Genomic DNA, 71,827 nt, shown 5'->3' with positions numbered 1-71,827 from the left:
GACTTCATTTAGAGATCGTTTTTCTGCTGATTCCTGCTATGACTTTGCTGATTTTGTTAGATCCATTACCTCAGGTCGCAACACTGCGATCGAGTCCATCACGTGTACGGTGGATGTCGGGCAACCTGACGCGCACATGTTTCGTCTTCTCAAAAAAGCAGAGCGCCTTACCCATCGTTATCGCACGGGTGGTAAGCAACATCATCATTTAATGCAGCTCAAACACCATTATAACATCATTAGACAATATCAGGTCAACCTTCAATGCGAAAACTGGCACGATCTCTGTCAGCAACTCGGCCATGAATCGGGTCTCTCCCGTCTATGGCGCGTTTTCCGTAGCCTGAATGGCCGCGCCAAGAAAAAGCTGCCCATCATTGATGACATGTGCCTAACGCAAGATTACTCTCAAGTAGAAGATTATCTCGTTCACGCATTCTTCCCTCATGCTGTAAAGGATCCATCGGTTCTCCCGGACCTTCCCGTTCTTGACGTTATCGATCCCCTTCCAGAGCTAGATTCTCTCTTCACTATGGGAGAGCTTCAGACAGCCATCTCACAAGGCCGTTCAAAATCAGCACCACGGCATGATCATGTCAAATGGCAGGATCTACGAAATCTTCCCCCGCACGCCCTGGACGTTCTACTTAACCTTGTGAACGATCATTGGACCTCAGGAACGGTCCCTGACCATCTTAAAATTACCATCATTCATCCAATACCGAAGCCTGGTAAGGACCCAAATACCTCCCAGAATTTGCGCCCAGTAGCATTAACTCCGGTCCTATGTAAACTGATCGAGAGAATAATAAACAATAGACTAATGCACCACCTTGAGTGCTCAGGATGGTTCCACCCCGCTCTCACAGGCTTCCGACCCCCATCTGAGCACTCATGACTACCTATGGCTACTACGTCGCGTCATTAACAGAACTGCTCGCAAGGATTTGCCAGATTATGTGATTGCACTGGACATTCACAAAGCTTTCGATAATGTTAGTCAATCGGGCATATTGCGAGAATTGGCTAGTGCGTTCCCCAGTCGAAACGCTCAAAATTGGGTACGAAATTTCCTTCAGCATCGACCCATTCGACTAAATGCTTCCATACACCAGCCGACCACTTTCTATTTAGATCGCGGTGTTCCACAAGGCTCCATCTTAGCTCCAATTTTGTTTAACCTAGCCATGAATCGGGTGGCACGAACACTTGAACAAGACACTGCTGCTCGGTATGCCTTTTATGCGGACGACGTAGTGGTCTGGACAGAAGCTAAAGACTATCCCTCTAAAGATCCCATGCAAACGGAACTGCAGGCTGCCGTATTGAGCCTTGAACGCTCCCTTTCCCAGTTTCAACTACGGCTATCACCCACTAAAACAGAGCTACTCAGCGTTGACGGCAAAAATCGCACAAATTCAGATCAAATCATTTCCATCCAGATCGGGGATACGCAGCTGGATTCTCATAACGGCACCATTCGTCTCCTCGGCCTTCCCATTAGCAGTTGCAATAGCCCCCGTAAATGGATCCTTCATCTGAAAGCCACTTGGCGCAACACCTTGCACGCCATCCTCCGCCTCTCCAATAAGTTTGGTGGTGCCCGTCAGCAGGCATGTACAATGCTTGGCCGTGCAATAGCACACGGGCGCCTCACTTACGGCTTTCCAGTATATGATCTTCGCCCAGCTCACGTAAAGGATCTTCATATATTAAATCGGCACCTTCTCCGTACAATTAGTGGTCTTCCTCAATTCACCCCCGTAGAGATTCTTCACAAAATTGTACCCCTTCCCAACCTTGATACCCTCATCGAAGAGACCAAGCTACGTCTCAAGGAACATCTTGAGCAGTCCCCCCAAGGCAAGGCTATCGGATCATGGGACTATATGAACAGTAGATTCGACCCCACTTGTTACCAATTGTCCCTCCCGCCCTGGGAGCGCCCTGCGATTGGCATCCCTCGGCGTCGCCCTATACCTCGGCGGCAGGTGAGAGCACGTGAGTTATACGTTCGCACTATCCAGAACGACAAGATGGAGAACGAAGTCGACATCTTCACGGACGCCGCCGTGCGCGGCAATGAGGCTGCGATTGCATGGACATCTTCGGACGCCCCCTTGCTAAATGGTTCCCGGAAGATCTCCAATACATATGGCCTAGCTGAAGAAGCTGAACTTATGGGTGTCCTGGGGGCTGTCCATTCCATCCGCGACAATTGTGACTCACTCTCATCCCGGAAATTTCGCATCATTACAGATTCTCACGTCGCCCTTAAAGAATTGAACCAAACATTTTCACCTAATTATACGGCCACGAATATACTACATGCCATCCGAGACCTTCAACTGGAAGGCATCACCATCCGCATCTTCTGGTCCCCGGGACACACGCCTGGGGCACATGGCAACCACGCGGCTCACACCGCCGCCCGGGAGAGACTTGACACACCTCCAGTGGTTTCCAGTGCCCCATTGCAACACCTACCACGACCAGACTGGCAACTTCACCTTCGGAAATTCAAGGCAGAGAGTCGCAAGAGGCTTCAAGATACCACCCCGGTGGGTGTGCTGGGCCCGCTCAAGACGCTCACACGCTCGGGCGAGGTGGTAGCTAATAAGATTTACGCTAACACGGCCCTAACACCTCATGTACTACATAAATGGACCCACGGAGCCCGCTCGCACATCCAACGCTGCCCGTATTGTGACGAGAAGTGTATTCCTAACCTGTACCATTTGATATGGCACTGTGAGCACTTCAAGACCGATCGCGAGCCACTATTGGACCTCGGTTCCCCACCCGGAGATGAAGAAGCGCACCTGCAACGCGTTCGAGAGGACCCCTCAGTACTTGAGAAAGTTATTGAATACGCACTAACCAGTGGTCTTTACAAGCTGGTGTAATAACCTGGACCGACACCTCTAAAAATCGTCGCACCTATCTCTTCACGGTTTCTGCGAACTACATGTTCACGGACTTTACAATGCTATCCACCATATAAGGTGATTGAACCTTGAACATTGTTCTTTTTTTTTCGATTATTCCCTCCCTTCCTTCATGTCCCTTTCCTTCCCCAACAGGGCATTCATGCCCCCTCTGATAATAAAGGCATTTCTCCTCCTCCTCTCTCTCTCCCTCCCCTTTAAGGGCCCCTGGAGCGACAGTGTTGCCGGTGTCTTCCTGGGCCGGCACGAGACAAGCACGCTTCATGCGCCTTCGACGTTTCATCGTCGTCGGCGGCGGCGTGCGTCGGCGAGTCTCGGCGGGCCGTGATTACAAGCAGCCCACAACCATCCGGGGAACGTGCATCGACCTCATCTTTAGCAACTTTAAGGCTCATCTACTACAACAGCCCTTGACTTTACATTTCACAGATCATAAGACGGTCATAATCAAAGCGGAACGCTAACCACAGCTCGACGTCACCTACGTTGAACATGATGATGATAATGCCTAAATAAAGACAAGCTCATAACACGTACAACGTCTCTCTCTCTCTCTCCTTAATGCCTCTCCACTCTAACACCCCGCCCCTCCAATAAAGTTACACCATCTTCCCGTAGGATGCTTATGGTCAAGCTTGTTCCCTCCCGTATTGTTGCGCCGTCCACTCCTCCACTGCGCATGCGCGTCTCTCTATTCTCCTCCTCACCCTACCCACGCATCTACTTACTGTAACACTATACAACAACTCTACTCACTCTACTTGCTTCAACCCTACTTACACACCAACCAACCCCCACTGCCGCTTCGCATCCTCCTCGGGATTCCCCCCACGGGAAGATGGTGAAATTTTTTCTATCCCCGCACGCGATCCCTGAAAAGAGCTTCGCACTCTAATTTTTCTGTACAGTTCTGTGGACCCCATAACGATTTAAGGGCGAAAGCACTAAGTGCCCCGCCTTGGGAATAACACGTTCTGTTGTTGTTGTTGTCCCGACACAAAAATGGCCGCCACTGTGAAGAGCCAATGGCATTACTAGGCGGCGATCGAAACACTGAAAGCACTCAAAAGCATCGCTCGAATTCCGATCGGTAGGGCAAACGATTTTGTTTTGCTCAGAACCTCGAGAATCGACTTTGGTCAGAACCTTACGCAAGAGAGCTTCGCTGTAAAACTCTTACATCGTAAGGGAGTTCTTCTCATTGAGAGTATCTGTACCACTGAGAACATCATCATCCCAATTGAATGCGCACGTAGAAAGGCACGCCCCAAAAGCATCATCACTATCATTTTGTAAAGGTGTTCCAGTGCTTTTGGTTCGCCTCGCGCGACGCTTTCGCCTTCTGCATTCAAATCACCCCGTTATGGACGACTTAACACCTGCCCCCGAGTCGCCTTCTCCAGAGCACGTCACGCAAAAGCCGCCGAGTACCGTGGAAGCCGCGCTGATTTCCTGGGAAACCAATGGCGCCCTCAGCGAATACAGCTGCCCCACCACCGCGCCTTTGGGGCTTTCATGCCGCCAGTTGCAGAATGACAATGGTTCCACGGAGGTTCTTACAACGGTCAACAGTGGCTCTTCTCTTGTGTGTTCACCGTGGTCATCAAATGAAGGTAACCAGCCGCTTCGCCCTACGCGTCCCGGCGTAGTCGCCCGCCAAGAACAGGATGTTTATTCAGGCAGTTCAGGGCACCGGATAACAGCTTCTCTCCATGCGCCGGAGAACGGGGTCTGGCCTGAATTGAGAGAGACCCACGATTCCGCGTCGGTCAGCGTGGGCGGCTGTCCTACGCGCTTTATCCAGAATACCAGCCTGTCGTCGGAAGGAGTGTTTCTAAATAAAGGAGAGGATGACGATGAGCTAAATGCACCAGACCCTTGCCTTGAAGTCCTCAAACACGGTGGTGGTAATTTCGGAGGCCATGGCGATGTATTGGGACGCAGGGTGACAACTGTCTTCCCCGTGCACAAAGTTCCATTCTTCCAGAGTCAAATTCAGCAGGCTGAAGCGAATGACAGTCGGCGGGTCAGACGGAGGGGTGTTCATATCGGACAGGATAGCCTTCAAAGATCTGTTCCCGGAGCTGCAGGCATTGAAAGTTGTGAAAAAGGTACCCCGAATATTGGTTTGGTTCACGACGTCATCGATAACTTGTTAGATGAATTTCAACCACGCCCCATTTACCGTGCGCCTTCTCGGAAATCGTCCAGTCTGCGTCCACCGCGATCCCCGTTCCAGTCGCCGCGTCGACGGTCTCCAGGCATGACTCCGTCCACTAAGCTACTTGGTCCCGGAGGAGGCGGCCGCCCGTCATCGTCTTTCGGACGCAACAGGGATTCGATTTCGTCAAGCGGAAGTCTCGGCTCGCGCAATGTTACGCACCCACCTGACGAAGATCCCGACAGGAATAAGGTTATAGAGCGCGTGTGGAGCGCCTGCACACATCTAGAGACGATCACGGGAGAACTGACGACGGAGAAACGTCAGTTGTACCAATCGAAATCCAACTTACCAACACCAGAGAGCGAATACCCGATGTTCGGTGCCGTGGCCGTCTCGCACAATGAAATCGAGGATGGGTCCGAGTACTGCGATTCGGAGGAACAGGGTACGCCAGCGGAAATGGGTAAGACTGAGCGGATGTGGAAACGGAAAGCCAGGAAACGAAAACTGCAGGGCAAGGCTGCGGAAATGCCTAAAGGTAGGGAACTGCCGCTATGCTCAGTGCGCAGTTACATACAGATAATGCTTAAGGGTGATGAAGAAATGAGCACGTATGATAGCTCAGACCCCGAGCCTGAGCTCAGAATGAAAATGAAAAAGCGAAAAGCAAAACTGGACGGAAAGCCTCCCGAAATACCTGAAGCTGAGGGACAACCGCGACGCTCATCGCCCAGTTACATTCAGAAAATGCTTAAGGGCGGTGAAGAAATGCGCACGTATGACAGCTCTGAGCCGGAGCCGGAGCGGACGTTGAAACTGAAGGAGGGAAAAGCAAAACTGAGCGGAAAGCCCGCCGAAATGCCTGAAGGCAAGAAACAACCGCGACGCTTATCGCCCAGTTACATGCATAAAATGCTTAAGGGTGGTGAAGAAATGCGCACGTATGATAGCTCTGAGCCGGAGCCTGAGCGGAAGTTGAAACGAAAGGAGGGAAAAGCAAAACTGGACGGAAAGCCCCCCGAAGTGCCTGAAGGTAAGGAACAACCGCGACGCTCATCGCCCAGTCATTCGCCGAAAAGGCTAAAACATGGGGAAGAAGACGGCCACGGTGAGACCAGCATGAAAGACTCAGTGGACCGTATCCCGTCCGCGCTGGATGCTTCCAGTTCACCAGAAGTGGAGGAAGACGAGGACTCCTTGAGTGAAAGCCCAGAAACTCATAAAAAAGCGGCTGTCGGAAGACGATCAAAGAAAGCTCTTCGTAGTGACCGCAACTCTTTACAGGATAAAAATGCTGAAAGCCCAAATGCCGACGCAGCTCGAGTATCTTTCTCGGGTGCGGGTGCCACTGCTCCTAAAGACGTCAGTGATGTGGGGTCGCCAAAAGGCAAAGGTTTCCTTCGCAGAAACGCGGTAGCTCGCGAAAAAAAGTCTCCAACGGGGTCGTATAACGTATCCAGCGTATTCAGCAAGAAATCTGCTGCCACGAAAGGCTCTGCTGCCAGGAAAAGCAAAGCAGAAACGGGTGGCCGTGATGAGAAGCACGCATTCACGAACAAAGCACCTTCGGAAAACACTTGCCCCGAATTCACCCTTGATTCCGAGAATGTCAAACCGTTCAAACATAGTAAACGGTGGTCCGGTAAGAATACCGCTGGTAGAGATAACAAGGGAGGCATTTACACGTCAATGAAGTCACTTCTGGGAGCTTTCACCGGAAAAGGAGCTACGAAAGCGGTTTCTGGAAAGAAAACAGCGCCAGGAAAAGAAGAGAGTTCGAGTGTGAGTGCATCGAAATCTTTGTCACCCGAATCGAACTCCGCAAGTTCACCTGAGAGCAGTGGTGCTGCACAGTCAGAAAAAAGTAAAGGCCCTTCGGTAAAAAAATCTGGAAAGAAAAAAGCGCCAGGAAAAAAAAAGAGTCCGAGTGCGAGTGCACGAAAATCTTTGTCACCCGAGCCCAACTCCACAAGTTCACCTGAGAGCAGTGGTGCTGCACATCCAAGAAAAAGTAAAGGCTATTCGGTGAAAAAAACTGAAGCCGGCAAAAAGAAAGCAGGAAAGGGAGTGCTGTCACCCATATTGAAGAAGAAAGCTCCGGTTAAGAGAAAGTCAGGAAGAGTGTCTTCCACAGGGCGCGAAGCCGCAAAAGTGGCGAAAGCGGATGACTCAGATGTCAGCGTTGACGATTCCGAAGATGAGGAACAGATGAAAACGAGCCCATCAAGTTCGCAACGACGTGCGAAAGTTGTGATGAAAGATAAAAAGCAGCCGCATTCTATAGCGAGCAAATCATCCAAGAAAGTTGAACAGGAGACGAGTGAAGGTGATTACAGCGTCCAGAAAGCCGTTGTCCCCGGGACAGCCTCTGGCAAGGTAAACGCTACAGAACGTGAGTCCCGCCACAAGACTGGCGACAAAGAAACAGAAAGTCCGAAATGGATGTACGAGGCTGCGTTTTATGACGAGCCCGAAAATAAGACTGGTGTCCCCGGGACAGCCTCTGGCAAGGTAAACGCTGTAGAACGTGAGTCCCGCCACAAGACTGGCGACAAAGAAACAGAAAGTCCGAAATGGATGTACGAGGCTGCGTTTTATGACGAGCCCGAAACTAAGACTGTTGTCCCCGGGACAGCCTCTGGCAAGGTAAACGCTATAGAACGTGAGTCCCGCCACATGACTGGCGACAAAGGAACAGAAAGTCCGAAATGGATGTACGAGGCTGCGTTTTATGACGAGCCAGAAACTAAGACTGTTGTCCCCGGGACAGCCTCTGGCAAGGTAAACGCTATAGAACGTGAGTCCCGCCACAAGACTGGCGATAAAAAAACAGAAATCCGGAAATGGATGTTCGAGGCCGGGTGTCATGACGAGCCCGAAACTAAGACCGTTATCCCCTCGACAGCCTCTGGCAAGGTAAAAGCTATAAAACGTGAGTCCGGCCAGAAGACGGGCGGTAAAGAAACAGAAAGCCCGAAACGAATGTTCGAGGCCGGGTTTGATGACGAGCCCGAAACTAAGACCGTTATCCCCTCGACAGCCTCTGGCAAGGTAAAAGCTATAAAACGTGAGTCCCGCCACAAGACGGGCGGTAAAGAAACAGAAAGCCCGAAACGAATGTTCGAGGCTGGGTTTCATGGTGAGCCCGAAACTAAGAACATCAAAGGAGATGCCAAAAGAGGTACACGAGGTCACCTTCCTTCAGTGCAGCCAGAGCAGAAAACAGAAGTACGGAAGGAAGAGAAGATGCGTTCCAAGACAGGCTTCGAAGTGGACCTTAAAGACTCTTCGGATACATCTAAATACGAAAGCTGCCGCAGTGAATCTGACCTGCCGGACGCTAACAAACACCTTTTGGGACCATCCACGCACCGTGAAATTGACAAATTTGCACAAGGCCAAGGCGGGGGCCTGAGCACCAACAGGTCAAAAAGCAATGTTCGTATGGTGGATCGGGGCACAGTTACTGATAGGAGTGCATTGTGCGAGGCATCGTTACCCACAAACAGCGACATCGCCAACAAACTAAAGGGTTTACACAGAAGAGACTTGGACAGTGCAGAACAGCTCGGGAGGCCGTTTCCTTCTCGCATCGAGCGAGGCGGGCTGGCGGAAAAGCCAGGTAAAGCTGGGGGCAAGCACGATGAAACAACTCGCATCTATCTCCGGAGCAGCCAGTCAAGCCCTTCCGTCTCCTCGGTGCAGGTCGATATTTACACGCACAATGAACGCTCTGTAAAGCGCGGGATTTCCTCCTCCCCATCATTGAATTATGGGCAGAAACGAATGACCCGAGCGCCTTCGGCCCAGAAGCGGATTCCGCGGTGCAGCTCCTCAAGAGCGACTCAACCCGGTCCACGACCCTTATCCTGGCGTAAGCGGAAGGTGAGATCGCAGTCGTTTCAATGGATTAACAGCCATAAGACCTCTCGGTTGAACATACCTATCCGATTGAGGACGAGCCGCACGATGCCGCAAGGACCTTCTGGCGCAGTTTCGCAACTCTACGCCCGAAAGTTAATGCCCAGGCAAGGGCTCCCATCGACATCACCGGCCCGGTACTACGGCCAAACGGCAGGTGTTGACCGTTCAGAGAACTTCCCATTCAACCGACAGGGGCAGCTCCATTCGCCGTTTTTTCCGTATCCCCGGTTTGTCACAAGGCGTTTTCGGACCCCTGAAGGGGCCGCGATTGTCCTGTCTCTGCACACAGAGTTGCAGCCAGCGCTGCCGCTCCGAGCACATGGGGTACCAAGTAAGACTCCCCGGATGATACAGGGGGCTTGTTTCTCGAACTTCGCCGGTATCGACGCGGCACCGCAGAACGCACAAACATCATTTCACGGCACTTGCATCGAAGGTCCTTCTGGTTGCTATGGGAGCCCCACTACAGTCGTCGCGCCGGAATATTTTAACGTTAAACCACCAGAACCCGGGGTCATTCATGACGTTACTCCGGCACCTGTGACATTACTCGCCGCAGGAGACGCGGATCAAAAACGGCCACGGCGGATTGTGTCAGCTGACATCAAGGAGCGGTCCAGGTCGCGGAGCAGGGACGTTACTCATTCTATGCGTGCCTCTGAAGAAGAAGGTAACTCCTCGTTCTCCAACCCGAATATGACTTACAGGGTCCAGAACGACCTGACCACAGCGGGGGCGGGTGAAGAGCAAGCAGCGTTTAGGTCAACGGACAAGATTATTCCAACGGGGAGGAATCGTTTACGCATCGATTTTGTGAAGCAGTTTTACCATCCCGCCAGCACAGTTGTCTACGGAGTCCTCGTGGTGGGAGCTCTGGCCGGTATCACGGCAGGTTTCATAGGGTATTTTGGGCGATACGCAGAACCATTGCTTTTTTCCGACATTACAGACAGCGACGACGGCGTAACCGGCACCCACGAGGATCCATGGGGATTTAGTTCTTGGGCCAAAGGAGTCAGCCTGCTATCCGCGAAAGAGGAATGCAGACACAAGTGGTGCAGCGAGGAGCTGGCAGCCCTTATTCGCTCACTTAACAATTCTGTCCGCCCGTGCCAAGACTTCCATGGTCACGTGTGCTCAAAGTCACGAGTAAGAAACGCCACGACGGGCAAGAAGCTGTCGCAGCCGGCGGAGCAACACATCGTGGGTTTCTTTCGGCGAACCGTTAGGTCTGGCAGAGGAGCGAAAGTGCTGAGGGCCTCCAGGCGACTCTGGAAGGGCTGCGTCGACGTGGCCACCCTAAAACTGCTCGGCAATGTTCCATTGCAAGATCTACTCAACACGACCGGCTTGCGTGGTTGGCCTTACAAACATGACGATGCGCTCCCCGACGTGTGGGAGGCCGCCGGCAGGTTACAACGCCTCATGGATATCGCACCTCTCGTCGAAGTAAATCTAGGACCTCGCAAAACTTGGCGGCTGTCCCTCGGCGACCTGAACACCACGGTGGGCTCTGACGACGTGCTTGGTGCCATGCGGACCATGCGTCGCGATAGTTCGTGGCTCGGGCAACTAGCCGAGGATGTGGCCGCATTTGGTCACAAAATTACCGCCCTTGCCTACAGCCACGAGCCACCGATGTCACACCACCGCCTCAGCGACGCCGACTTGGTGCTTCGGCCCTTCCTCCAGGTGGCCTTGGAGGGCCTCGGACGGGACGCCGGCGCAGTAAGCACTGAGCTGGGGAACTTCATCGGTCGTCTTGTGCAACTCGTGCGGGAGACGAGACCCGAGACGGTCCTCAACCTCCTCGGCTACCGCCTTGTGCGACACGTGGGCCTATTCACTCCGGCAGTAGTCAACGCCGATCTCGAATCTGCCCAGCTCTCTAGAAGGTGAACTTTACTGCCTTATTTTATACTGTTATGGCGTCTTAACAAAACAAGAAAACGCGCCTTCATGACGGAAGCGCAGTATTTTTATACACTCTGGGGCTCTGTAACATTTTCGTTAGTTATTTTTAGTTTCACGTACGCTGTCTTTTGTTTGTCCTCGCGGGGTCTTTGGTATACTTTGTAGCTTCTTTAGATGCCACACACAGGAGGAAGGAAACCAAGGTAAAGACGGATTTTAGTATATTGCGTTGCCAGCGTAGAAAACAAGTTCATGGGTCCTGTAGTCATGCAAGATGGCATCATGTGGTGTTTCCATAAAACACTTAAACATTCCCCGCATTTGATCATGTAATTACCGAGCCAATGTATGACTATGTGAGAGGCCACCTACTGGGGATATTAAATTACCCTTCCTCCTATCGTAGTCCTACTTAATATTCATTGTTTAGACAGCCTATTTGCACTTCTTACAAAATGCGCTGCAACAAGTTTAACAAAATACGAAAAACATGTGATGTAGAAAATGCTTTGGCTACATTTTTTTCTGTACTTCTTCTTAGCTAAGATCATATAGCTTGCATTCTGCCGATGCTGTTGGTTATTAATTTATGATAGCGCGACTAAAAGTATAGATATGACATTTGAAACACCGTTTTTTTTTTTATATTGTTCTAAAGATATGTTGCACTGCCAGGCGTGATATCTAATATTACCCTTTTGAAAGAGCTCTGAATATTTGTTGAGGTGTTTCCTCTTTATTGGTGAATGCGTTGCAGAAAAAAATTTATTTGGCTATAATATATAGATAATGAGAGTTTGATAAGTATTTATTAGTGACACGCATCTTTACAAACGGCTCGTTTCTATAATACAACCGAGGCGGAAGGACGGCACGACCAGCTGAGAAGCTGGGGAAATGAACATGGGAGCCAGGTCATTTGTGTGTGTCGTTTGAACCACTGCGATCACTGTGGTAGTCTGCTATTTATGTGAAACCAACTGAACTCAACTGGAGATTTTGCAGCCGACATACGCAGTAAACTGGGGTTAGCCTTTGTCTGGATTGCGTGCTGGCTATGGATTGGCTAGTCTCTCTCGTCCCGTACACGTGCAGGAGGTCCCGCTGTACGCGAGTTCTGCTGGAGGACGCGCTGACGGGAGACGCTGCCGAGTACATACGGTATGCGGCGCTCCAGAGCCAGCTTGACTTCGAAGCGATACTGTCCGTGAAGACGGACCTCAAGCGCGTACTTTCTGCAAAGCTGGATATTCTACCCTGGATGAACAACCAGACGCGTAAGAGAGCTCAGCAGCGACTCCGGGACCTCAAGGTAGGCGAGATGTTCTTGAATACAGAAAGACTGACGTTTGGCCGAGGTGGTATTGGTTGAGAATTTTTGAACAGCGTAAAAACGTTAACACTAGGAGAAGAATGACAGGATGACGCTGTACTCAACTAATTTTATGGAAATCGCATCACCCCATAAGCACGGCAACCCAAACCCACGTGCCCCCACATCATGAGGCACAGCAGATAAACCATATCTCAAACTGACCGATCCAAAATGAGGTGATTTGTGCATTAGTGAACGGTCGATACGGTTGCATGGGAAATAATTTTTCTTTTTGGAACCGTCGTTTGAGATGTGCATAATCTGCTGGGCGTGATGATGTTTGGGCACGCGGGTCTGGGTTGTAATATTCATGTCGTGATACCGTATCAATACAATTAGTAGTGAGCACAGCGTCGTTGTGTCATTTTCTTCCTCTAGTGTCAGCGTCTTTACACTGTTGTTCGAAAATGTTCTTGGATAGTCCAATTTCTGCTACCACATAACTACCGGTAATAACTTGCAACCAAATTCGAACAACTACAAACAGATTGGACGGCAGGACAAGGGCTACAGGTCGAGACAAGTACGGGAGTGCCTATCCGGCCGTCCTTTTTCTGTGTCGTTGTGCGATGTCCAAACAAATTTTCAAACGCTGTAGCAACTTGCGAAGCATTGTGTTTTGCTAAAGGAACTTTTTTTGTTGTATCCCTCTTTGCTTTTCGTCACCAAACCAGCGGAAAACCTCGTTTGGTAAGCGATATATCACGAGCATTTACCCAAAACATGTCCCTCTCATTTGGAGCCTAATGGTCCGCACTGGAGAGCATTTCTGGCGGCAGTTTATTCGATGCGAAGATTAGAAACACCTTCGGAGGGTCTTCTACAATGTTGGGCTCGCTCATGCTAAGGAACGGGATCACTATCCTGCCCTGCCAAGAATGTATTGCTTGTGCTCACAGTGTTTAGTTTACAGCCACAATGCCACGCAATGAGAGGTTCCGCTTCAGCTTATCGCTTTGGCACCCCCCTTTGTATATACGTGTGCATGTAAAGAAGTCATTTAAATCTATAAACCTTGGAAACCTTTTCTTTTTAAATGCAGAGCATTTCTTTAACTCACATGTGGCGTCCGCCGTGCGTCCGCAACAGCTCAGCGCGCAGGTGCGCCCTCTCCCCCACTCCTCCTCTCCCGCATCACGCTACCCTCCTCGCTCTCAACAACAGGTCCGCACCCCTCCCCCTACACTATATAAAAAAATAATACTTACCGGCGCCTGGTTTCGATCCCACGACCCTGCGGGCGGAACGCAAGGTACATGGTGCTCTTCCCACTGCGCCACAAAGCCGACACAGAATCTAAGGCTACGAACGCACCTTATATCCTTGACTCATTCAAACTACGTCAAGACCCTGCTGATACAATGCATTCACTACCTGTGGGCGGAACGCGAGGTACATGGTGCTCTTCCCACTGCGCCACAAAACCGACACAGAATCAAGGGCTGCAAACGCGCCTTATATCCTTGACTCATTCAAACTACGTCAAGAAGCTGCTGATACAACGCATTCACTACCACCAACTCCCCAAACACTAAACTTTAACGCAATACACCCACCCCCTATGCGACGCATTTACTCGAGTCCCCCTCGCGGGGAGATGGGCCCTTTTTTTCCGAAGAAATTAATCACATGACAGTCCGGTGTCGAAGCTCGGGGTAGAATGGTTCGCTGTTTCTGGTGGCGTTTAACTTTACAACCACAACGTCTTGCTTTCCCTGGAGGAATGTCCACGCTCATGCTAGCAGCAACAAGCTGAAGCCCGCTTCAATGCGAAAGTGTCCCCCCTTGTATGCCATAAGTGTGTAAGGATGCCGAAACTAGTTCCCCCCCCCCCCCCCCCCCCAGATGCACACACACACAAGGTACATCATGAGTATGCCAACACGGCATTAAAGGACGGAAAACAGGATCTTCACTCGGCGAATTGACCACTGGTCTGTTTCGCATACATTTGAGGTTCCTGGCCGTGTCTACCTCTCAATAACGGCGTGTTTTAAGAATAAAGGTGGTGTAAAGGTCGCCAGTGGGGAGGGGGGTAAGATTCACTCATTCGTGACCGCAACAGCCAAAGCGTGGCTCTATTAGCCATTTCTAATGCTTAAGGGTTCGCAACGCCCTGTCGAGTCGCAATGCCACCTAGACGTGCCGCACGGGCTCTCACGTTTTCAGATCCATGAATTGCGATCGTTTTAATTTTATGTCGCTTTTGTTTGGAGGAAGATTTCTTGCACCCGTCATTTACGCTCGCCGTGGAACACGCAAAGCACTTGGCAGAGAGACACCCAAGTGCGGCATCCAACACGTCGCAAATTTTGTTGATGGGACAGTTTATTGGTTGATTGGAAAACGTTTATTCAGAAAAAAGGAAAGGCGAGGGTTGAGAAGACTAAATGCGGTGGGTGGCCGTCCAATACAGAAATTTCTGACGTCTTCCCATGCACAAGAGAGGGCAAAAGCGCACCTTCTCTTTCCCTCTTGATAAGGCTTACGCATCGCTATGGGAGGACTCCCGTTACGATTCATCACCGGGCACCGCCTTTGTATGCCCACGCTGGGCTTCCCAGAATAGCCCTCTTTCCCGCCACTCCTGCACGCTGTCAGAACAAGAGCCGTGGAAAGGGAGAGCTGGTATTAATGCGTAGCATTCTTTGCCAAGTACCCGCACAGCCAGGACCATGTAACGCCCTGCATTCCCACAAAAATGCAGATATCGCGGAAATTCCAACTGTAATCGCTGTAACGGCGTAAAGGGAGATAACTGGTCGCACGATATTTTGAAAATTTAAGAAATAAGAAAAATGCAAAGAATACGAAAAATGGTGAAAACGATAATGCAGACTTCGCGAAACTACCAATTTTAATCGTTATAATAACGTAAATGGAGATAATTCGTCGAACGAAATTTTTAAAAGCTGAAAAATAAGAAAAAATATTAAGAAATTACGGATAATGGGAAATAATATAACGCATGGCATTTTCATAAAATGCAGATACCTCGGAAATCACAGCTGCAATCGCTATAATGGCGTAAATGGAGATAATTATTCGAACGAAGTTTTGAAAAACTAAGAAAATAAGAAACCTAAAATAATTACGAAAAAGGCGAACCGCGTAACACCTTGCAATTCCGCAACAATGCAGATTTCGCGAAAGTACCAATTTTAATCGTTCTAATAACGCAAATGGGAATAATTGGTCGGACGATATTTTGAAAAACAAAAACCAAAAATATTAAAAAATTACGGAAAATGGCAAATGGTATAACGCATGCCATTTCCACGATAATGCAGATTTCGCGTAAGTTCCACCGGTAACTGTTATAATACCGTAAATGGATTTAATTGGTGAGCGAAATTTTGAAAATGTACAAAAATTAGAAAAAATGCTAAATAGTTACGATAACTGGCGTACCGTGTAACGCCCTGCCTTTCTACAATAATGCAGATTTTGCGAAAGTTTCAAATGTAATCGATATAATCACGTAACTGGAGATCATTGGTCGGTAAAATAGGGAAAAACTAAAAAATAAGAAAAATATTGAAAAATTACGGGAAATGGCAAAACATATGACGCATGGCATTTTCACAATATTGCACATTTCGCGGAAGTTCCACCCGTAATCGTCATAATAACGTAAATGGAGGTAACTGGTGAACGAAGTTTTGAAAAATAAAAAAATAGAAAAAATATAAAATTATGAAAACTGGCGAACCGTGTAATGCCCTGCATTTCCACAATAATGCCGATTTTGCAAAAGTTTCAAATGTAATCCGTATAATAACGTGAATGGAGATTATTGCTAAGACTAAATTTTAAAAAACTAAAAAACAAGAAAAATATTTAAAAATTACGGAAAATGGCAGAACGTATAAAGCATTGGCATTTCCACAATATTGCAGATTTCACGAAAGTTTCACCTCTAATTGTTATGATACCGTAAATGGAGACAATTGGTGTAGCAAAATTTTGGAAAGCTAAGAAAACTAATAAAAATATAATATATTTGCCGAAAATGGCGAACCGTGTAACGCCGGGCATTTCCACAACATTGCAAATTTCTGAGAAGTTCCATATCGTTATAATAACGTAAATGGACATAATTTTTCGGACAAAATTTTGAGACACCCTAAAAATCTCAAAAGTATTTAAAAAATTAAGTAAAATGGCAAAACATATAACACATGGCACTTCCACAATAATGCAGATTTCACGAAAGTTCCTTATCTAATAGCTATAATGGCGTAAGTGGACAGAATTCGGCGGACAGGATTTAGAAAAACCAAAACATTTGGCTAGAAAAACTCACACTCAAAACAAGCGGCATAAGAATGCTGCGCAGGAGTAGATAATTCTCCGAATTTCTGCAGAATTTTTTTTTGGTTCCCGCTGCCATCATCAGGATTATGGCGGTGGTGATGATACGATTATTGGCACTCAGAATCCCTTCCCAGAATCCTCAGCCGACTTGAACATTCCGCCGCATTATAGAAGGCGGAGGTGTGCAGCACAATGGTCAAAATTCCATCCTGCACGTCTTTATCTCTCCGGCTTTGTTGCATTCAAGCGCTCTTAATCTGGCATAACATTACTCGAGATTTGCAAAAAAGATACATCGTTTCTTTATTTTGCTTTAGTTTTCATGGGATCTTGTTTTGGTGTACCTAGTTTCCGCTGTGTACTGTTTTGGGAATTAGCTAGGCTGCTACATCCCTGCTAATATGCGAGTGTTAACGCGGTATTTTGTACAAATTATGCAGCTCCAAAATAAATTGCTGCTGCTTAGCCCCGTTAACCTTCAATATGCAAAGCAAAAGCTTGGCTTGGTATGAGTCTTGGTTAACCTTGGTTAGCCTTTGATTTAGCTGTATTGCCGACCATGTCTCAAAGCCGTTCGGTTCCGTGGAACGCTCACAGAAGGAGGCCGGGTGAACGCGGCGTTCATTCATGGCGAACACACCGTTCCTCTTCACCGGGCGCTAGACGAGTCACGCTGCCCGAAACCACCCAGCGCCGCATGCATGGAAGGCGGCGGGGGTGGTTAGCTGCCTCGGCCGCAGCGGCGGTGGCGACCGCTGTCGGCGCCCACACGGGCCAATAGCGGGCCCGGCGAATCACGCGATGCGCTTCGAGGGGTGCGTCGCCGGGAGTGTGTCTCCGCTAAAAAGGTCATTTGCGCATCCTCCATGAAATCGCTTAACGAAAGTAGTAGAGGTTTGCTTCAAAACGTTTTTTTTTTTTTTGTGGCAATATGGCAGCCTTGGCTTTGGCAAGGTGTACCGCAATCCGGAACCAGTAAAAGATGGCACTGTATGTGTACTATCATGCTTGGAACGCCTTACAAATAGCGCCGGTAAGTCAGTTAGCGCATATTTCCCTCAGGTGCGGTTCTACCTCGGCCGCTACGAAGACAGCAACGGGAGTGCGCCGGTGTTTCCGGTGGAGGCGCTGCCTTCGCAAGCACTCGCAACGTACCAGGTATTCCGCGAGGCGCGCTTCAAAAGCCGCATGCTCCGCTTCGACGCCGTCAAGGATAACGCCACCGACCCGGACTGCACACACGACGCCAGAGAGAATGTAAGGCTGCTACGTTTGCCGAAGTATCCCGGAGCATGTGGGGTACAGGTGTTCGGCGCTTCAGTCTGCCCGTGAATTGAGGCTGAAATTCAAATTTTGACACTTACCAGATACCATTGACAATCACGTGATCGAATTACCACCCCAAAATATTGTGGCACAAGTTTTGCGTGGAATTCTGATATTTTTCTAGGTGCTCCTTAAAAGGGCCAAGTCTCTACCCATTTTCACAAGTGAAAAACTATGAATGAATACCGAAGTGAATACAACGTGATAAGTTATTGAGGAATATCATGAATATCAAGTGTTTAAATTAGCTATCCTTGGATGTGTAATTTAAGAGATGTAGAAGCCGCTGTTACCAAGCCAACCCTTGCTTTCGCCGTTCAAGATAAAGTAGCGAAGGGATGGACAATGTACCACCACTGTGACAAGTAAGCACACTGAACTTGAATTGCATTTCAACCTCAGCAGATTGATACCTTAGAGTCAGTCATCCCGGAACCAGTCTCAAAATTTCCGATTTCACTCCCCCAGCAGGTTACAGCCTCTAAACCTATTACCCCAGGAGGTGAAGTTGAAGGAACGCTCATGTGTCGTTATTCTATGCGAAGCGTTGTTTCGCGGACCAAGGGGGTTTGGAGCGTCAATATTGGCGGTATCACTTACCTGACGCCTTTTCTTTAAGAGTTTAAATTTCCGCTCCTTCAGAAGCGTACACCATTGCAAAAAAAAAATGGCCGCGTATCTGCTCCTTTCGTTGCAAATGTCGCAGAAAGACGATAGTCGACTGACGCCCCTACGAATTAGAGGCCTCCTCCTCGATCCCGCTCACCTCATGCTGTTCCTTTCCCGTCTCGCTCCTCCCAAGATTACACGCTAGCGGTTTGCTCAAGTCCATTTCAATTTACCGCGTTTCACTGGTCCAAGGCGAGTGTCTCGATGCCAGCGCTGGCGTACGGCGGAGACGCGGTGCAACTGAGGCACCCTACTACAACGTTTATAGAACCATGTTGTCCTACGCCACGAGCGTTCCAAGCGGAACGTGAATCCCATCTAGCAGAACCTTTCATTCCTATTGCCGTTTGCTTTCTTAATAAATGCCGCCAGGAGGTAGCACTGGCAACAGCAGGTGACGGTTTTCTGCCGTTGATGTAGTATTCCATTTGCTATCACAAAAACCAAGCATCCATAAATACTTTAAAAAAGGAACACTGCAAGTATCTCTTACGTATTTATTTGCTGCCTTATATTTCTAATGACTTGTTCTTGTTCAACGATGTTGATAAGTATGAACACTAACACCGGACTTAAACGTTTAGATTTGGCTGTGAGTATATAAGACTATTGCGCAGCCTTCATTTCACTTTGCCCGGGTGCCTAAATGGAGTCACAGACAGACAGACAGACAGACAGACAGACAGACAGACAGACAGACAGACAGACAGACCGACAGACAGACGGACAGACGGACAGACGGACAGACGGACAGACAGACAGACAGACAGACAGACAGACAGACAGACAGACAGACAGACCAAAATTTCTGCGTTTAAGTAGTCCAAGAAAGAATATCGTGTTCAAAAGTAGTTTTACCTTAGCAAACAACATAAACATAAAGTATAGGCAGGCAAGAGCTTGTTAAGCTACCAGCAGTTGTATCACGACACATTCGTTTCCAACTCGGTTGTGCATGGGAAAACCTAGGAATATTTGAAGCAGAAAAGAAGTGCATAACCGAGAGCAGCACCTTTCGTTTAACTAAAACCACAAGTTCGATTGTTTTTCGGGAAACAAATGCGCAGAATGGAAACTACTTTTTAAGGCTCCAGATAAAAGTAAAAGAACAAAAATATGTGAAAGAAATCACGGACCATTCCACTCGGTGAAAGTGGTTGTCCGACGAAGCTGCACGTTTTGTCGGCTGTTAGCGAGGTCGTCCCCGCTGAGTCTGTGTCTTACTTTTGTGTCTGAACTCGCGTGGCTGTTACCGAGCCGCGTTTGCATCGCATTTTGAAACTTGTGAGAAACTAAACACCGGTCTCCTAAAAGATGGCGCAATTTTTAAGCACGAACGATTTGCTTGGAAAACGTTTCTCTAAAGGAATATAAGCCCTCTTTTACGAAAATATGGAGGCCTTGTGATCTTATCGGTATAAGCTTGGCCAAGCTTACGTGGACCTCTTTAGAAGTCGGCTTTACTTTAAACACAGATGAACTCCTCGTAGGACATTCTTAAGGGCAACACAAGCCGTCTCATACCGCAATATGGCGCTTTGGGAGTTTATCGGTGTAAGCTTAGTACTTGTAAGCTGGTCTTTCCACACTGCATTTTCCCACGCGGACGCCATAAAATCCCGCACCCTGGCCGTACAGAACTTCGTTGGGAAAGACGCTGCTTGCGGTGTCAGTTCTAGGGGCGCCAACAACTGCGTTCGCCTGGTTTGGGCCAGCTGCCTTGGGCTGCATTCTACTTGCGAATGCCTCCTTACATGCTTTGTCCACGGGCGCCCTCACGTAAGATAAACAGCGTGCAGTCTCTACTAGTCACGCGACCTAGACCTGTTTTATCAACCGCGACTGTCACTCAGATCTGAGCCAGTGTTTTGGTGGTTCGTTAATGATATGCTTTACGTCACTTGAAAGACCTTGGGAGGGATCTCTTCCGGTTATTTTTGCGCAACCTACAAACTCCAGGTTGCCCGAAGTTAACCAGTATCCCTAGACTACTGCGAACATCTTACTGAAAACCGTAATTTGAAGTTTGCGCTCGAAGTTGAAGCCGGGCTATTGAAATCCAAACCTTGTTAATTGGCTCCTCGTTCCTCATGCAAGCACCTTCAGTCCATGAACCCTTGCCATCTCTCGTGCAGGTGCTGTACCTGCGGCTGTCATCGGCAGTGGAGACTCACGACATACGGAGTCCGCTGTGGCCACTGCTGCAGGCGGCGCGGCTGGCACCGATGCTTTCCCGGTGCATGCTGCGCGTGCTTCTGCTGCCAGAGACACCACCCCATCGCGAGGCACAACACCGAGGCAACCGCTTCTCGACTGCGGGTAGCGCCAGGTTCAACGAATTGCTCGCATGCCTGCGCGCACACCACACCCTCGGAAGGTCGGCGTTAACTGGTCGCGGGCGAGGCACGCGCGCGGTTATCCACAGCGCAGCCCTCGAGCCGGCCAGGAACGCATACGACGCGTACGTGGTGCGGCTGGCGCGTGAGACTTCGCTGGAACAGCTCATAGGGAGCCGGGACGCCCTGACTACGCTCGGATGGAACCAGGTGAGCGTTCCGTATCCCGTTTGGTTCCAAATCCACATTGGTCAAGCTATTTTTCAACCCGAAATATATTTCCCCTCACCAAACTTTTCGTTTAGGCTATTCTTCTTAAACGAACTATTTTTAGCCAGGCAGGTGCCCATCTTTATAATTTCTGAGGCCGCTATACAAAAAACTTTAGAATTCTCTCTAAAGTTTCATTTTACGTGATGACTGGTAACTTGAAAGGTCTCGGGCCTGAGCAAGTTTGAAAAACATGAAGCAAGTTTGAAAAACATGAAGCATCTTGAACGTGCTAGCTTCCGACAGGGACAACAGTAGAACGACGACAACACAACGTGCGTAGCGCTGTCGTTTAGCCGTTATAGAGGTACCTGTGGAAAGCGTTGGCATCAGTGAATGGTGTGACTTACGTCGTTCACTCTCCCGCTTTGGGTTTAATACTCTAAGTCGTATTCACTATTTTAGTATTCAATTCGCACATATCTCGCATAGCTATATAGGTTCAGTGAACAGAAAACTTTTCTTGGCTCTGGCTTTAAGGGCAACATGGAATCAGGGAGGCCTGTCTTCCGAGTACCGCATGCGTTGCACTCTCCCAAGAGAGTTTTGTTCAGTTTACCATTTCATTATTACAGGGAAGGATCAGTTCTTACACATTCGTGGCTAGTTTATAAAGGCAATATTGCTTTTCAAGTCTTGTAAAATATAAAAACTATGTGAGATAATGCAATGCACGAGGAAATATGGTTTGAATTATTATGAAATGTATCAAGTTCACTTATGTCTTTTGAAACATACTATTGCGTACCAATTTCTCGCAGAGAATTTTCAACTAATTGAATTTTAACAGCACACCTGTTTTAGCTTGAGCTTGGTATTTTGCCGTCAGCCAAAAACACCAAGAAAAAAACACCTCCGGCATGAGGCGCCCGGCACACCCTTCGTGCAGTGGCTTCAGCAAAAATCTGCAATAACGTTAAACCTGGAGAGGGGTCAAGAATGCAGTGCATAAGTGTATTCAAAGATTGCAAGTCTCTCTTTGACCACACGGCGCGCGCTGAGTGGGCGCCAGAGAAGAGCCTGTGTGAGCAGTGATCGCGCGCTTGCGGAGGCGGTGGCGCCCTCTCTTGCGTTAAAGCGGATTTAAAAAGGTTGAGACAGGAACTTTTAAGTCTGTGGAAAGCCTGCTATAGGCTTCCTCTGCATCCAGGGACACTCGACACGAAGTGCTGGGTACAGCAAATGTTGATTATATATTTTAATTTCTCTAACAAACACTTAAATATGCGTTCTGGAGATTGGGACCTATCGCTACCGCCACTAAACATGACGTCAGTATGTTTCCAGCATACGAAGTTTCAGTGACGTCATAGAACGTTAGCGACTCGATCTACGTCAATGTGAACTCCACTTACCACAGCTACCTGTTTGGCCGGATGAGCAAGCGAGTACGAGCGATGCCCTAGCCAGCCCAAACTTCTGCGCTACGAAGCACCACGTCGGGCTGCTGTTGTGTTATGGAGTACTCTCCCAGCACATCCAGAGACCCTGTGCGCTTTCACAAGTTTCCTGAGACGAAGCATAGAGAAGCAGTGAGAGGCAGATGGCCGTGATTCAAAAATCTATAGCGGTTCCAGGCACTCTACTTATATTGGCTTTTTATTACACTGGACGCGAAAACTCGTGTCCAACAAGACAGGCGCTCTGAGGGAGCCGCTCGGGCATTGCGTTGGCTGCGGCCGCGGCCGCGAATTGGCCCAGACCGGCGCAGGTAGCTAGAGCGGTAGCTTGTTACCGCTGCACTAAATGGGACTCAAGTAGCAAACAAAGCGGTGCATACAAGAAAGGGGGTAATGGTGTAATAACGAATTACATTAAAAATCGTTGTTTGCATCATTTACGAGAGTGGCAATCGAATATCCGCCGCTGTGTTAAGCCTAACATCCGTAGGCGGACCTGTAGGCAGACCGGCCGGCTGCTCCCATCGCGCGTCTCTTCATTCACTGCCTCGCGGTTACTTCTCTAGCCACGGCCGCAATGAACTCTCGCAGTGCCTGCAGCACATCCGCGGCCGCTTTTGGGGCGGCTGAGGAGATCAGTGCATGCGCAGGGTATTTAACGAAAACTGCCGCCTACGCGGAATCGACAGTACATCGGCAGCTCTGATCTTAGGTGTAGCGTGGTGACTGCAAACAGTGATATACGTACGGCAGTCGCAATGAGCTGGGCGAGCGGAAGTCTGCTTGCGGTGACGTCACGACTTCCCTCGGACTTCTCCGCTGAAATTCTCCGTCGTTCGAACACCGCTTAACGTGTGTGCAAGAGCAGACGCCACAGCAAAGTCGCAGCGTATCACAGCGCCGAATGGTAGACACGCATGGCAGGGTGCACTTGCAACACTCTGACATCACTGCTGAAATCGGCGCCGAGAAACCGAAACCGCAACATGGTGACATTAATCGAGCGATAATGAATTATTAAAGACGACAGCCTCCCTTAAGCTACTGGAACGTTAAAATTTTCGTTTGTGCGTCTGTCACTCGATTCAGCCGACCGGTCAAGGGGAAATAGAATCTGCACAATACGTATATACCCACCGCCAAATCTAAATGTCTAAGTCCGGTGGCAATGTTCATACTTGTCAACATTGTTAAGCAAGAACAAAACATTACGCAAATATTAGTTAAAACTAAATACATCAATGTTATCTGCAGTGTTACTTTATTTAAAAATGCATAGGTGCTGATTTTTCCGATGGCAAATGCAATAGTGCATCCACTGCAGAAAAAAAAATTCAATTCGCCTGCTCTCGTCCCCACCACTATAGCTCCTGGCAGAGTTTAAGAAATGAAACGGCAACAGTAATTAAAGGTTCCACGTGCCGCTTGGAACGGGCGTGGAGCAGGGCAACGTAGTTCTGTAAATGTTGTAATTGGCTGCCTGGATTCACGCCCGTCTCCACCGTACGGCAGCGCCGGCATCGGGGCCCCTGGCCTGGAGCAGTGGAACGCAGTAAAGTTAAATTGACTTGAGCAAATATCTAGCGTGTTTATCTTGGGCGGAGCGAGACGGGAGAGGAACATCATATTAGGTGAGCGCGAGAGAGAAGGGAGGCATTTACTTGGCAGGGGCGCCAGTCGACTATCGTCTTTCGTCGACATTTGCGACGAATGGAGCAGATACGCGGCCAATTGTTTACTCAGAATACGTAAATGTGGGAGCGTGTATCATGCTTTCTAAAGCAATATGAAAGGTTTGCAACAAAAACGCACAAGCAACAAATTTGATTTCTTAACGCCTTTAAGTATTTAAATGAGAAACCGACTGGCCGTAAGTAATCTTCGTGTCATGCGTGTCATGCTAAGTGTGCTTTAAAGGAGAATAGCTAGCGTTTGAAACCTATTTCGATACGGAATTTACCAAATTTCAGTTATTAGGGGCGAAGCCCCTTAGGGGCTGGGGCTTTCGGCGTCTTCTGTCGTCGTGGATCGTCTCATGTAGTCACGGTACTAAAAATCCCCGACACTCGTTTTCCAACGCCACGCGCTAGAACGTTTCATCTCCGTGACCGAAAACGCGTACAAAAAGAGCACACCGGGACACTCGTTTTCGAACGCCTCACGCCAGAACACTTCGCGCTTCGAGACACGAGACTTTCACAGCATAGCTATCAACCTCTAAACCCCAGCGGTTTTATCTTCGTGGCCAAAAATACCAAGGCGCCAAGAATACACTTATACGCGCCATGCTTCGCCCCTCCCTAGGTTTCCCGTTGGTGGAGTTGGCGCGGGATTTTTAACGCCATAAAATCCCAATCATTCCGCTATTTTAAACGAATAAGGGTTTAAGTGTTGTCGGACTGTTTTTTATAGCGAGGCTGTATATACGCTACTGCGGTTGTCGCTGTTCATCGGGCTGTTCATCGCGTTGTTACGAAACAAATTCTGTCTAGTTTCTCGCGAATGTTCTGAAGCCGTCAACCTAATGTAGATATCTTAGAAAACATTGCTTATAGTTTCATTTTCTTGTGACTCTTAGTTTAGAGTGAAATTGTAAATGTTACAAAAGTCCTGTCAGCGCTCAGTACACATGGCCGTCAACGGAGGGGGTATGGCTACAGTAAACGGCCGCAAGTCTTGGTCTGTCAGAACTTTTCCAAAATAAATTATATGACAATTAGCCGCTCAGATTGTAAGTTTATGTGGAGTTTCATGTACTTTTGGTAGTTTACGCAGATTACAGGGAAGCTGTAAATAGTGTCGAATTGCCGACTGCTGCAAGCACATGGGCTTTTACGGGAGGCAGACGGACTCTAGTTTTGTCAAGTTTCGTTCAGCTAATAAGGTAGGAAGTATGCACTATTGCAAATAACACGAAAACGTCAACACATATCGTTGCTCGATCCTCGCTGTTGGCCCTTCTTCACACAATGGAAGGCTTGACGAATTTTTATTTATCTGGCAACAGCAGACGCTAAAATAATTTTCTATTGTGCCGCAGCTGTACTATGTTGCCTACGCTCGCGCCATGTGCGAGAGCCCGGACCACCGAGGGCCGAAGGAGCCGCACATTCCGCAGCGGGAGCTGGTCAACGGGCCGCTTTCCAATGACCGGGGTTTCCACCGGGCCTTCAACTGCCGTCGGGGGGATCCCATGCGACCCGAGCCCACCTGCCACTTTTGGGACCGCCCGCCCCGATGATGCAACACCACGACCTCCGTTTTCATTTGTGCCTTTTGACTTGGACTCAGCCGTAGCGTAGCGCCATAAATACTGTGAAACGAGCGGGATCAGGTTTGACACGCCGAATATTTTGGTGTTACCTAATTCGTCGAGGCGTTCGTATATTAACTACGAATTTCGCGCTGCATAGGCTCCTGCGAACACTTTTGTTTCTTCGTGGGGGGAAGCTGCTGTTACTAAGGCAAGATTGAATTCGCATCTTTATGTAAACAGTTCCAGATTAAGACCAACCCTGTTAGAAAATGAAAATTCTCGTATTTTAGTCTATGTACTCTTTCAGCATGTTCTTCATTGATATTGACCATTTCGTATTATTTATTGTAATACACGTAAAGCACGGGTCGGCACGCTTGAAGGCCGACACGCCAGTTTTGACCTCCAATGGGGTTAGCAGGACACAAGAACAGAGAATTGGTCGCTTGCAGCTGACATTATCCCCTTCAGCCATATTATTCACAATTGTTATCAAGTATATGGTTCAATTCGCTGATTTGTTTACTTCGCCTGCCAAGCCCCAACCGGATTTGCCGTGTCGGCTTCTGACACAAGGCTCTCTACCTCAAAAGTTTGCCTACCCCTGACGTAAAAAAGCGCTTCTTGCATGTCAAGTAATGCGTCTAGCTACAGAAGTGCACTTGTAGGCTGGAAATCGCACGAAAATATCTCGCGTGCGAAATGTATAGCGTAGTTTTTTACAGCAAAGCTGTAAATGGCTAGGATCCAGCAGATCGTCTCCGGTCCCAGAGCGATGTAGACAGGAATCGCTAGCGAGCGTAGCGCCACGTTGCGGAGCCCACTGAAATCCCCGGAATAGTAAAACTGCGTGCCACACCCCCGGGCCATGAAAAAAATCATACAAAATTAAAAAGGTCCTAAGGCCTTCATAGAGCATGCGCCGTGATTACCATACCCGCGCTATAATAAATTTCTACCTACGATTCCTGTGTGTTTTGTAGCGTAAGCTACACTGGCCGAGGTTGAGCAGTTTCGCGTGTGCCGTGATGGGCCGTTATGCGCAAGCGCGAGGGGCATTGAATTGCATTCGATTGGACTGGATTGGCTTTGATTGTGTTGCGTCATAGCCGCGGCAGACGCACTGGCGCCGCCGCGTGCCCAGGTGTGCGTCTGAATTGCGCAGTAGCCAAGTATGACGCTGTGTCGGTGCCGCTTGATAGCCGTTTCACGTGGCTCGTGAACAGGCGTGCTGAGCATGCGCGAGGAGCAGTCACTGGACAGGACTGAACTTTCGGTTAATAACCAGGAACAATGCTCAATCGCAAATTACAAACAAACGTGTTTTGCTTCGTGCACCCCTTGGACTACGACCCAGTCAAACCTCACGTTGAGGCTCGGCACCGCAGCTTTGCTGGCCATCCCTCTTCACGGGGTGGAAGGGCTCTGAATTTTTTATCAAATTGATTGATTGTGGGGTTTAACGCGCCGACGCAACGCAGGCGATGAGGCGCGCCGTAGTGGAGGGCTCCGGATTAATTTTGACCACCTGGGGATCTTTAACATGCACCGAAATCTCGTACAGTAGTTTTTTTTATCACAAAGCCATTTCACAGCCAAGCTGCATATGTATCATCCCCAAAGCTGTCATTCCGCTGAAGTCGGTTTCCTCGGCACCGCTCTTCCACTCCTCGCCACCGCTCAGGCCTCGGTCACAACATTTATAACCCTAGCCACCACCAATGCCTCTTTCACAATTCCGCTATCGGCTGATAACGACGGCAGCGCCGTTATCCGCAGTGACACTTCTAACTTGCTATGGAAAGGTTGCCCGATATTCGTTCGGAGAAGAGCGGGAATTGAAGGAGCGTCGAATGGTTATGACATGATTACGGAGTTTAAGGCTTCATATACTCGCTAACGAATGCAATAAATAGTATTCGTGCCGGTTTCATGCATAACAAGAATCGAACGCGATGAATATGTCCAAGTAGCTCTTTATTGTATTTCAAGCACTTCAGGTGTAAATAACAAATCCTGGCCTATATACTCGGGATGGTGTTTCATGAATTGAAGAAAATTACTCTGGCTCTTTTTCGCGTACTGAGGACCCCGCCCACTAGCCAGCTCGATTCCACTGCTAAAAATTTCTCCTCCCGCTCCTTCTCCTACGCCTTTTGAGTGCAGTTTTACTATAACGCATATCTGAATATTGGGAAGATATGCGTAAATATGCCTCCAGGTCGTCACAAACATAGTCTTACTGAATTATTACTGTACACGTGACTAGAATGCGTGGGCGAGCGTGTGCGTGCGTGCGCGTGTGTGCTTGTGCGCGTGCGTGTGTGTGCGTTTGCGTGTGTCTGTTGGCGCAAGCATGTTATGGCGGCGCACATGAAGACTAGCACTAGCTCCTCTCCGTACTGGCTTTTTACCCTCGGTACTGACTTTTTATAAGGACAGAAAACCAGTAATGAAAAATGGGTGGTGATTCCTATGTCTCTGTAATTTTGTTTACACCTACAAAGATCAGACGAGGTTAAAACTACGATTACTTTGTGGATGAAGCGGCTATGTTGCCGTGCCCTGTATACGAGCACAGCCTCCGAGCTTGAACCGACGACGTTATTGGTATCGTGCTCAACTGCTGACGTTTTGCTGAATAATCCGCGATACTGGTTAAAAGCTTGGTATATAACCAGGACGTGCCTATACATGCAGTTGCTTATTTAGGACTCAACTTACATCTTTTGCGGTCCGTAGTACACACAGGCATACTTTCATTCCATGACAACTTGAAGTGATGTGCTACAATACTTTCGAGCGTTCGCCAAGGTTGCAAAAATGATTTTACCATCTCCTTACATACCAGTACCGGGAATGCCAAAGCCGACAGCCCCGAAGGCCTGGAATTTGTTTTCGTCTTGCATTTCTGCTGTTGTCAGTTTTTCGCAGCTGGCTGTTTCTTTCATTTGAGAGATTGCTCGATACAGCAGCTGACGACAAGCCTCTACTCTTCGAGCTCCGCACAGGATAGGCTTCGCAAGGAACGGGGCGACGCCAGCAATGTTTTTTCCAGAGTGGTACCAAAAACTATATTTTAAATCACGCCTTGAGCTAGTGTATATGATTTTAATTCTTTATTATTATAGAAAGTAACGCACACGCGAAATTTGGTGCGGACAAGCATCAAAAGTCAACAGAGCGCAAAGAAACAGCAAGGAGAGCGAGCCCGAGTGAAGCAAACGACAAATATGAGAATCACTAAGCCAACGTCACGGAGACGCGCTTCGCAGCGCCGCCCGTGGTCGCGCTCACCACCAATAGTTCCCTTCGACAAATGCACACAAATATATAACTGCGATGAAATACGTATGGGTAAGATAACAGCCGTAATCAAATTCGTCTCTCACGCACAGCTACCTCACTTTGACTAAGCATTCAACGCAACTGAATGATCGAGCACCAAGTGTTTTTCAGGTTTTCCCAGATTAACCTTGTGCGCGTTCATCACACCCTCCGAGCGGGGTTTCTGAACGGCGAGTTGCGGGAGACGGGCGATTTCTCACTCGCGTGCCTTCGTTAGGGAGCTTCTTGAAAGAAATACCTCCTTCACAGCATGGACATGATTGACCACTTCTTTTGGAACAATATACGTGGGCCACATTTTGCGTTTGAAAAAATGCTTACCTTTTTGAGTAGGTGTAAGAGTAGGCTTACAGACAAGTAATATTTCATTCTAACTTGTAGGGTTTTTATGACGCGACTGCTAGTTAATAGACCTCTCATTCGTCGAACAACTGTGGCTAGTTGTTTACGTGTCATTTCCGTCTAGTGAGGAGCTGCGACAGAATAGCCTTTTTATTCTAGAAGGGCGGGGGGGTGAGGGGTTTAAGGGCGAGTGCCAAGAATGCATGCAATGCATCCGAGATTTTCTGCGCTAGTCATGGTTAGCTTGGGCAAACGTCGTTGGGGTTTGCGGGAAAGCAAAAGGAAAGGAACTGCACTGGGAATATTTTTGAGCTCGGCCTGCATACAACCCAAGTATTCTTCTATTTCTTTTTCCACGTTTCCCTTCCCAAAAATAAAAAGAATAACCATGGGAACAACACCCGCTCCAGCGACGCTATAGGAGGTTTGCAGCCAATCAAAAATAACCCAGTGCGGGTGAAGGGAAGTAGAGGAGAGTGAAGTGATAAAGTAGACAAACGTGCATACTAACTATCTAGGGCGTATTGCTGCTAAGCATGGCGGAGATGGCGGAGAAAGATAGCGGAGAGAGATAGTGACAGGGGAGAGATAGGAGAGGAGGGAAAGCAGACGCACGCGGGACCCGTACACGGGGCGTGGCGGAGGAAGGCGAGGAGGCCGCTGATGCGGCGATCAGCGCATCACGTAGGAAGGCGAAGAGGCTACGCCCGGCGCAGAAACGTGTGCGGTGGAGGAAGACGAACATCCAGCTGTGGTCCCTCGAACAGCAGCGAGGCTTAAACAACGCCGCGAGGCGAAATAGGGGAAAAACGATTGATTGATTGATTGATTGATTGATTGATTGATTGATTGATTGATTGATTGATTGATTGATTGATTTATTGATTGATTGATTGATTGATTGATTGATTGATTGATTGATTGATTGATTGATTGATTGATTGATTGATTGATTGATTGATTGATTGATTGATTGATTGCAGGATTTAACACGCCGACGCAGCGTTGGCGATGAGGCGCGCCGTAGCGCAGAGCTCCTGGTTAATTTTGACCACCTGGCGATCTTTAACGTGCGCCAAAATCTCGTACACACGGGCGTTTTTACTTTACGCCTCCATCAAAAAAGCGGTCACCGTGGCCGGGAATCGAACCCGCGTCCTCGTGCTGAGCAGTACAACGCCTTTGTCCCTGATCTACCGCGGCGGGTATGAAAAACGATACTGTTGCGTACAGCTTCGCTACCTTCAAGTCTCGCGCATTAGTGTCAGCTTCCTTCATTTTTTTTAAAACCCTTTTCCGGCGCTCCTCTTCCCCTTTAGCACGCACGCTCCGATATTTTACGCGATTTTGTGCGCCTCACACATAATTTTCACGCCTTTATTGCCTTACAACGGGAACATGGTGATGTAGGGCTTCCGCCTTAGGATTTTTTGTTGTCGCCCTAACTTCCACCCTTTCAAGACAAATATCGTGTACGAGCGCCAACACGGCTTCCGAAACAGGTGCTCGACTGGTCTTACGCTAGCTCGAATATTGCATCGACAAATTTTGAAGCTACTAAATTAATGCGAGGACGATTTTTTTTCAAATTTCTATCGCAAATCTCCACTAGAATAATTTTTATAAATAGTACCAACTCAAGATTTATGGAATGCTGCACTCACTGTTACTATGGGAAAACAGTGGATATCAACGTTTGGTGATTAATTGGTTAAGTCATCATTTTAAGCACGTGCTATACGTGATGCACCAGAATTGTTCGTTACGGGCCTTTTTAGATAATACGTTTTTAATGCACTGACCCTGTGCGCGACATCTGCGTCGTTTAACCTAGAGTTTGATGACCAAGGGCCCTATTCTGGACTGCACAAATTCCCGGGAAATTTGCCGTTTTTTGCCTAAGCACAACGTAAGCAATTGATTGATTGATTGATTGATTGATTGATTGATTGATTGATTGATTGATTGATTGATTGATTGATTGATTGATTGATTGATTGATTGATTGATTGATTGATTGATTGATTGATTGATTGATTGATTGATTGATTGATTGATTGATTGATTGATTGATTGATTGATTGATTGATTGATTGATTGATTGATTGATTGATTGATTGATTGATTGATTGATTGTAGGGCTTTAAAGCACCGACGCAACGCAGGCGATGAGGCGCGCCGTAGTGAAGGGCTCCGGATTAATTTTGGCCACCTGGGGACCTTTCAACAACGTAAGCAGTCAGTGATGTGATGCACGTATAGCTGTGACGACATGCAGTGTAATTTGACGCTTCACTCATAAAGATCATAACAAAAAGGTATGAAATATTGCCATAAAAGAAATAAATACCCTTGGCATATACTATAAAAATTTAGACCGTAGCTGAGGTTGGCAAGGGAAACACATTTCTGCAGGTCAACATTGGCGTCAACACCACAAGGCGATCGAGTAACGTTGATCCAAAAGCGAGGGAAAGGGGGATGTTGAGCCAAAGAACAGCACACAATCTTTTTTGCCGTATCTATTTATTTCTTTCAATCGCTTTTAGTAACATAGTTGAGGTCTGTGTTTCAATGCAAGCTTTGTTGCGGTGTCACCTTCTTTCCGCCACCGCCGCCACGCTATCGTCTGCTCCCATGTTACAAGTTTATGGCGTGGTCAGAGAAAAAGACGGTCGCGACCATCGTTTGTTAGACGCATAAGGGCAGCGACCCGCAACGCCTGATAACCGTGGGGCATATAGATGTCGCCGATTCACTCATTCGGCAAGCTTGACTTCAATTAGTGCAGTAATTCATAAAACAGTCACTTTTCTTTGTTATTTTTTCTTGAGTTCACTCATGTGAACCAGACGCCTACTAGGAGAATTTTGGACAAATGCCATGCATTGGGTTGTCTTTGTCATGGAGCGGCTTGTACTACCCCTTTCGTTGCTGTTACGCTAAACAAATAATTTTTATTTTATTGTCAAACATAAAAGCAAACTACGGTAAGTTATTTGTATGCTCCGTGATACTTGGAAACAGTCAAAACTATTATTTCTTTCGCTAGAAAACATGCTTTAAACCGCACGTCATCTGAAACTGCGCCTGCTGCAAATTCACCGACAGTTCCCGGCGCCGAAGATCAGGGAAATTTTTTGCCCAGTTTCGCGGCAAAAGCAGCCGCCATTTGCAAGCTGTTACATATTACCACGTCATTTTTACGCAGCCTACAGCTGCTAATAAGTGATGTATGCATCCTATTCAACTGTTTACGTCGCATCTTTTCAGCCATTCACAGAGAGGACATGGCCTGCAAGCCATAATGTTGTTGAATGGCAAAGACAGACCTACGTTGTCATGTCCGCCGCATTTCGTTTTTCCTTGCCGGCCAAGAATTGTGCACATCGCGCGAAGAGAAATAAGGCAAACTTTAGAACTGTTGACAGTACACGTCATGAATGTCAAAACAAAGAAAGCGCACACAACCGCTTTGTCAGCCGGAAGCACGTGACCAAAATTGAAAGCCAATCAGAAAAGACTTCCCGCATGTTCCCCAGTTCCCTGGGAATTTGTGCAGTCTAGAATAGGGCCCCAAATCCTGCTTGCTCAGAAAATGCCACTGTCTCGTTTTCCGCTGCGAATGACGTTCAACACATACTGCGCAGTCAGTCTGACGAATGTTGTTGCGAGAGTAAGGCAAAGAAAGTAAAGCGAGGTATTTGGAACGTGTGCGTGACATTTTATGCTGGCTGGCGCTTCTTTCGCGATAGAACGAAAATGGGTAATCCTTAATAAACAGTTGTGTCTGGGTGTTCGTTGTATTGACGTAGCAGAAAAGCATGAAGTGTTAAGAGAGGTGCTAACATAACGCGTTACCTATAATTTATAGCACACCTCGAACTATTGACTGAACAATTGCCATCGTCGGTGCGTATAATTCATTGGTGGCGAGGTGTTTTGTACACTCAGTATGAACTTCAAATCCACCAAATAATGCCTTCGTACGTTTGAAAATACTGTAGATTAGTCTGGGAGACACTGCAACAAGACAGAATATATGGCTAGTCATAGCAATCAAAACGTACGCTGTTTTTATTCAAATAAAGACCTAAATTATTTGCTATTGGTGAACATTTTGGCTCTACTTACTTTAGCAAGAGCAAGCGTACTTTAGCAACCGTACGTACACAAAGACGCTATAAGAATGTATTGTTTTCAGCGGCAGCATAAAAGCACTCACATAAAAACACAAAATTCCTGGGTGAATAATAAACACTTTCATAAAACGCCATGCGTAAACGTGGAGCGGTGTCCTCCAGGCCTTTTTAGGACAAAGTCATCCGAGCTAGTGTACGCAGGTTCATTACTGGAGAAATATGTGAGGCCTTATATAATTATATGAATGTCATCGGGAATTTAATGATGGCCGTTTTGTTTCCCGCGAGAGGGCGGCTCACTGATCGTTAAAGACGAGCAGACTGGTTTTGTCGTTCCGTCCTCTACTGCTTCAGCTTTTAGGGGCGAAGCCCCTCAGGGCTGGGGCGGTGGCTTCTCCTGTCGTCGTCGTCGCAATCGTCATTCGTCTCATGTTGTCACGGTACCAAACCACCGGGAAACTTTTTTACGCATCGCCCTAGAACGTAACTCGTACTAAAAAAACATCGGGACGCGCGTTTACGCCTCGCGCTGGAGAGCTTCACGCTTCAACGACAAGAGACTTTTACAGCTAAGCGGTATGTACCTCTATCCAGCAACGGTTTCATCTCCGTTGGCAAAAATGCCAAGGCACCAAGAATACACTTATGCACTGCATGCTTCGCCCCTCCTCAGGTTTCACGTTAGTGGAGATTGCCCTGGATTTTTTTAAAGGAGTCTTGCTTCATAAAGGACTGACACTATACGTTTGAGCACAAGGCAATGGTATTTAATTGTAACACTGAAACAAATATTTCAGTATTTGATTTTTATTTCTTGGCAAAACCAAGGGGAGGCTGAGACTAAAGGCGGACGTGGCCTGACAGGGGCCTCAGCCACCCGATTTACAGCGTACATAATAAACACGTCTGTTCACAAATTTAAGCATAATAGCACAATCGTAAGAGAGAAATAGCACAACGCAAAGTAATTACTACATTTTCTATGTATTATACAAAGCATAGGTCTAAAATTCACAGAAGGATCACAGTGTACACACAAACGCAGTAATTCGTACGTATGTAGCTTTAAAACTGTCCCCGCTTCAATTTTTTCATAATTTTTAATCACTTTTTTTTGACAGATTTTATTATTTAAACGGCAACAGCTGAAGCATCCCTCTCCCCAGCCTACTTTGTCCTAGATGATCTATTTTGGAGACCAGCCGCATTGCATATTGCGTTCACATGAGGTCATTGTAGATTGTCATTGCCATTGTAGATCGCAGCTTCGACCTGTAAAAGCCCTGAAAAAATTTGCGGGGCGTGGTCGCTAATGTACGATTTTGTCCAAACATAAGATCTTCGGAGTGCCCCGAAACTACTGCACTCAGGGTAATATGAAGAAGCTGCGAACACAGCGCCTGTATGTAGCCTCTTCAGTGGCCCAATCCTCAGCGAGTTTCTGTTTCAGGGATATGAAACAAGCAGTCCATACCTTTCCCTCACATCGTGGGCCTAATGACTTTCGGCCAATGGTGACCGTTGTGAATCTTTAGCAGAACCGTTTCAGCATCGACGCGGTTTTGAAGTTCAGCCGAAGCACTCTTGATGAATACGGAACGAAATTTGTCAAACTTCTTTTTGCGTTTGCACTGCATAGACGGGCTTTTATTAACACAGTTTTTATCGTTCCTTCGTTCACTCAATAAGCATTTTATTTATAACGCCTTAAAGAACAAAAAAAAATTTCCCCGCATTTTCCCGAGGGGAAGAATGTGAAAGTGCGAATGCAGGAGTTGAATTTGCGCGGTTCGGTAATGTTCGCGAAAGAGAGATCACACACACACACACACACACAACTACAAAGAAAGAAAGATGCATTTATTCACAGACACCTATTTGTGTTGTCGTTGTACTTGATTGCTAGAGCGGATCTCAGCTTTGAAATTTCGTGTCAGTACTCCTTTAAGCGGGTGCATTAGCCCTTCTCACGCCCGATTCCTGGCCAATCCCCCACGTGGGTATGTGCCATGCACAGACACCTATTTGTGTTGTCGTTGTACTTGATTGCTAGAGCGGATCTCAGCTTTGAAATTTCGTGTCAGTACTCCTTTAAGCGGGTGCATTAGCCCTTCTCACGCCCGATTCCTGGCCAATCCCCCACGTGGGTAGGTGCCATGTCAGCGGCCAGGCAGCGCGCGCCCATCTCCCCCCGTTGCCAAGGAAGACGAGGAGCGCGCGCACCCGCAGCTGTTGCTATGTGGACGGACGGCGGTCAACGGAATTCAGGGTCGCTTATAAAGTGCATTCGCACTTAAAAATTTCTACAAGCCCGGAATTTGTTGTGCTCACCGGGCGCCATTCACTGCTTCACTTGAAACCATCATATTCTTTCATGCAAACGATAAAATAGCTCCGTTTTATGTTTAGAATCGCCGGTAGTCTTCTGAATGCCCTGTGTTCGCGCCCTACTAATTGCACTATTTTTCCAAGACCTGCGATATATTTGTTGGGAAATGTTCTATTACCTCAATTCTGCGCATTATGTTTGTAAATATATATGGCTTGGTATCTTCTATGTTTGTTGAGAGTGGTGCGTGGCGAATCAACACAATTATTACTTTGAATTGCACCAGAACTGTCGGGCTTGTGCCTATCTTGTAACGGAATATCGAGTCTGCGGCGGCAGCAACTACAACAGCAGTGACGTGAAATTACACGATCTTTAACACTTGCGTGTGTGTAAAATTTTTTTTCTTCCGGAAAAGCCCTAGTACTGTTTGCAAAAAAGTATGAGTGCTTACTTTTCCAGAGTTTTTCAAACCAAAGTCGGTTTACGGCTCCGTGCAACATGTCCGTGGCTGCCGACATTTCAAGTGATCGCCCTTTAGCGATAGTTTAGGAAACACCATTACCTGCTGTTCGCACGTTTTGTCTGCAGAAATGTTCCGGATATGCTTTATAGTGACGCTCATTGTTAGCAAGCAGAGAACCGTTCAGAGGCAAGGGCGACAGGGGGCATATAGGCAATTGCTAAATGCCCTCCGCGCAGTCGGAGGTGCAGAACTGGGAAGCGTTTTTCCGAACCTTTGTATGACGCCTGCCTCCTTTCCGTGATACCCATGGTCATAAAGCGGTGGACCCAAGGCCGACAGTTGGCCGATGTGAAGGAAAAAGCTAAGCAACCCTTCCCGCAACTTCAACTCTGGCGGTGAGATTTCATTTGCGTAATACTTCGTACCGCACTCATACGGGGACATAAAAGGCCGCTACGAAATACATTTATTTACACGCTGAGGCCTACTACGCCATTTCGTCTATTGTTGTTTACTTATTGGGTTGCACTTCTCCGAACTACTAAGCTGCGCATTCCTTGAACAACGCTTGTGGATGCGCTTACCCGTAGCTCCCACAAATATCTCCCACAAACAACTGCGTTCGATCAGGCGGAAAAGCGATCGCAAATGTGTCGTTGTGCTGCAGATAGGACCGCTTGCTCACCCTGCGAGAAAAATGGTTCTAGTATATTTTGGTTTTAATATTAAAAGCTTTGGTTGGCTTTGTTTCTTTAATTACCTAGATTAATTTCACCGACCTTTGTCTTCCCTTATATTGGCGGAATACTTTCAGCAAGCGCACCACGGCATAGGGATATGCAGCTTGCAACTACATGTGCGCTAGTTTGGATCTACTTTGGCTTCATCTACTTTTACAAGCTAACAAAACAAAACCACATCTTTCTAGGCACAAAATTTTCGGACCTAATTTTCACCACTGCCCGATCTCGTTGCGACGATCCGCTGGTGACCTGCGGGTGAACAATCGCAGACAAGCCAATCCGGAAGACTACGCGTCCTGGGAAACGTAATGAAACACAGACGAGGAAGATGCAGAAAAAGAACGGTACGTTTGGTGTGGTATTTGTAGTAAATAAATTCACATTATTGCACCAAAACTGGCTGAAACACGAACAAGGGTATCCAGACTCTATTCTGCACAAGTAATCTCACCCTGTTGGCAAGTTTACGTGGAACATCCAGCGGCACCTTGAAACATACGTGCCTGTGGGACCATGGGGAAGCGTAATTAGGCGGACATGCTGTTAACAGGTAGTATAAAATCGGCTTGAACAGGAGAACAATAAGGCATAATTACGACAGTTGCCTTAAAAAGACCACCAAAAAATTTACAACATTGATGACAATTTAGTAGTAAACGTCCAAGTAGAATCTCGATTTTGAAGAAACCAGGTGGAGTGTTGGCGTCGCCCCTGACACATTCTGGCAAAATCTTTATGCGGCCACAGAAATAGCGCTGACTCAGTTAAGCAAGGCTAGTTGTGTTGCTTATCAAATGTTAATTGTTTTTGACTGAACAGGGTTGCATTTTGTCTCCATGGGCTAAATCTTTAACTCAATTAACGAAGTTAAATTTCCGCTCCATACCAAAGGTTCACGAATTGCTTGCTTTTATGTGCCTGCTGCTAGCTGACCTCATTTTATAAAGAGCAAGACAACCTCAAACGACCTTATGTTTTTAAATCAAAGCGCAAAATACAAGACAAAAAGGAAAGAGCATGAAACCGAGTGGCGATGTAATGAAGACATAGTAATGCTTTACACTGTTTCATGTTATTTTTTTTACATTCACATGCACCTTGGACGTACCTTTCTTCCTATACCGTCATCACTATTTTAACTCCAGCCCTTATCACCACGTCCTAAAAAATGTGCTTTGTTGTCCACATTTTTCTAGTGTAGTCAGCTAAATTACCAACAATAGTTACCTGTTTATTTCGCAATTATTTGGCCTATTTATATCAATAATCAACCCTATTTCTCTCAGTCGTTCCGCCTAAAACACCGTGTAACTTTAATTGCTTAACCTTCCATCTTAAATAATCTGATTTTCTTGGATTCCCCTTGATTCACTTCCCTCGCTCAGCTGCATCTTTCCAGTTCCTTAACTCATCATTGCTCTACGCGCGCTGGCGGCAACTTGCGCTACTGCCGAGTTAAGCGCGCGTTTCGGAGGCCCACGTGCTATAGAGTTCGTCGTGCTACGCGTTCTTTTATGACAGGCGTTGACGAGCAGTTTTAAGGGCAGAGCACTTTAGGCACTCGCATTGTCGTCCTAGCTCGCTCGCTGGCACCAAGCATATCGCCACGGCGTTACGGTATTGAAAATTTAAAGCGCAACAAATTTAGACAAAAGACGAATGACACAAGGACAAGCGCTCCTTCGAACTGGAAATTTTATTTACGAAACAACATATATATACGAAAAGGTGAAAAAATACAAAAAAAACAGTGCATGTGCGCATCGTCCTAAACTAGAGTATGTGCGCACTATTCATGGAGTACCAACTATGGAGTACCAACTAGCTCGAACCCTCACGTTGTTAAGTTACGGTATAGCCTGTCACGGTCCCTTCGCCGCGTCGTAACCCCGAGACTTCGAAAGCCAAGCGGCTATGCCAGGATATACGTAGCGTGAGCTAAGGTTATTCTTAGTTTTCCTGGTTGTCAAGGATTAGCTGATTATCATGCTTACCGCTGCTTATCATCCAATCCAAATCCAATCTAAATCCAATCCGTTCCAATTCAATCCAAAACCAATCCAATGCAATCCAGAACTCCCGCTGACGCAGTTTCAGTATAGTGAATTCTAGTTCACTATAGTTTCAGGCAGGGGCGCAGAGCACTGCGAAGCCGGGAAATTTGAATTGCATGAGGTGGTAGCAGTAAGCGGATAACGGCGGTACAGCCTGTTATGGCGAATCACTGCTCTGCACTTTCGGCAGCTTTCACATTGAGGGGAACGGCTTTAATTTTTTAGCTCAATCTCTTCACAGGTCGACTTCAGAATGGGGAATATAACGCTTCAATTTTTTTAAGCATTTGTGTCTAATGCTACTCAGTAATTACGTGGTGGGGACATCAGTTGGAAATTAAAGCTGGGGCTGACGTGCAAAATTCATTGTAATTAGGCAGCTTTGAGGCCATGGGAAACACCCTTTTATTCATTCATTAGTTTTGTTCAGAGACCGGAAAAATCCAACTCTACCCTACCGGGCTTTTTCGCACATTATATTTTTGGTTAACCACACCCATCCACAACTTATGAGCCCTACTAAACAAGACCGGGCTTAGGCCCCAATGGAAGAAAAGCGTGCTGTGGCCCACTGCGAGCGTGTGCTTCGAAGGGTTTATCCTGTAATGACGCGCGATGTCGATGAGACTTACGTTCGCCACTCGTGCGACCAAGCCAGTGGCGTACACATCGTCTATCCAGAAAAATGGCACGCTGCTGGTCGCCCGTCCCAACGACGCCAACACCGACGCCGGCATCATATACGCTGCTCCAGCGCAATATGGGGGGTATTTGTCAGCCGAGTACTCCTCTTTCGAAACAAACCACTTCGAGCTTCTGTGGCGTATTGGCTCCAGCACTTTCTTAACGGCGCAGTAGATATTTGGAGACAAGAAAGCACCCATAGCTAACATGTCTTCGACGTAAGAGGCCAGCAGGAACACATTAACTATTACGTCGTCATCGAGTTTCACCAATACGCGTTTCTTCGTCTTAAGGCAGCCACTTGCCATCAGCCATTTCGTTTCTTTGATAAATTTTAGGGTCAAGTTCCGGTAAGTGTCGAGGAAGTCAAGCTTCACCAAGTCACCCTCCTTCGCCGCCTCAGCGTCGACCTTTTCTTGCAGCTGTTTGTCATTCGTGGTTCCCACAAAGAACACCAGCGATGAATTAACGAACGCTGCTATACCGGGGCTGCCGATTGTTTTGCGAAGGAAGCGACGACGCACAACGTGCTCAGGCGCGGTGTGCACAAAATAGAGAACTCGAAGGCCGTAGGCACAGGCGGATGTCACTTTCCAACCAAGAGGTGCCTTCTGGGGGCCCTGATTGGCAGGGATATGCGGGGAACTGGTCGTATGCGGGCTACTTGATGAAGGCACGAGCGTCGAGTTGATAGATTCCAAATTTCCAGAAGTAAGCGCCCCAAGACTTTGTCCTTCAGAACTGGGTGCTGTAGAATTCACAAAACTTGTCTTCACGCTGTATATTTTTGCTGTCGTCAGGATGCCAGAATTTGTTGGTTTTAGTTTTACAGTAGAAGCTTGAACAGCACGGTCAGTGTTAGAGATGCTTTGCTTCAAAGAACTTGGTTTGATAGAACTTTGTTCTACAGAAAAGACCTCAGTGGTAAAGAGTATGGCAGTGTTTTTCCTACTAGTACCTGTTTCCAAAGTACTTGGTATCACAGCACTTGATTTTTTGAGACTTGAACCAATGAGAGCTCGAGGCGTGGTACCTACTTGGTCATAGCTAAAGCCCACTAGGACGACCAGGAAGCCGGTAGAAATTCCGAAAAGGGCACACACCTTCCGTCCAATTCTGTCCTTTAGAACTCGCGGCACGCGGAAGTGCGTATACGCAGTACCAAAGACACACCCAAAAGACGCCTGAGCCATGGCACTATGAAGAAACTTTTGTCAAATCACGTTTGACTCAAAGGGAAGTGGTCAGCGAAAAAAGCAACAGGCGATATATAACACGTGTCGTCTTACATGAAGCCACTTGGGCACATCTCAGCGGGCAAAAATACTGAACTGGCAATGCTATATGCAAGATGGAAAATGGCAGCACTTCAACTCGTCAGCTGGAATCTCTGGATGCTATAAAAGGCGACACACGTCATTTTTAAAATGTACCCGGTGATATGTAAACCCACAGAATTCTTGTTTTGTTTGACGCTGTCACCAAGTATAGTTGAAAACTTAATGTCAAGGCTCGACATTCAGTTTCGATGTCGACATTTGGATTTTATGTAGCCACTTTCTATGCGCTTTGCGCACGAATTCAAGTTTGCTGACTGCTTAGTTCGCAAATTCTCGGCAGAATTTCCCCACATTTTACGGCGAAAGCCTAAGTTACCCATGAGGCGAAAACACTGACGTCGTCGTAGGCGTTGGTGTTCGCGTCTGTAACGGAAAGCCGGCTCCTACGCGACTGAGCGTGCGGTATTACCAGCTTTGTTTGGGTAACAATAATACAGACACTATAAAAGACCGCGTTATTATTCAACACCACGTTGAAAGGCAGAATTGCACTCCTCCTTCTTGCGAATTTGAAATTCTGCTGCAAAGAATATTTTAACGTATATGTGGAAATTCAGGAGCGCAAAACAAAGAACCACAATACGGGCAGGTGCAACCGTCGGGATTCCAAGCCTCATTAGCGGCTCTAGAAGGTAAAGCAGATTGAGTGGGCGACGGTGATTGATGACGGGCACGAATAATGGTGATCTCGCTGGTGCGGCGACGCTTACGATTCCAAGATTCTCCTCAATCTAAAAAGTGCCGCTTGGCGGCGCGTTGGTCGGAGTCTACACTGCAGCTGCCATTTCCGCTAACTGTACAACATCACGGTGCCGGGTCGTATCAAGTGTTCAGCCGTGGCGTATAGTAAGCATCTCGCAAGCCAACCAGAAACCAACTACGGTGAAAGCCGTGGGGACTCTGAATGCGTTCGAATTAAACCAAACTCAAACTGACGAAATTTACTAAAAAAACAGCAAGAGTTGAGGTCGGGTTGTTTGAAATCACTCGAAATATTTATCGACGAAAATAATCCGTTATGACTTTCTGTTTCTGTTCCTTGAATACGACTGACATCGCTTTCTTCTCTAACGCACGAAGGTGCGGAACGCATCCTCTCTGACCATCCTCGAAGATAATAGGCGCGCGACACCCGTGGCCTCCATTAGCTGCGAAGCTGAAGGTAGCTTCCGGAGTCTAAAGTGCCGGCACTGGCACAAAGATGAAAAAATGTCTGCAGCACAAGCAGGAGAGCAACACCCAGAGACTACAGAGATACCCGGCACGAAGCGACACACAATGTGAAGGAAGAGTGCGGTGACGCCACACATCCGGACGCTGCGTCGACTGTGCGCTCACGCCATCTATTCTAACGCCAAGAAACCTTGCAGCGGTAGTATGAAATACATGTACACGGCGGCGCGCAGTTCGAATTATCGACAGAGGAGCCGATGCACGCGAGCATTAACGAGTCGCTTTACCTATAGGCGCCTATGTATCGTGATCCGAAAGTTCGAACTAATGAGACGCGAAGTAACGAGCTTTCCCTGCAGTCTATCAGATTTTTAACACCATCACGTCTGTGTATGCACAAAAACCTCAACTTCTCCAGTGTTGGGTGCCAGGACATGCTAGTATCGCTGGAATTGAGGTTGCGTATGAAAGGGCCGTTGCTGCTGCAGTCAAACAGAACACACAGGCCAACAGTACCCTACACTGACCTCAGACAACACCTTCGTAAAATATGGCAAGCAAACTCGACCTGACAGACAACAAATTACACGTCCCATTTGGGACCATGCACACCGAAACACGCAACAGATACGCAGAAGTCGCCTTGGCTAGGCTCGAATACGGCACACACATGCAACACACTCAAAAATTCTCCTCAAGACCTGTGTGTAGCAGGTGTGGAGAGGCCATATCCTTCCTTCACATCTTTCCACATGCAAGAAGTTGCATTGATTGATTGATTGATTGAAAATACCTTTATTCAAAAGAAAAGAAAAAAAGGAGGAAAGAAGGTGGCTATCCCAATTCCAGGATTCCAATGGCCTCCAACGCCACTATGGCTCTCTCTACCAGCCACCGCTGGCAGGCAGGGTCATCGCTGCGCAGGGTGGCCTCCCACTGCTCCCGTGACGTGTTTGTGACTGGGTGTACTACTGATGTGTACTGGCATGCCTATACGGTGTCGTAAGGGCACGTGCGGTACGGTAGGGTGGCAAAAAGGGCAAGACGCTTTTTTTTCTCGCTACAGCTGCGTTCAATTTGGCACAAAAAAGCTACATATCTTTTGTGCCGAAACTAGATCACAGGCAGGTCTAGTACACTTTAAAAGGTTTGCGTTGGTAGAAATCAAAAATTTTCTACTAAGGTCGCAAACTGGTCCACGTGTACCAACAAGGAAAGGAAATTTCGCAGGTCAGCAGCCGTAGTAACACAAGTGTGACCTAATTGGTCACCGTTTAAGTGTAGCCTAATTGGTCACCGTTTAATTGTAGCCTAGCGTACGATAGGCTACAATTAATATTTTTTGAAGTACGCTTTACGGCATAAACAAAATGAAAGTGACTAGTCCCGTCTCCACAATAAGGATCTGAAGAGACCCGTATTGGTGACAGTTCGTTCAGCGGTGAAGGTCAGGCGGTCGTCTTGCGCGATACCCGAGGACCCTAATGTGAGGAAGGCGTCCTGACTGAAGACTCCGACATGTCCCCAAGAGATAATTCAGAGTCGCTTCAAAGGACGAGGCTGTGCGAAAAGGATACGTGTGCGGAAGAACTTGTCTCGTCAAATCGGTCGGCGGGGTTGAACGTTGCGCCCACGTGGTTTCTCCAAGGCGCGACCTGTTCGCAGCGAGTCAAACTGCTAGGAAAGTCCGACCTACGCGGAGGGACAATGGAACGCGTGGGGCGCCGGACGAGACTGTGTTTTTGCGTATAAAGGGGGCGCCTATCTTGATAACGGTGGCACCGGTAGTGGCCGAGTCACACTCTCGAGATGGAAGGCTGTGCGAGATTCGGTGTGTCCAGCACGTGTCGACCGTCGATTTGACAAAAATCGCACAGCCCCAGGAATGAGTCCACAATGAGGGCACAACTTGTGGCCATCCGGGATGGGTTATCCGCGTTAGAGTCACGTCTTCGCATAAACCCGACGTTCGCTTAAGCCTTCTCCTCTACACCAACTCCACTCAAGCAGTTGGGGAACCACGCGTGGAAAAGTTTCTCGCTGTCGCCTACGATGTGCATGGCATTGTATGCTCATCCCTGTTCCAAATCCAAATCCAAATAAAAAATAAATAACTATATAAAGAAATAAATAAAGAAAGAACCGTATTTAGGTTTGTCACCCAGGGCACCTCTACTGGATTGTGATATTTTCTTCCGGGGCCTATGAGAACGTTTACGAATACGTAGCTGGTGTACTTTATTTATTGGTAAAGTCATCCCGCTTTACGGCTGCACGATCTTACCTTAAACAAGAAAGGGAACCACTGGGCGTGTATAGGGCTCGTCCGAGCGTCTTCTATCCGGCAGTGTCATTGCAAGTGCTGATTCTAATCCCGAGTCTCAATGGTCGACCACACCATTTCCTTGCCGTGACGTGACATTCGAACGTTCCCTTCTAAATACTTTCATACTTTGCCTGAGAAGGAGTACTACACACAGTCTCTGAGAACTTCACGGTAAAGCCTGTCAAATCAGCACAAAACAGTAGGAGTGCCTCTAGCCAGAAGAACGACTTCTCGTCTTAGAGAATGACAATCAAACACAGGTAGGCCTCCCCGCCTAGCCCGACCCTACGCTAAACGACTCTCTATTTCCGTATTTACCTGCGTAATAATGCTTATAATGCAACAATACCGGCGATATTTGGTTCCGTGGCAGGTACAATTTCCACGCGGTTATGGTGCGAGACAAACATTTATTCAAACACGTTGATATGCCGCCCGTAAGCCGGGCGAAAAGGCACCAAGTCACCCATAATAACGAAATGAATGCGTATAATTGAGTAAAAAGAACATTTTACTGTAAAAAAAAATCACGAACCTTGCCGAATTATTCCCACTTCCAATTGCTAGCGATCGAACACAGGCCCTTCGCGCCAAAGACGTGATTCTACCCCTACGCCACTCAGCGCAAATAACGGGACTCCTTTAGCGGCTTCATTATTATTTAGCCCTATAATTGATTTGAACCATTCGAACCACTCTCATTTACAAAAAGAAAGCATATTATTCAGCTAAGAGACAATTCGTATTATTATCAGGTGTTAGCCTCGAAGAAAACTTCCGCGCGTCTAAGGCTCGCACTCAGGCCGTTTCCGCCAAAGCTTACTATCGGCTCCTGACGCCGAAAATTTGTAGTTTTAAAAAGCAGAGCTATTTAGGCCGACACACAGATGTCGGGCGTAGACAGAAAACCCCCAGCCTACCACCTCGTCTTCTCCTGCCCCCATCACCCACACCCCCACCTCTCCCGTTACCCTGAGCAGTGGGAGTCCGAGCTGACCAGCTTCGCACGGGAGCGCCAGGTGGCCCTGGTGCAGCGCGCCCTGGAGGCCGCCCGGACCAGAGGCCTCCTGGACTTAGGAGGCTAACCACGCCCTTCTACCACTTCCCTTTGGCTCAATAAACGCTTTGCCACCAGCAGGTAGGCGCGCGGCTCGAGGTGACCGGTCGGTTCACCGGCGCCATGCCTCGGGCACGACCTTCGCGCAGTGGCTTTAGCAGAAAAAAAAATACCGAGCGCACGTGAGCACGTGTCTCGCAGAAACTCTGCTGCCCAGGCCATTCGTGTTCTTTATCAAATGCTACAGGCATATTTGTTTCCCATCGAAAGGTGGTTAACATATTAAATTTTAAAATTAACGTCGATAAGTGCGCTGTTATTGTTTTTCCGGTATCTGCTCCGGTTACCCTCTGCCTGACGTATCGGGAGGCGACTATTCCTCAGGTGGCATCATTGAAGTATTTGGGTGTAATATATGATAATAAAATGAATTGGCGCCCTCATATAAACCATATCGCGACCAAAGGGGAACGGGCACTTGAATTGTTGCGGAGACTCAGCAATAGGAGTTTTGGAATGAGAAGGGACAATTTACTTTTTATTTACAGGGGTACATGCGTCCCACTTTATAGTTTGGCTGTGCCCTCTTTTCCGGTTCACCAGATTACAAACTCAGAAAGCTTATTATGTTGGAGCATCGTGCACTGAGATTGTGCTAGTTTTTATTTTATTTTAACAAACTTGCATTTGTTTTCATAGCTTTTCAGCTGCCGAGAAGCCTCAAGCGAGTTGACAAGAGTAGCAGGAACAATGTCGCTGCGATTTAGATCTCTACGCGGACTTCATTTGTATGTCGAGTGCATCAAGATAACGCAGGGTAACGCAGCATGAGCTTCAAAAGGTGGTTACAAGGATACCTGTGTACCTATGCTAAGAAACTTCATCTTCCTTCAGAACAAACCATCGCAAGGGCGCTCACCCGCAATCGCATGGATGCCTGTCTTCTAATCCTCGGTGCCCGGCCTCTGTTTACGTACCGACCCAAAGATATATGGTATTACATTGAACAGAAACGTCTCGTGGGCCCCGGAAGAGAAGAGGCTGAGGACAGGATTTTTAACGACATCGCAAATTATGGCATATCTTGCCGCCGCGAACTGGGGAAATTATCGCTCCATGGTTACGCTTTTTAATGCTGTATTCGGGTGGTCGTTTCAGAGCGCTCTAGGGCACTCCGAAAAGCGACTCCGTGTTCGGGTGGTCGAAATCGAGCGCTCGAAGTATGTTCGGTTGGTCGTCTCAGAGCGTCGTACTCCACTCCGAGCACCTCCGACTGCTCTGACTCCGAAGTTGGAGTGCCGCCGAAATCCGGAGGCGATTGGGTCACGTGACCCCGGCCGCCGCGGCTCGCCTCTGGCTCGCCCCGCTCGCCTGCCCAGTCGGTGGCGTTCGCTGAATCCTCCTTTTCTGTGAGGCCTTGACAGCGGTTAGTTGTGGGAGTGTTTCGACGATTTTGCTTCTCGTGCTATTCTCCGCATCATGTCGAAACGGAGACGCCTGTTGAGTGTAGGGGAGCCGTCTCCGCTACTTCTGCAGCTCGAAATCGACGCCGAGGAGGACAGCAGCTCCGACGACGACGACTCGCACGTTTACGCTGCGAAGTTCGCCTAACTGTTCGCCGACCCACTTCCAGTGTTCAAAGTGCAGGAATACGTTCGCAAGGTTGTGCACACCTATTCTTACCTTCAATCATTGCGAATAACAGGCGCTCGGCTGATGTCGGGGAACTTTGGCTTGGAGCTAACGCGTCCGATACGGAGGCCGCCATTTGTTGAGACACCTTGGCCGGCCTGGCCATGGGCCTGGCTGTTTGCAGTTGCCGTTTTGGTCGCGCCGCGGCGCCACGGTCGCGTGCTACTCCAAGATCGGGTACGCGTTCGGTTGGGGAGCGGTGACTCTTGCTCGGATTGGGGGAAGCGGCGCATCGGCGTACTCCGAGTCGGAGTATCAGAGCGACCACCCGAATACAGCATTAGGCTTATGTTGATGGCGTATTCCGCTAAGCCTCCCTATCCTGCAGCACCTGGAAGCGGCGAGGAATGACTCCTTCAGGAAGCGGCTCGGGCTTCCTGAAATCTCGTCATGTTCTGGGACGATTACAGAAGCCAGTTGTCTCCCTTTTGAAGTGCTATGGCTTCAAAAACACTCCGCAGACATTTCAGGCATAGGCCACCTACCTGCAAGGGCTCATTTTCTGGTCCATATTGGAGATCAGGGGGAAAATTATAGGTTCGTACAAACAAAAAGAACTGCACACTGCTCAATTCAAACGATAGCACCGCAGACGATGTCACGGAGCTTCCCGCCCTGTACTCTGGCGCCCCTCCGGATAAATCATTTGTACCTTGAGTTAATTTTAAAAAGCGCATGCCTCCAACTGGCCTACTGCAGATGAAGCTCACACATAGTAAACATATTTAAACTGAAACTACTTTTTAACAGATGGATCGGCAACATCTGTGAGGAGGTCCTCAGGAACTTTTATTCTATCAACTACACTAAAAATCCTCCTCGCGTCTTACTGTTTTTTAGGACTTCAAATGGTGCACACCTTGGCACCCACCAAGCCTTCTAATACCACGCCCAGGTATGTCAACTATTTCATATGGAAATAATATTACTTTCTAATTAACCTCGCGACGTTTCATGACCTGCCGGAGAAAAAGATTGCGTTAGTCGGATCTCTCAAGCAATACCCCATACTCAGCGTTAAGCGATGGTCTGCCATGCAAGCCCATCCGACATCGCCATAAATTTTTCGGCGGTGCTCGCGATAGTATCATCTTCTTTACTTTCTCGCGAAGCCGAAGAAGAAAGCAATTATGCGGACTTGCCGGTCGTGGATGCGAGGTCGTCAAAGGGCGTCCAGAGACGACGGGTAAGTTTTGTTTAGGTACAAGGTGTGTTATTTGCTTGTATGTTGTCATGACTGTTTAGAGCGACTTTGTTCCGATCGTGGGGAAATGAGAGCTTCTTGAGCTACCCTCGTGGTTTTGGCCATCCCAGTGCAATACGTCGTTCACCTTAGGCACAAAAACGAAACCAGGGACGCTGATTCCGTGGAAGTGAGGAGTAAAACGTGTAGCGTTTTACGCCGGCGCTTAGCTATGTGGCGAAGCTGGGTATTTGATAGGGTGGGGGAAGGATTTTGTATGGTAGTGGGTATTATCCCAGTAACAGTGAGAATTTCCGTCAGACATTTCTCACGGCAGTCGCCTCTTATTGGCTAAGAACGCTACGCGGCAATTCTATGGGTTAAATATTGCCTAAAAAGCCGTGTTTGTAGCCTGACTCTTTTGTGCTGTGGCAGAGTACTCGGCTTTGAACAAGAAGGCTCAGTTTCTAGTCCGACATTGCCATCTTTTTTTTCTTTTAGAAATTTCCGGTCATCGTGATTTTGCTAATACTTTTTTACTCTGGTTTTTACTATATCAAGAAATCGACGCACAGGACTTCTAGAATGGGGTGAACAACGTTTAATACAGGTTGTGTCCCTGCGTCGTTGGGATGGGTTAATTAGGTTTGTTGCAGTTGGGCTGGATTTGGGTAGGTTATGACGCGCTCTGTTAGGTTGCGTTAGGTTCGGTGAGGTTATGTCATGTGAGGTTACGTTGGGACGCAATATTATTCACTAAATTTTAGGCCAGCCAGCTTTTACGGAAACTGCCGCGAGAATTTCCCGGAAAAAATTCTCACGGTTGCCGTGAGATTAGATGCAGCCATTATACTTCTCAATCGCCCTACGTCTTTAACGATGCTATCACTCCGCGCAATGGGGGTCTTGTTCAGTATAGTCCTTCTCAGTGAGGTCTCACCCGCCGCTGTTTTCTTGTAACCATGGTCAAGTCAAACGCTTTCGCCTTTTTTTGAGTCAATCTATTCCCACATATCAAGTCAACAGTTTGAATGTCAGAAAGAAATGTCACAGATTATATCATTAAACAGTCAGGAGAAGATTTGGAAGGACTGAAATTCCACATTGGGCAGTTGCTCGCTTTGCGATGAGAATAGATTTGCAAAATTCTGAAGGTCACCGCCCCGCGGGATATTGAGGCAGATATTGCCGCCCCAATTCAGTGACTCCTTCCACTGGGCTCACACCGCGAATGCGGTGGAGGGAGTATAGATATGAATGCGTGTCGTTGAATGAGGTGGCACTGGCGGGAAGTGGGACTCAGCGCTAAAATTTTCTCGCCTGACTATGAGGGACGTTGGGTCAGAACATAATTCGTGTCCAACAACTAACGCACGCATTATCACCAAGGTTTCGCTTTAGCGCGTTAAAACCCAATTGGCACTTTGTGAAAGCTTCAGTGCGTTAGCGCACGGAGTGCATTCAATGATGGTTCATTCAACGAACAGGCAATTCTAATCTTTCGTAATCGCGGCAGCTGCTTCGACTGTGTGAGCTCATCGTGGTACAGTTATGATTCGTTAAAATTTTGATGCGTGATATATGATGATATAGATGCATAATGATTTCAAAGTGTCAGCTATAGAATGTTGGGAAAATTGCGATGATACTTTTACAGGCGCTGACGACGTGATAAACATCCTAGTGAAATTTCTCGTTAGGCCATACTTGCGCCTTCTTTGATGGAAGTTCGCTGGTGTCCTGACATCATAATCTTTGGAGACACGTCTACCTGAAAAGTATTTTCCGTGACGAAGAGTAGTCGGGGCAGTTTTATTCATTTTGTAGCACAGTTCGCATGCACTTTTGAAGGACACAGCGGATTTAAAGGATTCCCGTCTTGTTCAGTCACGCTCTACGTTAGGTCTGTTTCGTTGTAAACCAAGAACTACTCAATCTTCTCGCCTAGATACCTGATATGCCTGCAGGCACCCGGACAACCGAGTCGCCAATGCACAACACGAGACGAAGGCAAAAAAGGAGATGCAACCTGGACCATAATTTGAAAGTGGGACTTATATTTGTGCTACTATTATCCACACCTGAAACCGTGCAGTCAACCAATCAAGGCCTTCATTGTCATAGGACTGAAAAAAATGCTTACAGACTATTTGGAAAGAGAGCCCGAGGCTTGCTTCCGGTAAAATACAGCACTGCACGTACAAGTGAGTCACAGGTACCTACCGAGGTTCAAAAAAGCGAAGAGAAGAGAGAAAAGACAAATAAAAAAACAAAAATGAACTTAACGAGTAATGAGAGCATGCAGCGAGACGTAAAGACGCAACAACAGGCTACGTTCGGATTAGCCAAGCGAAACTCCGCGCACAACAATTTTAAGTTCATCGCAGTTCTTACCTGAATGCGCACATTGTTCCATATAGTGGCACCACAGCATTCAGTAATTCGTCTCCATAGACATTAATACAGAATGGTAACTTGAAGTTGTTATTAGATGCTTGCTTAGTGTTCGGAACCCGTATAGAAAACGAAGCTAGGGGCAGAGGACAGTTAGGAATTACAATGCTTTTAAGTGCACAGCACTTTATGGGCTCGCCTTGTCGTCGTATACTCGCTAACGGACCATGCCAAGCGACTGCGGAATCAGGCGCCGCAGCGAGATAACGGACCCAAGCAGAGCCTCATGTACCGTCGTCATGGAGTCAGGCTGAGGCTTCAAAAAACTACGCGGTTTAAATAGTCATAACCGTTTAATCTCGTGAACCGCTGGCACTTGTAATACATCTCCCCGTTGTTTAGCGCAAAGAAAACTGCTGTTGAATATCAGGCAAAATATGTGTATATAACCGGCAGCGCCCGCGTTCATTTAGTTAGGAACGCTCGCTGCGTTGGTTTTTACGATAGTAAGCGAAAAAAGCGGTCGCGTAAAAATAGGCGCTTTCGAAATGACGCACATTGGCTCCAGCCGCACAAGAAAAAAAATACCTGTTCGAAATGACGCAAAACAGCTCCAGCATACGAAATTAAAGCAAGCACAAAAATAACAGAACTCACGCTGGCGGAGTTTCATGCAGGGGTCGCGCAAGCAGTGGGAAAGCGGGGAATTTGAAATATTGGGTGGCAGCAGTGAGCGGATAACGGCGCTGCATGCCATTATGACGAATCACGGCTATAAACTTCCGACAGCATTCACATTGAGTGGTTCTATCATTTAGAACAAACTAGAAGCAGTATCATAACTAATTGTCCTCCTTCAAGAAAAGATAACACATTTTGTTTTTTCAATATTTGTAATTGATTGCCTTTTTCAGAACCCAGGAAGAGATGCTAGAGATTTCAGTTATTGTGGCATTGCGTAGGGGACAAAGACCATACCCACAAAATATAAGGGCAGTTGCATTCGCATACGTTAATATCGTCGAGTCGTGTGCTGCGTGCGGAGGTTCATTTACATCAATTGAAACTAAAATAGGATCCAGACTCGTCCCTCCGGGACGCCATATGTTATGTAACGGTATGTAGGATGGTCATAGTCGATTATAACTTTCTGCTTTCTTGATGAAAGGTAGCTTGAAAGAATTTCAGAGAGTTAACAACGATACCATCAGTTTCAGTTTAATAATTGGGATTAAATATTAATCCGTCTCAGAAGCTTTTTTTTGATGGCCAAACACACACCGATTGCCAACTGATTTTTAGTGAAGCGCCACCTTATTGAAACCTGCGTTCACTCATTGAAGTAAATTTAGTGTGTGCATGTGCGCAGAGAGACAGCGAGACAGAGCTTTCAAGAGGCCTGTACTTTGCGCTTTGCAATTTTGTTTGTTACCGGAGATAAATATTTTCTACATTCTGCAACTTAGACTGTCTTGTCGTAAGTGTTTTTCGGTCTCCTTTGTGTCGAGTGGTCAGGTTCTTTTTATAGTTTTTACCATGGACACGCAACAGCCAAATATGTCACAGTACTTCTTGAGATCGACAAATCGTCTTCGAGTCAATTGCACTATGGTTTAGGCCTCTCCCAGCAGGCGTATTTTAGCAGTTGTATTTTATGCTTCTCGCTCTAAAATAAATCTGACAGAGCAATACCCGGATTATCCAAAACTTCTCTTCTATTGCGGCTGCATAAAACATACGAGCCTCCACTTCTCCATGACATGATGCAGTCGTTTGTTGTCACCGTGGAAGTCGAACCCCGTCTGTGTTCCCTTACGCTAAGCAATTTTCCGTACCACAATTGCGAGTGTAGCCAAAGCAAATTTTCATCTAAACAAATTATATTTCAGCAATAACCTTGTACCGTGTGTGTATAGAGCACTGCCACATCACCACACGCGCATAATCCTCACACACTGCTATATTAAGTCATAAGGAAGGACTTAAAATGCCCTTTTTGCTTTACCTGCACGCACTGATAAGTTGTCCTAACTTGTTCAACAACGGAAATTTGTAACCCTTTTTTGCAGGTAAAATCCAAATATGCAAATTGCTAGATTTCGAAAGTGGTTTCTGTAGCGTTTTACCGCGCCCTGTAACATTTCGTACCTCTTGTGTGGTTCAGTGCATGTACTGAATTTTGAAGCCTCTTAGTGACACAAAGACTTGACCCAGATGACAGTCTAAGTTAAACTGAGGCTTTGTTCTTTCCAGGCCCGTTTACGTGCTCCAGGCGAGCCGCTTGCGTCAGGCACACGTAGGGTCATTTCAGTCTGGCGTGCGGTTCCCTAGTACAGGCACGTTGGTGGTGATCAAGACCACCCTCACGTTCGTCGCCGTGGTGGCACTGGTAATCATGGCCTTCTACGTCAGAAGAAGAATGGAAAGAGCTGTGAGTACCTTTTTTTGCTCCTCCGCCGCTCAGCTCTTCCTTCCCGCGCCCACAGTGATTTTAACTTTACTATCAAACCACAGGAACCATTAAAGGGGTACTGACACAAACTTTTGAAGGCGAGATAACTTCGGAAATAGATAGGTGTGGACACATATACATAATCTGCAAAATATCAGCGGCGAATACAGCCTAGAACATATTTAAAATCAATTTTAAAGTGTGAGAAACGCAACCGAGCAGTCAGCACAGGACCACGCGCAATCGACATCCCGCGGGTATTTTGTAAATAAACAACATCCACACACGTTGTTGTGAAATAAGTGAGTATCCTTCTCTCGCGCCCCACTATCATCATCGTTAACTGTGTTCGATTAAAGGCATCATCGGGAGGGGTCTTCGCGGCTCGTCCCTTTCTCCACATATTTTGGTGCCGTGAAACCCGGGAGAAGGGACCTCCAGAGGTGAGCTACAGCGAGCGTATTCCGCTTCTGTTCGACCGCATCCTCCCCTCTGGAGATCGGGAATGAAGCCGCACAGGAAGACGCTGACTCGGAGGACAGCGGGGCAGCCTTAGAAGAAGAAGACAGAACAAACCCAGCCATAACAGATATCTGCCCGAAACAGCACGAGATGTCCGTGAGCAGTGACACGACCGATGCGGAGACGACGCCGTCTTCTGCCTTCTGAGCCCGGTCACCAGCTATTACAAGCGACTTGACGCTGGACCGGACCATGGAGGCCCTCCTCGAAAGGCGGCGCATCGTCCGACTAGAAATCATGAACATCATCGGCCAATTTGATGACCACCTCCCAATGACACGACCCTCAATAAGTGAGTTGAAAGAGCTTCTTCGTAATTTGAACGAGAATCATGACGCACTAAAAATAATTAACCGGGAAGTTCAAGACACCATGGACCTTGATGAATTAGAAGCCGAAGTTGAAGACGCATTCGAGTTCGACGCTTTAGTTTGTATGGCAAAGGCCAAGGCTGAGTTTGAAATGGTCCAAGTGCAGAGAGCCCGACAGAACCTTATTGCTTCTTATAAAGGTCGAATTGACGCAGAACTGCACGAGCACCGACAAGACATGGAAAAAGACAGGAAGAATACCCATACTTCGGACACGGATCAGAATGCTTCAGCAGTGAATGATAAGGGGCAAGTTACGACAAAAACGAACGTACATTTTGAAGGGGTAACGCTATTGGACACCGGCCATCTCGTGTCCGATCCCGAAGAGACCAAATACGACGAGGTTATCACCCACAAGAGAGTATCAGATCGAAGGGCACTGATGCCTACCACGTTTAGACCAGCGCACGCAAACGAGATAATTAACGACTCGACCACAGACAACCTAACATCACCTGTAATACCCAATAGCACCCCAAGTCTTGGAGAACTGAATGACGGAGAAAACTGCAAGAGGAGAGAGCGAAAGGTGCGTTCGAGCGATTCGCTGGCCGAAGACGGGAAGAGATGTTTGTTACGACGTCACCCACTTTGTCATCCAGTGTTAACATGTATGTTCCAGAGGAAGAATCAGTGCAAGCGAAGCAAAGAAAAAACTGCCAGGAGAAAACGTCCGAAGACCAAGGACCTGGAAGCTGGGTTAAATCGCAATTCCCCTCCACTCCGAGAGAATCGGCGCCCCAACCGAAAGGTTGCGGAAGGGAAGCATATTCGTGGGCGCCGACCGTTTTCAGCGAAATGGCGTACAGGACGCCGCGAGCCAAGGCACAGAGCTGAATTAGCCTACAGAATTACAGCACGCATCATCTCCTGGAAAGAAAAGTTTAATTCCAATATGTCCCCCGTGCATCCGGCTGCCACCAATAAAAACGGCGTGAATCGCGAACACCAAGTAATACCTGCAACCACGACAGGGAAAAGAGGCTCAACTGGTCTCCTCACAAGACTGCATCAAGTGGCCGCAGTAGCTTGGTTCATGGCTCCTCCAACGCCAAGGCATCGGTACCATCGGTGGAAGTGGAAGGCGCAAGGTTTCGAACTCTTTTGGCCCACTCGGACATGAAATTAGCGCTCCATTGACTGAACAATTTCTTGTCCACGAACCATACTCATTCATTGTCGCGCGGGGGAGGATGTTGTGAAATAAGTGAGTATCCTTCTCTCGCGCCCCCCTATCATCATCGTTAACTGTGTTCGATTAAAGGTATCATCGGGAGGGGTCTTCGCGGCTCGTCCTTTTCTCCACATACGTCACGACTTTGTGTTTGCCGCTTCCACACTGCCGGCGCTTTTCGCCGGCTCGCCCGGCTCACCGCTCCAATCGGAGGGCCGGAGGGCGGAGCGTCTGCTCTGGAAAACGAACGACCCGATCGTTGGCGGCGGAGGCGGAGGCGCCGAGAATTTGTCGGCTCATCGGGCAGCTTGCCGCGACCAAAGTTCTACAGCGATTCCAGGCACTCTGTTTCTATTACTTTTGATTTACATTGGACGCGAAAACGCGCCGGAGACACGAAAAGCCCACTGAGCGAGCCGCATGGTGGCAAAGTGGCCAAGGCTGGCGCCGGTAGCTCGAGTGATAGCTTGTTACAGCTGCACGAAATTGCACCCAAGTCCCAACCACGTCCGTTTATATGAAAAAGGAGTTAATGATGCGATGGCGGGTTGCATTAAAAATTGTCATCTGCAACACTTACCAGAGCGGCAATCGAATATCCGCCGCAGTGCTAAGCCGAATACATCTGTAGGGGGACGTGTAAACAGACCGCCCGGCTGCTCCCAGCGCGCGTCGTTCTAGCCGCGGCAGCATTTGCACTCGCAGCGCCTGCGTCACGTCCACGGTCGCTTTTTAATTAAGCGGCTCACGAGATCAGTACGTCGGGGAATTGTCAGAAACAGCCGGCGACACGGATTCGACAGGGCTACGACAGCTTTGCTCTGTGATATCCCTCCGACGGTCACGTGGTCAGCTTTGTTCACACAAAATCCATCGTTTCGCGGCACCCGCTGAAGCCGAAACTGCGACTGGCCGCTGAAAATGCCCCTAATTAAACAACGGTTGCACGCTGAAGCAAATGAGGTTTCTACGGGTGATAAGTAGGTCACTAGCTACTTATGGCAACAAAAAAAAAAAACAAGATGCAAAATTTTTGTCTCAGTGCCCCTTTAAAATATTTACAACCACCCGCCGCGGTGGCACAGCGGCTAAGGCGTTGCGCTGCTGAGCACGAAGTCGCAAGTTCGATTCCCGGCCGCGGCGGCGGCTTTTCTGATGCAGGCGAAAAGCAAAAACGCCCGTGTGTACGAGATTTCGGAGCACGTTAAAGATCCCCAGGTGGTCAAACATAATCCGGAGCCCTCCGCTACGGCGCCTCTCATCGCCTGCATTGCGCGGGAACATTAAACCCTACAATCAATCAAAATATTTACAACCGAGTTTTCGATGTGTTTTCTTCCCAGCATAAAGCTCCTCGTTTACTTTCCCATGGAGAAAAACAACAGTCGCTAAAAGAGGTTAGCTGTCGAATGCCATATACGTGCGGCGCAGCGTAAGACAGGTACGAGAAAACCAGACGAGAGAGCAGGCAACAGTATGAGAAAAACAAATTGAAGTATTTTTCTTTGCGCGGAAAGAGTGAAAGCCAGCATGCCAAGCTACGGCGCTTCTAAACTGGAATCCTGGAAACTGGAAACGACAAGGCGCGGCCCTACAGTGCTCTGCACTTAAAAAGGCCATTGCGCCTACCCTTGCGCGCTTCGCACGCAACAGAGTCCAGCTGGCAGAAAAACACAGAAACACAACAAATCAAAGCCCGCTAAGCACAAAACATCAGGTTTCCGCGAGATTTACATTAAAGGGGGCATAAGACAAAATGCGTTTCTGTTCTTAGAAAGATTTGGTGTTTTATAGTGCTCTATAGTGAATAGTGTTTCATTCACTATTGAATTACAGAAATTAAGGCCGAATTTCATGTTTGACGTTGCATCTTGTGTTTCGTTACGGCAGCAATGACGTGTACAGGGGAGTTACCGGAAACAAAAGTTTGTATGCTGACTGAGGCTGGCGCCGGCGTCAAAAACATGGCTTTGGTTCGCCTGTTTACCACGTGCCTTGAGAGATGGTATTGCAATATTTCTCATGGAGCGCTGCCCGCACACGGTTTTTTTTTTCGTACCGGACTTGCACCTGGGCAATTGTTAGGTAGATATTATTCTTGTGGTGAAACTTTGCGTATGACTCAACATGCAGGGTCCCGCAAATGGCAGTGTCGCTTACGCCAGTTGGCCAATGTCGTATCAGAGAAGGCCAACGATCCTGACGGCTGTGCAGCGTCGGCTGCATAGTGCTCGTCTCGCGTAATAGTGCTTCTTTGCCTACTTGATCGCTAGATTTCATGACTCACCACACCATGCGTGCTGCTATAAAAAGAATGTGCACCAAATTTAAGCGCAAATAGCTCCTTCTCCAAGTGCACAATCCCTAATAACAGTGGTCGTACTGTGCGCTACAAGGGATCTTGTTTGACCCCGCTGGACGCGCGCCCACCTCTAGCTTAACTCCGTATTCGGGGATGTGGAACGATGACGTCGAACTCAAAGCGTCGTCCCATCTACATACACACGCAGCGCGTCTGGTAGTAATATACGAATTGCGTGCTATCAAAATTCTACCAGTACAAATTTGGTCATGACGACAAAGAATAAATTTGTTGCTTTTCTGCAGTCTTCTTTGGGCTAAACAACGGGGAGGTGTATGACAAGCACCAATGGTTCGCGAGGTTTGAATGGCTATGACTATTTAAAGCGCGTGGTTTTCCAAGCCTCCGCGTGGCTTCCTGACGACGTTACATCAGGCTCAGCTTGGGTCCTTTACCTCGCTGCGCCGCCTGATTTCACATTCGCGTGAATCGTTAACGAACTAAGACGACAAGGCGAGCACATAAAGAGCTCTGCACTTAAAGCACAGATAACAAGTGAGGGATGGCTGCACCAAGCGTTGTATGGCCAGTGCCAGAAGCGCATTTCTGCCTCCTGGCGTACGGACCATCCTCCTTCATTGCCCGCAGAACGAGAAGAGAACGCCTAACATTGTTACCACTTGTGCTGCAACTGAACCGCCGACCTCTTTCCACATCTTGCATTTTGATCGCTCGCTCTCCCTCCCCCTTTCTCTCTCTTTCTTTCTCTGTCTCTCTCTCTTAGATACGCCGGCGCACCACCACGATCTCCGACAAGCCTACGACAAACATCACGATCTCTGACCAAGATCTCACAAACAACAGCTCGGTAAGATATGGCCACTGTGCCATCACTGTCAAAAGCAATCATATGTATATTCGTGCGCAAGCTAAGGACGCATTGTTACTGCTAGCTTCAGTTGTCATTGGCGGTTGCTCGGTTATAAAGCCGGTTTGCTTGGCTTGAATAAAAGTTGAAAGCCCTTATCACTCCCAAGGAACAGAATATTGTTCATTTTGCTCTGAATATCGCTGACGTCCGTGGTCTTAACATTGCAGGCGCTGCTCAGTAACTTGAAGGCAATTTATTTTTCAATTCCCATTCAACCACTCAGGTGCAAAGGGCAGATTTTGACTTCTCTAATCCATGTTTGAATTGTCGTGAAAAGCTGCGTTATTTCTGCAATTGTTTGAATAATTGCGACGGTAGCGCATTCGCATTTGTTCACTTCAACCAGAAATCTTTAAACTTGAGCATGGTCCGGCGGGGTTAGCAAAAAAATACGGAGATAACAGACTGCGCCCTCTGTAAAGGGTGCACCACCGCCATTAGAGCATTATAACAGTGAAGCCGGCTTTCGTGCCTGCTCGAGTGTGAGCACACGGCGCATATGCTCATGCGCACCCCTTAATAGGCTATTTTAAAAATGATAGTATTTCTTGGGCTACTAATACGCAAAACAAATTGGCGCCACTTGCACTAGTGGTGCACGGCTGGGAAAATAGCGCAGATGGGCGTCCGCCTAGCTTCTTCTGCACTGGGATCCGCTTTCAGTGGGACGAACCAACGCGAAGGGCGTCGCAAAATCCGGCTAAACTTGGCTTCACCCCTCAGCCATTAGTCTAGCCTTGGCAGAACATCGCAAAGCCTAAAAAATCTTAGCAAAGCCTAGCAAAACCGGTCGGAACTTGCGAGAAATTGAAGAAGCCAGCTCAAACCCAGCTCCCGTTTCTCTCCAGCCTTGGACCGATAGGGCAAGCTCAGCCAATTTTTGTTCAGCGTATCCCATTCATGTATAGGGTACCAATGCGGTAGGGCGGCGAATTCCACAAATGTGGTCCCAGACCTGACTAAGCTGACGCGGGAGGCGCATCGCATTAGCCATAAGAGCTGGGAAATACGACGCGAAACTATCGCACCCATGTTATTGACCTTTACTTTATTCCTTTATGCCCACTTTATAACCACTTTAGACCACCGCTTCTTCCATGGCTTCGAGAGCGTGATGCGCGAACAGCCTCGATTACATTTAAATAGACAATTGCACTTATGGAGCAGTACTGCGCCATAATGGTAACTGCTATAAAAGCAGTGCAATAAAACTGAAACTTACCATCTATCTAGTATATGCCACGTGGAGCCAACTGCAGAGCATTTTGACTCTAGCGGCAGAGCATCTGTCATAGCGGTGGGGAGCGTGAATGAAACATAGCTTTGGGGCCACGTTTGCAAAGGAAGCCGTGTAACTCGGTGGCATCATCGCAGTCTCTATTGCACGAACGCTAAGTCGCGCTGCACGTTGTTATTGTGGGAAAACGGAAACATGAGCGGCGTAATGCGTTCCTTGTGTATGTGCAGGTTAAGAAAAATATGGCAAGTTCCCGGTTCGTTCGGGAAGCAAAAACGGCAGTGTATGAGGCTCAAAAAGTATAAAACGCGGACGCACCGCTGGGTCACAAAGAGACGGTATTTTTGGTTACCGTGTCATAAACGCGTAAACGTTTTGCAAAAACAAGCTATTAGCCAGCCATCACACCCTGTAAAGGTAACCAGCGAAGCTGAGGTGACATGGAATTTTGAACAACGTACAAATTCCTCACGGAAGTCTTCCTCTACGCCACCCAATCTAGGTAGATAGTTGGAAATCGGGGTTGCCGTATCCGTTCATGGTTCAGTATTGCGACGCGGCAAGTTTGAAGCAGAGAGCCTTCACAAGTCCCGCAAGCATTTACCATTCCAACGTCTATTGTGCCTGGGACGCCGGGCTATACGCCGCCTCTCCATGACGTCGTGAAAAGAAAAGTGAAATTCTAAATAGAAAATGACCCCGTTCGAGTTCAAGCAAGTGCACAGCCAGATGAAAGTAAGCGCACACGCAAGCAGGCAAAAAAAACATACGACACACACGAACGTCTCTAGCTATCAAACACCTCAAGCACTTGCGTCAAATTGGGTAGCCGGGTTTTTGCACACCTAGATTTTTCGACGGGCACAAAATCCACGAAACCCTCGCAATAACCAGCATCTCTTTAATGGGTAGGGAAGCAAGAGCAACCTGCAAAACCACACATATTGACAACAGACCAAAATCTGCGGTAGGGTCACAAGTCAGTAAACGTTCGGATCAAGAAAGCTCCTCGGCTCGGCAGGCGAACGGCAGAACAGCTCACATACGTCGTACCTGAATGTAAAAGTTGGCGCTTGCACTATATCTACTCCGTCCGCATGTTGTCCACGTTACACTGTTCAAACAGGACCGTGTGCACAGACCACGTAGTAAGCAATGGTATTATTGCTCCGTGACCCACACACACGGCAGTGTATGCCATATTGACCAATGGTTGCAGTGGGTCCGTTTGCAAGGCGTCATTCGCTCTCCAAAGACAGGGTCATCCTGGCAGAGTGCTTTGCCTCCTCAAAGGGCGCCCCCAATCAGATGAGGCATAACAGCCTCAATGTGTATCTTCAGCATCGCATTTTCTTACAGGCGGGGGAAGCCTTGTGTTGGTGCTCTACACATTTTTGTCTAGTGCGTTGCGGAGGTTTTCTTCGTAACAATGAGTCACTGAGATCTAGATGTATGATTGATGGCTTGACGTAGCTTCACAACGCATTATGGGGAGGATTACAGCAAATTGGTGAGCTGAAAAGGCGGGAAGGAGAAAGCTATTCATTTAAATAATCGCAAGGTGCGTGGCATAGTCGTTTGCAAAAGAATTGTGTGCTACTTCAGAGTGGCGCCAGCTGCATCTGTTTGTTGCCTGAAGGGCGAATAGGACGAAAGATCCAACGGTGTATCTTGTCTTGATGGATCGTCACGTTTGGTGTATATTCAGGTTCGATTGGATGCTCTGTCACAACGGATTTTTCATCTTTTTGGATGATCGGGTTCTATTGGATCTTCCGTCTTGATGGACCTTCCATCTTGCTGGATATTTAGGCTCACTTGACCATTCTGAACGGCCGACGCAGAATCCAGTGAAATCGTCACGCAGAAAGACTGCGAAATCCTTTTCAACCAATCGCCCTCATTCGCTCATTAACAACAATCTGAACACAACCACGGCACGGATAATAGAAAAAGCATTGCAGCGAATCTGAACTCGATGCAGGCTGCTCTGGCTTCCTCAGTATGAACGCGTTCCTGGAAATGAGCTCGAATATTCGTCCGCCCGTAAACTCAACATCCGGGCACCAGCGGATCTTCATCCAATAAAGATGTCCTTCTCATGCGGCCGCTCTATAGACACAATAAAAGCTCTTGGGGAGGCATGCCGTCCTATACACCCCTTTCCGAGACCTCATAGTACACTAACATTATGGCAATGAGCTATACTAAGACAAATATAGACCCGGTACATTCCCACTCCTCCCACAATACACAACTTTCAAAAAATGGAGGGTACCCTCTCATTGTGACCCAGCAGGGAATACCAGGACGTACAGTGCACAAATTGCGTTTGTGTCCAGAATTCCGCCTTCCCGCCCGTACTTCATGCGGCCTTCGCCAGTGAAGACGAGTGGCCGGTGACACAAGCGCTCTAGGTCAGCGACAGCTGACTGAACTAGCAAACCCGGCACATTTGCTCCCCATCCAAATCCCCGGACAAGAGGAAACTTTTGTCAATAGATTAACTTTTCTCTTAGTGTGTACCGGTGGATCTTTCGCCTCCTTGGGTATTCAGATTCGATTGCTTCTTTTGTCTCGGTGGAATTTCCGTCAAGCAAATCACGTTACGGATTGGACATTTCCTCTCGGTGAATGTTCCGTCTCGTTGGATCTTGAGGCCACTTGTGAGCTACACGGCTTTGCAACGGCGTGGCATGTATTCATACTTAACAGCGAAGCTGTTCGCAAATCGTTACTTTTCGGCTCCGCACTGAAAAATACCAAGAAATGGCCGAGCGCGCGCGCGAGCGCGGGATTAGCGGTGACCGCCCGGTAGGTAACAAAACCAAGAAAATACCTTCACCTCATGTATGCGTGCCTCGCGACGATCACCCAGAGTCCCCTGCGCACGCTCGTCAAGCCTATCATGCCCACTTAGGGAAACTGGCCACGGTTGTAGCGACCGCCCGACAGGTAAAAAAAACAAGAAAATGCCCGGTGCTCGTGTGTGCATGCCTCGCGGCCACCGCCCACAGTCCCCGTCACACGGTTGTCAAGCCAAGCATACCCACTTAGGAAGATCGGCCAACAATGGCCAAAGGAACTCCAGCGTTCACCGTAATCTTGGAAGCACTTGTTCGGAATGAGAAAGACACGTTATAGCGTAAGCCCCTCCAAGGTAATGTCCAAATATTATAACTTCCAAAAAAATGAATGACGCTCACACTTATAGGAACAATCATGGAGAAATAGCATTGGCATTCCTGATTGTGGGGAAAGACCTGTCATTTCCCGCAAGCATTCTATGCACCGTTCTTACAAGCTGCCACTCCACGCTTCTCGAGAAAATGACACAGGCGAGACTGGGGTACCATTTATAGTTTAATGGTCTTCTCGAGAGCTGCCAGACAGGCTTCCTGCGGGGCTATCCAGACATGACCAACTTGTTGCTTTAGGATCCTACATTAAGTATGCCTATATAGATAAGCAATATTGCATGACGGTATTTTTTTGTATTGAAAAGGCCTGTGATATTGCATGGCACTACGGAATTCCTACCGACGTAGTATCTTTTGGTATATCAGGTAACATGCTCAACAATCTTTATAGTTAGATGTCTAAACAAACATTCTGTGTCAGATTTAGGTCGGAACTATCGAACATTCCCGTACAGGAAAATGGCATGCCTCAAAGGGGCGTTTTCAGCTGCATCTTGTTTATCGTGAAGTTGCATTCACTTCGGTACGGATTGCCAACAACAACGTCCTGTTCAATATATTTAAACGATGTTCAAATATCTTTTAAATTGGGAAACATGTCCGTTCCGGCTTGTGGTAAGCAAGCTAGGTCACTGAGCAGGTGAAAATGGTTTTGATCTTAATCCTGCAAAACGTACCTGCATTGTGATTTCAGAGAGGGGCGGGATCTCGGAGGACCCCGATATGAAACTCAAATTGACTTTATTTCTGTAAGAACAGAACACAAGTTTTTAGGTGTACTGAATGAAAAACTCACATTAATTGCTCGTCATAAAAATATTACACACCACAAATGACTTAAAACAACGAAAATTCTTAAATCCCCTCACATCAATCGTGTGGTGAGGGGATTTAAGGCAACAGCAACAGCATCTGTTGTGGTAACGTGTGGCAACAGCATCTGTTGCGTGTTTTTACCAGCTCGCTTGGGTCTATATTTGGCAATTTGGCTATGAGAGTGCGGTGCATGGGTCAGCAACAATAAGAGCCCTACGATTCTTGAACAAGTGCTGCACTTGGGGCCTCACCCTTCGTGTTGTACTTTCCGTACTAGCCCAGTCCGAAGCCTACACGTAGAATGCGACAAATGGTGACTAGAGCACCAGCGAACTTATATTGATCTCTTATACCCTTATAAAATCTCACCAATGTAAACCCTCCGTCTAAAAGTGTTCTTAACGATACATCTACATCCCAGCTCTTTTTCATTTTACGCCCACCCCTTCAGTTCTTTTCTCACGGTGAGTGGAAGAGGAAGCGGCCTTACTTAATATCCCTTTTTTAAACACCTTCAAATCATCCTTCATTCATTTATGGACGAATAATACCTCCGCCCTGTGTCATGCTGCCTTTACCCAAATTGACAAAAACAGGCCGGCCAGTACTACAATTCTGCAGTACTTCCTGTTTCCTCAGGAGAAATAGCAGAGCAAAGAATTTTGCCTTCATGAATCCAAAACTGCCCCCACTTTGTCGTCTTCTGCACACGGACCCAGTTCTTCAGTTTCCAAAACCATGAATGTACCTTTTAACATTTCAATAGAGGACGCGCACGGAATTTTTTTTTTTTTGTAGACCCCTTTGGTGAATTTCATATTCCGAAATTTATCATTTACAGATATTCACTTAGCGTCGTGCGCGTGGTATCATGCAGAAACACTTTCAAAAACATATTGTGAACCTTCTTTTGTGGACCATTATGTCAGCATATGGCTCAAACGTTGACGCGACTCCAGGTCACTCTGGTTCCAGGTTGAGTCCAGATTGGGTTCCAGGTCAGAGCGCCGAAAAAAGGTGGCAGATGAAATGGTCGCTGCTACTCAATTATAAAACACAGTGGACATAACAAGAGTGCCTTACACTTACACCAACCTCAAGCCATACATCAAACAAACAACTTCGTGAAACATGGCAAGCACACTGGAATGAACAGACAGACAACAAACTACACGTAATAGAAGCACACTTGGGACGAAATGCCACTGTCTCACACAACAGATTTATGGAAGTTGCTTTGGCTAGATTACCAATAGGCCCGACGCATGCAATGTACTCCCACTTGCTCACTGGCTATTCAAGACCCGTGCGCAGCAAGTGTGGAAACACCTATCCGCAATTCACATTTTGATTCAATATAAGAACTGGAAACAACACGACACAAACACTTTCCCCAACTGTACGGACAACACATCCCCCTCCACTCAAAGTTCTGTTTCTGGGTGACCACCTTCTGGTTTTCATAAAGCGTGTTTTTTGAGTATTTATCAAAAGTTGAACTTGCAACACCTCATTTCTTGTTATGCATAATCAAAAACTGCCCTTTTAGACCAGCCAACACCATTCTTTTTAACTGATTTGGCTGTCATTCTTGCTTATACGTTTTAGTAGCGACCTTTTCATTGTTTCCTTCGTTCACCATGTATGTTTTGGCGATCTTTGCCCTCGCTGGCCTAGCGCTATAAAAATCCAACCATCATCATTATGTCCCTTTGTGGCTTCTTGAGGAATGCTGCACTGCTTCCTTGTTTTTTTTTTACTTCACGCGATGCCGCGACACAAAAGTCACGTTACGGCGAGTGCAACGCCACTTGCACTTGCTGTCTAACCGGTGAAGCAAAGCCTGGAGGTATTATTGGATATAATATGTCTTCTTTGTTATTATGAGGGGATGTTTACCGGGGCTCCTCCCTTGCAAAAACCCCAATAAAGCTCCAACAATTTTTAAGCATGCCTGTCTAGGCTAAGTAGTCTAGCGGTAGAGGAGGGTGGTGCCGGATAAAGTTCTTTCCGGGCCCACTAGTCGAGTGAGAGTCCGTGCACTCATCAGAGTGCAACACTCTGCCGAATTTCGTTGGTTTTTATCTCAATTTGGCATCCTGGATGAAACCCAATTTAAAACATGTAATATTTAAAAGGATAGGTCGGCCATATGTAATGAAGCAACGAAGCAATTAAGGAAAGCATGAAGGAAGTGGGTGTAAATGGTTGGGAGATGACTCCGTCCTGCAGTAGATACAAATAGGCTGTTGTTGATCAAGATGACGATACGGATCTGTCCTTATCAGTTTTAATGTTTGCTGTCAACCTCCAGGAAATACCCAGCGCTGTGGAGAACACTACGTCTTCGGAGCGGACGTCGTTGGCCGAAGCCCACGACCCCATAGTGGCCACCACGGGTTCCGTGAACATCACCTCTACAATCGCATCACGGCAGCCACTCTTGTTGCTTAATGAAACTATGGTGGACCTGCATTCGCCGCATCTAATCACCACCCCTGATGACCACTTTTTGTGGAACAACAAAACCTCGGACCAAAAAAAGCTGAACAACGGCTAACGTCCGAAAGGCAGCCACAACAGCTTGTGCGGGGAAGGCGAACGGTCGTGACTGTGCATGCCGGCTGTGTACGATGGTTTCCGGGAATAATTCCGCCGTTTCCCCATCTGTAATATCTGGAATGATCGATGCGTGCTCTTTGATGGCCTTATTTGAAGTTTGAATAAAATTTTACCCGTACAAGTTTGCACCCGTGAAATTCATTGATTTCTTGTACAAGAGGGGCGACAATGGACGGAGCGCTGCTACCCCGCGCCAAGTAATGCCTTTCGGTAGAACACACCGCATTGCAGCAAACTGATGCATTGCAGCACACGACGGTATCTTGTATAGGGATTCGTGAATGGAAATTATCTGATTTGATATGTGTATGAAACGATTGGGAATTAGTTGCGAAACTGGCTTGGAGAAATGTTTGTGCCGGAACGAGTGCACGCGTGTACGCACTAGTCGCAGTAAGAACGAGTTTTAATAACACATCCGACACAAACAAATTCTGCAGAAATCCAGAGAATTATCTCCTAATTTGTAGCATTCTGATGCCGCTTATCTTGAGTGGGAGTTTCTACAGTCGACCGCATTTCCCCTGCCTCGGGAGCTCTGCTTTCGAAGGCGAGGATGGCGCTCCGCCTTTCGCTGGTGCTTCGGCGGCCGCGTTCGGCTGACTCATCTGCGTAGGCGGCCAAGACCGGCTCGCTTGTAGAGCTGCGATTCCTGACTGACGAAGACGATGACGGGACCAATGAAAGTGGCTCGTAACGACGGAGAGATTGGCCAGTCCATGAGCGGACTATGGCACATTCACGCATGCTGGTGATAAAACACTGACATTAAGAAATACGACAAAAGCAGTTGTATCTTTAGGTGATGCACTTACTAAAACTCGTACGTTATTGTTCGAAGGCTTTGACGCACACCCACAGAATAATTAAACATACCCCATCACCTACATTAATCGTGCTCGTAACGCCTATAAAGATAGTGGCCGCCGAAAGAGTTTAACAATGCACCTGCTGGTGTGCCCCCAGTGTTGGATGCGGCAATAAATAACTGGCTTGAATATGGGGGACGCCTGCATTAGTCAAGGTAGATCTACCTTCTCTTATTACTTGCCGCCAGAACTACGTAAAATATTTAAATGGTTCATTGCATCCCATATTCCGAAGCTTTGCCATAAAATTACGACATTAAAACTAAAGGAAGCGCAGAGCTTTGCGCAGGGCAGGCGGTGTTGTGTTTCTTATCCATTTTCGTTCCAGGTATCTAGCCAAAGTGGAATTTGTGGAAGGAATAGATATTTTAAATAAACTCACTAATTTTTAAACTTACGTATAACTTTTGTAGACTTTGTAGACTTTTGTGTTTTGTATTGATTGTACCTTGTATTCATGGGTGATGTCACCCGAATCAGACGTAAGCCACTGCCGCATTCTAACCGTGTACGGGAAAGGGCGTGCAATTATTCATAATGGTCATGCCAAACCATTCTTTGGCAAATATCACGCAGCACCAACCATGCAATGTCTTTATATCCACTCAACGGCAGCGATTACGGATATACGTCGCGTTCTGCGGTCTACAAGCTTGGCTGCGTGCATTCACGCGATGATGCACACATACCCATGCCCTGTCCGTGTGTTTTGGATTCGCCGGGGCACGCTTCTAGGCCACACAGCAGCAGATCGGCTCTGCCACTCAAGAGACCTCCTACGGCCATTACCACTTCTTCAAGTTTCTACCGTAGAACAACTGTTTGTGGAAAAGGAGAACCTCCAGTGCACCGTGCGCGCTTTGCTTCAGCCGCGTGGAACTGACCGCCCCAGTGGGCTCGCTCACTGAAAGGAGGTCCTGCTGCAGCGGCTTCGAGTTGGGGTGCCGTTATCTCCAGCAGTTACCCACGCTTGGCTTGCCCGTTATCACGCCGCGTTCGCGGACACCTGCCCCTTCTGTGTGCTTCCTGCGTCAGAAGCTGACGTTGAACGCCTCTTGTGGACCTGCTCTTGTCTCAAAAACACCCGAATGCAACAGCTCCAAAGCACAGGGCTCCATTCTAGGAGACCCCCAGATCTTCAGCATTGGATACAGAAACCACAGTGCCGGTCTTTTCTTTGATTTTTGCGTGAAACAGGTGCAATTTTGTACCTTTAAAGCCTCCTGTTATGCCGTAGGGAAATTTCTAACCACTTCTAACCACTTTCTAACATAACCACTTCGTAATTTCGTATAAAATTACTGCTCACGTCTTTTTATTTCTTTGCTCTGGTTGAACGAGTGAATCAGCCCAAAGCGGTGTTAGTATAAAGTGAGAGCAGAACAAAGTAATTCAAAAATGATTGTTTTATGAAGAATTTACCTTATCTAGGGAGAGGTATGAAACAGCAGTCGTTAGGAAATGGATACAAAATTTATTAATCCTAGGGTTAGCTTTTTTCGGCGTTCACAGTAGAACGACACGTTTTCTTTACACCTCTTTAACCATGCCACGTTGCATGTAAACTTGTTGCTGCACCCGTGACCCATCTGGCTTGGACCCAGGAGGTACGTATTGGCTGTCAGTTCAGAAGAAAACGAAGGTCATTCATGTAAAACCCTTTGCTGTTGTGCGCATTGCCCCACATTTACGCAGTCGGTCATAGCGTGTACGTTTGCAGCCACTGGAGGAGTTTCAGAATGGTTGAGATCTAAGTTCGGGCTTGGAGGAGGAGCAGCAACAAGAGACTTTTTCCTACCTTACTCTTCTGACGTCATGACACCACCACTGATACCACAGATTTACAGAATATCTCGGGGCAACGCATTTCAAGTTCACTCTCCAAGAAAACGTTCTAAATGCTTCTTGCGGCGATCTGACCTCGTGCGAAGTCTTCCCTCTCATCTCATTCATCCGTTCACCTCGGAATATCTCCTACAATCCCCAGCTCTTAGTAGGACGGGAAATTAACTGAGAGGAAGGCTGAACAAAAGGACCAGGAGTGTATCCAGGCCAGGTGGTTGCCGCTCCCTTGCGTGATAAATTTATATATAGGCGAAAGCTTTAGGTGCCTCATTCAGCGAAAACCCGTCGTTTTTGTTGCAGTTTTTCTCCGATAAATAATCGCCACTCCTGTAGAGTAAATACAAAAAGATATGTGATCGCATGGAATTCGAACCCCAGTAGCAGCCCAATGTGCTACGACTGTGCTAGGCGCTATCCCTGTTTACTTTTGTTTATTACCGGCTTGGTACACTGAACACAAAACCAAAACAGCATGTTTCAACCACACTGTGGTAAAAAGCTTAGCCGCTACTCCGGGTGGGGCATATGCAAACGTTTCAGGTTAGTTAATTCATAGAGCATACCAACCCAATCAGGTTCTGCTCCTGCATTTTGATTACATCCCTGATATAAGTCAATGAAGTATTTCCTCGTAGGTGGTGCACCCGGATGTCGCACGGCCATACGAGGTTTCCAGAGACTGTACAAGCTCAAGGCCTAAACATGCCAAATAATGGAGGCATGCCAGCTACGCTATCTCCACCCGTTGCTAGCGGTGCGAGAAAAGTTTCTTTCTTCGTGGAGCATAGCCACTTAGGGGCATTCGCCAGAAATTGAGAGTTTTGAGCGGATATTACGCGTCAATATATGATTTTCAAAAGTAAAGTGTTATGACAGTTCGTACCGCGTCACACCTAAAAGTTATGGCGCGTGAGTAGAACAGGTGGACACCAGCCTCACCGAAGTGTGATTTTAGGGAACCTGTGCCATGGTTCAAATTTCTGGTTGACGTAATTCACACCGCAAGACGATGAAACAAGGGAAAAAAGAGGCGCAACCACGGTAAAGCAGAAAGTAGTCTGGTGGTAGTCATTCGCGCTAAATGACGAAGAAACGAAAGCGAATATATGAATTAACTAATTACATCTTTAAGGAACGAAGAAGCTATTCCGCTGAATGTGAAAGCTGTCAAGTGCGAGCACTGATTCGACAGCGGGGCTGTGGCCAATCACTGCACGCTATGGGTTATCTGTCCGATGGCGAATCACTGTCTTGGCTAGTTTCAGTATCATCCTTGCGTTCATAGTGAAAGAAGTGAAAAAAAAAGCCCTTGAAAAACAAGCCTTTTATAGGAGGCTCTGTGAAAGGTTCATGAAGAGACAGTGGATTAAGTTTTCAATAATTTAGGTAATCAACACTATAATTGTTATAATCTCCTTATTTTGCATTATTGTGTAGTTTTTTTAGTCCTTGCAACGGCCCAATTCCTGGCAACAGCGCACTGCACAGATCACCCCACACTTTCCAAATAAGGTACGTATGCCTCCGCAATGGCGTTGACAGCGGCTTTGTAACTCGGGGGACCCAAATTCGATCCCAACGAGAGAAAGCGGTGATCTCTTCGAAGCCTCTGTTCAGGTGCGTAACGCCGGAGGACCTACGACGACAAGTGGAAATTCCTGATTCGAGAAATTAGAACTGCTCGTGGTTGAAACGGACCCCAAAGATACAAAACGCCCTAGGCGCGCGGACGGAGAACCACAATGGACGGATTCCGCGAGCTCAGCCGTGCTCTCTGCTCTCGCCTTTGTGCGAGCCATGTAACGACCTAGTAAGTTTTGTATATATATGCTTCTTTATTTCACCGTCACCTTGACAGCTTTATCACTCAGCTCTGCGCAGCACTGGTACCTGGCTGAGTAAGGCACCTTCACGACAGCTCATACTGCCTCACTGCTGCTCCAGGACCAGTCAGATAGCTAACTGGAGCAGGATAATTAGAAGAGGAGAATGACAAAGTAATTTTGCACAAGATAGGGTTAAAGGGAGGGAGAAGTTGTGAATCCTCCCGTCGTCTCTACCCACCAGCCCATGCATCTCTTCCGCAACATAAAGTACGAACATAGAGACTCCTTCAAACGGGAGCCTTCCAAACGAGATCCCTTCTCTATCTTATTCACCCGTTAAATTCCCCTCTCCTGAATATCCCCTTTGTGGTGCGTATGCACCACTCACACATTGCATGTGGGAATGCCTTCAAGACCCCTTCCCCCTAAGCACCAGCAGCGAGCTGTGGGAGGAGGCGCTGGGCAGCTCCGACCTAGCCACCCAA

The 71,827-nt window shown here is 47.5% G+C and overlaps 3 protein-coding genes across 3 annotated transcripts; 2 read left to right on the top strand and 1 right to left on the bottom strand.

Annotated features, from left to right (window-relative positions):
- Window positions 1–17,745: 17,745 nt before the first annotated feature.
- LOC144144752 (neprilysin-1-like) lies at window positions 17,746–26,836 on the top strand. Its single transcript, XM_077676265.1, has 3 exons — window positions 17,746–17,899; window positions 20,773–21,183; window positions 25,684–26,836. Exons 1-3 carry the CDS (start codon window positions 17,831–17,833, stop codon window positions 25,882–25,884), a joined length of 681 nt encoding a protein of 226 aa, XP_077532391.1. The 5' UTR covers window positions 17,746–17,830; the 3' UTR covers window positions 25,885–26,836.
- Window positions 26,837–39,071: 12,235 nt separating this feature from the next.
- On the bottom strand, window positions 39,072–41,343 carry LOC144144750 (uncharacterized). Its single transcript, XM_077676264.1, has one exon. It carries the CDS (start codon window positions 41,198–41,200, stop codon window positions 39,773–39,775), a length of 1,428 nt encoding a protein of 475 aa, XP_077532390.1. The 5' UTR covers window positions 41,201–41,343; the 3' UTR covers window positions 39,072–39,772.
- A 12,053-nt stretch (window positions 41,344–53,396) lies between these two features.
- On the top strand, window positions 53,397–66,740 carry LOC144146462 (uncharacterized). Its single transcript, XM_077678414.1, has 3 exons — window positions 53,397–53,603; window positions 58,781–58,864; window positions 66,495–66,740. The coding sequence occupies exons 1-3, from the start codon at window positions 53,568–53,570 to the stop codon at window positions 66,738–66,740; spliced, it is 366 nt and encodes a 121-aa protein (XP_077534540.1). The 5' UTR covers window positions 53,397–53,567.
- The last annotated feature ends 5,087 nt before the right edge of the window (window positions 66,741–71,827 follow it).

This window comes from Haemaphysalis longicornis, unplaced genomic scaffold, assembly GCF_048455015.1.
Source record: "Haemaphysalis longicornis isolate Haplotype H1 unplaced genomic scaffold, Haemaphysalis longicornis Haplotype H1 scaffold_7, whole genome shotgun sequence".
Classification (NCBI taxonomy): Eukaryota; Metazoa; Arthropoda; class Arachnida; order Ixodida; family Ixodidae; genus Haemaphysalis; species Haemaphysalis longicornis.
Note: the sequence above shows the minus strand (reverse complement) of the source record. Positions and strands in the feature narration are given on the sequence as shown.

What these genes read in the sequence shown, in the direction of transcription:
- LOC144144752 (XM_077676265.1), top strand. Translation starts at nt 17,831, where the DNA reads ATGCTCCGCTTCGACGCCGTCAAGGATAACGCCACCGACCCGGACTGC. An exon ending in CACACGACGCCAGAGAGAAT is followed by an intron (nt 17,900 to 20,772) that starts GTAAGGCTGCTA and finishes TCTCTCGTGCAG; the next exon opens with GTGCTGTACCTGCGGCTGTC. An exon ending in CTACGCTCGGATGGAACCAG is followed by an intron (nt 21,184 to 25,683) that starts GTGAGCGTTCCG and finishes ATTGTGCCGCAG; the next exon opens with CTGTACTATGTTGCCTACGC.
- LOC144144750 (XM_077676264.1), bottom strand. Translation starts at nt 41,200, where the DNA reads ATGGCTCAGGCGTCTTTTGGGTGTGTCTTTGGTACTGCGTATACGCAC.
- LOC144146462 (XM_077678414.1), top strand. Translation starts at nt 53,568, where the DNA reads ATGGCCTTCTACGTCAGAAGAAGAATGGAAAGAGCT. An exon ending in GAAGAAGAATGGAAAGAGCT is followed by an intron (nt 53,604 to 58,780) that starts GTGAGTACCTTT and finishes TCTCTCTCTTAG; the next exon opens with ATACGCCGGCGCACCACCAC. An exon ending in ATCTCACAAACAACAGCTCG is followed by an intron (nt 58,865 to 66,494) that starts GTAAGATATGGC and finishes GTCAACCTCCAG; the next exon opens with GAAATACCCAGCGCTGTGGA.